We start from the raw sequence: 72,089 nt of genomic DNA on the forward strand, positions 1-72,089 counted from the left end.
GGCACTCTGTGTCTTATCTCCAGAATGTAGATACTCTTTAACAGCATTGGGTGTCAGGCTGGGCTAAGCATGTAACTCATGTCCTTGGAAGTCTTGGGAGTTAGGAAGAGATAAGGAAGAGGGGACTATAATTCAGCTTTTACAGCTTCAGGTGCCAGGAAGGGAACAGGGAGGTGGGTGATGATGGGCTCCTTAGCACAAAGCCGTTTGGCTTGTTAGGGAGGGAAACTGTGAAAGGCTTGCTTTCTCATGGTATGGTCTCCAACACCTTGCACCTGGCCTGGACAGAGATCTCCATGGAAAACCTCTGGTACCCTAGCCCACATCTGGTTCCCCGACTGGGGCTTGAACAAACATGACCGCACTGAACAGATACTGTGGGAAGGTGAGCCTCCACACATCTCGAAACAATCTGTCTTTTTCTACTGTGCTTTTGGTCAGCACCATTGAGTGGATTTAGAAAAGCTAAATGGACAACTAAAGCCTCCTAGCCAGAGCTACTCTCTGGTGTTGGCTGAAGGTCCCTCTGGCCTCTGTCTAAATCCTGACAGCATGCACCGGGCATTGGCAAAGACTCTATCTAACTTCTCCTTAAAACAAAACGAAAACCTGGTAATGCAGAAGCCACTTAAGAGTCACAGGACAGCTGCCAGTTCTTAAATCTGTGGGAAGGCTTAGCGTTTTGGACCTATGTGGAATTGCCCCAAAGCCAAATAGGCCAAGGTAACGTTCCCATTGGACAAGCGCTTCTCCTCTTTTCTATCATGGGCAAGTCACCATCACATAAAAAATCACCCCAGGCCAGGGAAATTCGTGCCCTACTAAAACACCGAATAAAGATAGCCAAAAAACAAGCCTCCTTATTGTGGGAGGAAGTCCTTCAGATAGCACCATGCATGGCCAATGATAATATTTATAGCCTGGACTCATGGATCAGAGTAGCTTCTCTCATCAAAAACAAAGATACCCGAGAAGGAAAAAGACCCTCCTGTGAAATTTTGCCAATCTTAACCGCACTTAGGCAGTGCATAGAGCCATCTAAAATAGGAAAAACTGATAGCAACACAGCTGCTGAGCGCACTCACTCAGATGAACCCAAGGATCAAGGTCCTAAAAACCACCCCATTTCAGATCTCACAGCCCTTACCCAATTAATAAGAGAGATAAAATCCATCTACCCACCCCTGCCTCCTTATGCCTCAGAGGGAAAACTAAACCATCTGCTCCTCTGGCCCCTTCCGCTCCCACTCAAAAACAAGGTTCCATTTTTAAAAACAAAGGAGCTACCATCTCCCCCAGAGAGAGGCATCTCTACCCCTCTTCTCCAAGCCATAACTTCAAAACTCATAGATGAAGCCCCGCCTAACTCCATAGTCCCTTACCCCCCACCAGCTACCACCCAACAACTTTGTAATATTCAAGACTCTCTTGCAAAAACTAACCCTGACTCCCATGCTACTCAGGAGTCTGATACAAAACTAAAAATGCAAACTGCTCAGGCATTCCCAGTAAATGTCAACCCTAGCCAAAATAAACCCCTTAATTGGTACCCACTCCAAGCCTCAGACTTAAAAGAACTCAGACAGGCAGTGGAGGAAGATGGCATCCATGCACCCTGGACAAAATCTCTCCTGCAGAGCCATATTGCCAACTTAAATACCCCCCAAGATTGGAGAGATATTTGTTGTTCTGCCCTTCCCAGATGAATGTTTTTGGAATGGGAAGCCTTATTTTGAGATTAATACCATCAACAAGTCAGGCAAAACCAGAGCAGAGGTGACACTCCATGGGGCTTTAATGAACTCTTTGGCCAGGAAGACTTTTCCACTGGAGCACAGCAGGCAATTCATCCAGCAGGGTACTATGAGCAGGTCCACCTCTGTGAAACCCAAGCTTGGGATAGGCTCACTCCACCCCTGCCACACGACCCCTGCCTCCTTCCTGCTCTCTCTCTATCAGAAGCCCAGAGAACCACTATATGATTTTATTCTCAGAACTAAAATGAGCCTAAACAGAAAAATTCCCAAACCCACAGCCAGAGACCTCCTTCTTAAAACCCTCGTATTCTTGCTGGGGTTCCCAGGAGGAACATCATGATAGATGAATTGTAGCAACCCAAGAGTCAGAGCCCGACTCTGGCAGGTCCACCAGGACCTCAGATTGTGCCTCCCTCGCCCCAAGAGTGGGATACCGAGGCTTCTCACAGTCCAACACCTACCCGGCAGTTCCATTGGGGGTCCATGCAGTCAGACTTCCCAAGTTCTGCCTCGCCAAGTGACCCTAGACCTGAGCAGATGCAGGGACCCCACTTTTTACCCCACATCTGGCAGCCAACGTGTGGCAGAATCAGCTAAAGTGTACTCTATTGCCTAAGACAAATGGCTACTGAACTAGTGGAAAGTTACATGATAGAAAGGAAAGCATAATGTCTATCTAGACTAATCAAAAGCTGTTTAAAACTGATGTTAATTCCCTCAAACTGTACTACTCATAGAACAATTAATTGATTCAATAATCCCTTGTGGTTTACATATCAGTGTGACTGAGGCTTCATATGAAGAACTGGGTAGTGTTCTTTCTATTTCTATTATATGGAATAGATTGAAGAGTATTGGTATTGGTTCTACTTTGAAGGTCTGATAGAATTCTACACTAAAACCATCTGGTCCTGGACATTTTTAGGTTGGGAGGTTTTATTGACTGCTTCTATTTCTTTAGGGGTTGGTTATTGAATTGTTTATATGGTTTATCTGATCCTGGTTTAACTTTGGTACCTGGTATGTGTCTAGAACATTGTCCATTCAATCCAGATTTTCGAGTTTTGTTGAGTATATGCTTTTGTAATAAGTTCTGATGATTTTACAAATTTCCTCAGTTTTTGTTGCTATATCTCCCTTTTCATTTCTCATTTTGTTAATTTGGATTCTGTCTCTGTGCCCTCTGGTTAGTCTGGCTAAGCTTTTATCTTGTTGATTTTCTCAAAGAACCAGGTCCTGGTTTTGTTGATTCTTTGTATAGTTCTTTTTGTTTCTACTTGGTTGATTTCAGCCCTGAATTTGATTCTACTCCTCTTGGGTGTATTTGCTTCTTTTTGTTCTAGAGTTTTCAGGTATGCTGTCAAGATGCTAGTGTATGCTCTCTTCAGTTTCTTTTTTGAGGCACTCAGGGCTATGAGTTTTCCTCTTAGCACTATTTTCATTGTATCCCACACATTTGGGTATGTTGTGCCTTAATTCTCATTGAATTGTAAAAAGTCTTCAATTTATTTCTTTATTTCTTCCTTGGCCAAGTTATCATAGAATGTTGTTCAGCTTCCATGTGTATTCGTGATTTCTGCTGTTTTTGTTGTTATTGAAGACCAGCCTTAGTCCACAGTGACCTGATAGGATGCATGGGATTATTTCAATCTTCTTGTATCTGTTGATGCTTGCTTTTGTGACTGAATATATGGTCAGTTTTGAAGAAGGTACCATGAGGTGCTGAAAAGAAGGTATCTTCTTTTGCTTTAGGATGAAATGTTCTATAGATATCTGTTAAATCCACTTTGTTCATAATGTCTGTTAGTTTCACTGTGTCTCTATTTAGATTCTGTTTCCATGATCTGTCCATTGAAGAGAGTAAGATGTTGAAGCCTTCTACTATTATTTTGGGAGGTGCAATGTATGCTTTAAGCCTTAGTAAAGTTTCTCTTATGAATGTGGGTGCCCTTGCATTTGAAGCATAGATATCCAGAATTGAGAGTTTATCTTGGTAGATATTTTTTTCCTTCGATGAGAATGAAATGTCTTTCCTCCTCTTTTTTGATAACGTTTGGTCGAAAGTGATTTTATTCAATATTAAAATTGCTACTCCAGCTTGTTTCTTGGGACCATTTGCTTGGAAATTTTTTCCAGTCTTTTACTCTGAGGTAGTGTCTGTCTTTGACTGAGGTGCATTTCCTGTGTGCAGCAAAATATTGGGTCCTGTTTATGTATCCAGTCTCTTAGTCTATATCTTTTTATTGGGGAATTAAGTCCATTTATGTTAAGAGATAGTAAGGACCAGTGATTGTTGCTTCCTGTTTTATTTTTGTTGTTGTTGTTAGAAGTGGAAGTAAGTTTGTGTAGCTATCTTCTTTTAGGTTTGTTGAAAGATTAATTTCTTGCTTTTCCTTAGGAGTTGTTTCCCTCCTTGTGTTGCAGTTTTCCATCTTTTATCCTTTGTAGGGCTGGATTGTGGAAAAAATTGTGTAAATTTGGTTTTGCCATGGAATATCTTGGATTCACCATTATGGTAATTGAGAGTTTTGCTGAGTATAGTAGTCTGGACTGGCATTTGTATTATTTTATGGTCTGTATGACATCTACCCAGGATCTCCTGGCTTTCATAGTCTCTGGTGAAAAATCTGGTATAATTCTGATAGGTCTGCATTTGTATGTTACTTGACCTTTATCCCTTCCTGCTTTTAATATTCTTTCCTTTGTGCATTTGATGTTTTGATTATTATGTGATGGAAGGAATTTCTTTTCTGGTCCAATATATTTGGAGTTCTGTAGCCTTCTTGTATGTTCATGGGCATCTCTTTCTTTAGGCTAGGGAAGTTTTCTTCTATAATTTTGTTGAAGATATTTACTGGCCCTTTAAGTTGGGAATCTTCCCTCTCTTCTATACCTATTATCCATAGGTTTGCTCTTCTCATTGTGTCCTGGATTTCCTGAGTGTTTGGGGTTAGGAGCTTTTTAATTTTGCATTTTCTTTGACTGTTGTGCCAATGTTTTCTATGGTATCTTCTCCACCTAAGATTCTCTCTTCTATCTCTTATATTCTGTTGGTGATGCTTGCATCTATAACTTCTAATCTCTTTACTAGGTTTTCTAACTCCAAAGTTGTCTCCCTTGGTGATTTCTTTATTGTTTATAGTTCCATTTTTAGATCCTGAATGGTTTTGTTCAATTCATTCACCTGTTTAGTTATGTTTTCCTGTAACTCTTTAAGGAAATTTTGTGATTCCTCTTTAAGGGCTTCTACGTTTTCACCTGTGTTCTGTTGTATTTCTTTAGGAGAGTTATTTATGTCCTTCTTAAAGTCTTCTGTCATCATCATGAGATATAATTTTAAATCCAAATCTTGCTTTTCCAGTTGGTGGGGTATCCAGGACTTGCTGTGGTGAGAGAACTGGGATCTGATGATGCCAAGCAACCTTGGTTTCTGTTGCTTAGGTTCTTGGATTCATCTCTCACCATCTAGCTATCTCTATTGTTAGTTGGTCTTGCTGTCTCTGACTGGATCTTGTCCCTCCTGTGGACCTGTGAGCCTGTGATCTTAGGTGTGGCAGCACTCCTGGGAGACCAACCCTCTCTGGGCAGTAATGAGGTTCAGAGAGCTGTGATCTCAGGTATGTCAGCACTCCTTGGAGACCTGTTCTTTCCAGGTGGGATTTGGGTGTGGAGAGCTATGGGACGACCTTAGCTCCAGGATGCAGAGGGAGACCTGAAAGCTCCTGTTGGTATACACCTTTAATTCCAGGAGACAGGTGCAAACAGATCTCTGAGTTCAAGGCCAGCCTGCGACAGAGCAAGTTCCAAGTAATGAACAGCTTAGGTCTAAACACCTTTAATTTGGGCCATACCTTTGCTGGAGTCCTACATAAGGACAATGGAAGAAGGATGTCTCACTCTTCTTCTCCAGCTTGTACTTACGTGCCAGCACATCTGTTGGAACCCACTTCTTCAGGATTCCAGCTTATACAGACCAGCTGAAACACTTATCCTCATAGGATTGAGCAACTACTAGATTCTTGGACTTCCCATTCACAGCAGGCCATTGTTGAGTTAATTGGGCTGTAGACTATAAATCATTCCAATAATTTCCACGAATATTGTTGAGGCCCTCTCCTTTTAATATAACTGTGGCCGTGTTGTATTGGTCTCCATTTTTCTCATAAAGTGAAATTAAGTTCAGATTCACAGACTCCACTTCCCAGATTTAACTATCCAAAACTGACACTAATATATATATATATATATATATATATATATATATATATATATTACTAATAAGCCAAAAAAGTTATGGTTGAATCACTTGTATCCTGTTATATCCATGTTCTGAAATTTCACTGTTCACCACCTGTCCACCACCCTTCTTACCTCACTCAGTACTAATCAACTTGAACTTTAGATGGTAATACTTCGTCTAGTTAGACATGCACCCACTCAGGAGGGGTTGGCGCCAGATTTGGGCTAGCGCCTATGCAGTGGTGTTGTTTACAGCCACGGTGTACCAGAAACCGGCGCCATCTTTTAGGCATTGGCTGCCAACATCTCCCCCTTTTTTCTTTAATAATATGATGCTGAACTAGGTCTGGGCAAGTCTGTCCATCGGCCACGGCTCCTGTCTTAGGTCAATCCTTTCATTTCACAGCCTTACCTGTCATAGGGTTACCCTATCGCTTCCAGGCCCCATGTCTTAGGTTGGTCTGTGCATAAGGAATGTTGCCCGTCACTGGATACCGTGGATCTGTGAGATTACAACTGCCAGATGTCCTAGGGCGAATTCTTAATTTTTTAAAGAGGCCAGCTAAACATTGGGAGATGTGCCATCTTTAATCGCCATCAATGCTTGGTACACCACTGCCTTATACTGAGCATGCTCTCGTTTGAGTCAACACAATAGCCAGATACAAAAGACACAACCCAGGAGGACCACTGTCCCCCAAGTCAACATTCCCACCCATTCCTTAAAGAATGAGAACGCATTGGTGATCCAGGAGGTGAAGTCCCCCAAGGTGACAGGGTCCAGTCGAGTGCTGTTGAGTTTGGCAATCTGGAGGAGCAGCTTTCTGGACAACTGCTCTGCTTTAGCTGACCAATTTCCTTTAAGGTACTCAGATAAGAGGAGACTCTGTTCAAGAGACTGAGAGAAATTAGCGTGTACAACTTTATACAATTCTTCAACCTGTTCTTGAACTAAGTCTATTAAATAAGAGAGAGTCCCATCTGCTTTGATATGACTGAGGAGGCATACATGACAAAATGTGGCCTCAGCTTTTGCTACAAGTGTATTCATCAGAGTTTGGAGGACAATAATAGATGTCCTGAGTGTAATTATGTTGTGGACAATATTGACCATCTCTATCCTAATTCCTTGGTAAATGAACTCATTCTCAAAAAATAGCAAAGATTTGAGGAAAAGAGGTTCAAATTGGACCACTCAGTGAGTAGCACCAATGGGCATAGATGGCAAATATTTCAAAATATACTATAGACACAAAGGTGGGAAGTTTCACAACCACAGCATTATACCCTGCCAACACTCTGCTAAAAAACATGTCCTTCTGGAACTATTACAATCTATATCTTTGTCGGGGGGAGCAATTTTCGCGTCAGCCTCTCTGGTACCAAATTGGGTGTTCTTGACCCTGTGGAAAACACAAACAGCTCCCCTGGATCTCGAAATAACGGGATGTGGGCCATACCATTTTCCAGTTAAGACATCTTTCCATTTGACATCCTGTTTAAGGATAGGTGAGGTCATGGCATGCCTATCTGCAGCCGAACGACCATGTTCATCCAGAATTAAAAATTTTAAAGTAAAGAAGGCTAAAGATAATTGTTCTTTGGGTGGCCAGACATCAGCGATTCCCCCTTTTTGTTTTTGTAAGAGTTCTTTTAAGGTTCGATGTGCTCTTCCCACAATGCCTTGGCCCTGTGGATTGTAGGGAAGGCCATTAGAGTGACTAACCTGCATTATTTTGCAAAAGGTTTGGAATGATTTTGATGTATATGTGGGGCCATTATCAGTTTTTAAACTATCTGGCTTTCCCCAAGCTGCCCAGGCTTCTAGGCAATGGCCAACCACGTTGCGGGATTTCTCACTGGACATGGGGGAGGCAAAAATGACATCTGAACAGGTGTCAATTGAAACATGAACATATTTTAATCTTCCAAATGCTGAGACATGAGTAACATCCATTTGCCACAATTTTAAAGGGATCAATCTGTGAGGGTTAATACCAACATGAGGAGGGTGGTGAAACTGTACACACTGTGGGCATCATAACACCACATCTCGTGCTGAGGCTCGAGAGATATCAAATTTCTGCTGAAGTGTGGCAGCAGGAACATGATACAATTGATGAAAATCTTTTGCAAGCTCCAGTGGGGTGACGTGAAAAATAAATTCCATGCGAGTGCTAGTGTCCACTAAGGCATTTCTTTCAGCCATAGGGCCTGGCAAGGTAGAGTGAGCTCAAATATGTTGAATAAAGAATTTATGTGTTCTTTTCCAAAAATTTTTTGTAACTCTAATAAGATGGTGCACACAGGGCTGGTGGGTCTAATGGGTCCTGCAATTTCTAATGCACGCACTGCATTTACTACATAAGCCGAATCAGAGACTAGATTAAAAGATTCCATAAAAGCTTTGAATACTTCCAACATAATTTTACATTCAGTAAATTGTGGGGTGCCAGGATTGTATTGAAAAAGAATTAACTACATAGGCACCAACACCTGTTTTAGAATCATCTGTATAAATATCCAATGCACCCGATATGGGTTTAGATGCTGTGATTTTTGGAAAAATCACTGGATGTTCACTAAAAAATTATAGCAAAGGATCTTTGGGATAATGGTTATCTAATTCCCCATCAAAACTACAGCACAATAGGGCCCAACCACCTATCAAAGAACTTAGGATCTGTATTTGATTAGCATTATAAGGTGTAATGATTTTCTGAGGGGGTGCTCCAAAATGTTGAATACACGATTTAATGCCCAAAATCACTAATTGAGCTACAGCAATGGGATAATATTCAAGGGTTTTATTGGGAGACACATGAGGATAAATCCACATTAGAGGACCTGACTGCCACAACACTCCTGTTGGTTGATGGAATGTCTTCAAAACGCATAGGAGGATGTCCTCTCCTTCTTTCCATCTATACAGCTTGGCCTTTTCTAAACACCTTTCTACCTTTTCTAATGCTACTCGGGCCTCAGGGGTGAGAGTACGAGGTGACAAAAGCTGTGGATCGCCCTTCAATATATCAAAAAGAGGGATTAATTCAAAATTTGATAGCCTCATATATGGACGAATCCAATTTATATCTCCCAACGACTTCTGGAAATCATTGAATGTTTTCAAATGATCTTTACATAATTCTATCTTTTGAGGTGTAATAAAATGTGGAGTAATTTGAGCACCCAAGAACTCTCCTAAATTTCCCATTTGAACTTTATCAGGAGCTATAAATGTTTCATTTCTAATTCTTTTACTAGCTTAATATAGGCTTCATCTAAATTTTCTTTATTCTTTGAGGCAAGAAGGATATCATCTATATAAAGTACTATCCTTAATTTTGGGAATGCATCACAGACAGGTTGTAGGGCTTCTCCTACAAAAAGTTGGCACATAGTAGGACTGTTTGCCATCCCTTGAGGTAAAACTATCCCCTGATACCGTTTATCAGGCTCTTCATTATTCACAGAAGGAAGAGTAAAGGCAAAGATCTCACTATCACACAATGCAAGGGGAATAGAGAAAAAAACAATCCTTAATATCAATGATTATAATAGGCCACTCTTTGGGAAAACTAGAAAGTAGGGGCAGACCCCTCTGTATGGGGCCCATAATCTGCATTTTATTATTAATGGCTCGAAGATCATGCAGGAGCCTCCATTTGCCTGATTTTTTTCTTAATCACAAATATGGGTGTATTCCAAGGTGACTGGGAAGGTTTAATATGTTCTAATTTCAATTGTTCCTCTACTAATTCTCTGGCAGCTACTAATTTTTCAGAGGAAAGAGGCCATTGAGGAACCCATACAGGCTCCTCTGTTTTCCAAGTAATGGGTATACCACCCTCAACGGCCCCTAGGAAAAACCCAATCCCTTTTTATCTTGTTTGAACTTTGCAGGCACTGGCATAGTCATGCCTTGTAATGACTTTCCTAACCCTTTTCCTGGAGTGTAGCCCATACTAGACTTAATTTCTTGGGCTTGTGGGGAATACTCATTAGTTAGTCTAAGATCCATTTTGGTTAAGACATCCCTACCCCACAGGGTCACAGGAATATCCACAATATAAGGAAAAATTTTCCCTGACTTACCTTCCTCATTTTTCCAAGTCAATTCCTTAGCACTTATAAGGGGAGCAGTCTCATAACCTAGACCATGGAGGCTTTGAGATGATGTTTGCGAAGGCCATTTTGGTGGCCAATCATGAGTGGAGATGATGTTGCGATCTGCACCTGTGTCTAACAACACCAGAAAGAATCGTCCTTCAACCTCCAAAGTTAACATGGGGCGATCTCCTAATTCCATTGATAAGAAAGTGAACTGAGGACCTATAGAACATAGTCCACTCTCTCCTCTTATTTTATTATTTGCTGGAAAATATTTATGCAAACTTGGCAACAGTAATAATTGAGCAATTCTATCTCCTGGGGAGATAGCTGAGATGCCACTGGGGGAGGCCACTAAAATTTTCACAACCCCCGTATAATCTGGATCAATCACTCCAGGGGTAATTTGCAATCCTTTTAAAGCAGAAGATGAGCAGCCAAGCAATAGTCCTACAGTATCTTTGGGAAGGGGGCCTTTAAAATCTGCATCTATGGGCTGTACCCCCATCTGTGGGGTTAATACGAGTCTGGTGGTGGAGTGGAGGTCCAATCCTGCGGAGCCAGTAGTGGCTCTCTGTGGACTCTCAGATGATGGAGAGCCAGCCAAGGTTTCTTCTGGTCTTTCTGAAAAGCCCCATATATTTGAGGGCCCTGGGGACGTGGGCCCTGCTGCCCGTTTTTTGGCCTGGTGCCACCATATCCTGCTTGTAATGGTCGGCCTTCTATATCCTTTGTAGATCTGCATTCATTAGCCCAGTGTTTTCCCTTCCTACATTTATGGCATAAGCCTGGCTGTCTAGATTTATCCAATGCGGCCCATTTTTCATTTTCAGGGCAGTTTCTTCTAAAATGACCTCTTTGGCCACACTTATAACAAGCATCATTGCTAAACTTGCCTAACTGCACTACCGCTACCACTAGGCCTGCATTGGTTAACAGACCCCCTAGTTCTCTGCAAACCTTCATCCATACTTCTAAACCTTTATGTTTATAGGGTGTAATGGCTGCTCTGCATTCTTTAGTACATTGCTCATATACTAGCTGCTTCACCGAAGGCATAGCTGTATCAGGGTCTCCAAAAATTCTAACGGCTGCTTCAATGAGGCGTGCTACAAAATCTGAAAATGGTTCTGTGGTACCCTGCAAGATTTTTGTAAGATTGCCTGAGACTGCACCTTTGTTCAGCAATGCCTTCCAGGCTTTGGTAGCTACCTCATTTATTTGGGCATAGAACGCTTCAGGATAATTTGTTTGATCTAAAGCAAAACGTCCTAAACCCAGAAGCATGTCTGCATCCCAATGTCTCTGAGGATCTTGTCCTGTGGCTAAATTTGCTGCTGCCTGACTGTTTGCATATTCATAGGACATGGACTTCCAGTCTACATACTGTCCAGACGACAAACAAGCCCGAGTAATATTATTCCAGTCCCCCGGGGTGAGGCAATATCTAGCAAGCACCTCGACCTGTGCAACTACAAAAGCTGCACTCACCCTATAGGTACCGACTGACGCAGCCAGTTGCTTAATAGTCTTAAAATGTATTGGCTCATGATACCATCGTCCCTGGCCATCTAAGAAGACAGGGAAAGTCAGTCCAGCCTCCTTCCAAAGCTCTGGGCAAAATGAGGTACCTTGTTTACCAGCTTTTGTGGATTCCTTTTTTCCTGTATACTCAGGGTTAAAAGGTGGAGCGGTCAGCACTTTCGATTTTACTCTTTTGCGAGCTGACCCCCCCCCTTTAAAGGATTGGTTTTGTATGACCAATCTGGATCATACCTATCCCTCTCATACTGAGCCGCCTCTTCTTCTAGGTCAACTTCCTCATCTTTATCAAGCTCTGAGTCACTGGAGTCAGAACTTGCTGAACTTATTGTTAAGTCTTTTAATGAGGGATATATTTTTGCTATTTCCTTTTCTTTCTCATTATTTCCTTTTCCTTTTGAGTTTGCCTTTTCTCCCTTCTCCTTTTCTCTCTCTTTTTCACCCCTTTTTTCTTTTGCTTATGTGTTTCCTATCTTCCTCTGACATACTTTCTTGTTGTTCCATAAGAATTTTCTGACCTGCCTTAACTGCTTCTATTAAACAAAAGCAGAGGCCAGAAATTACAAAAACCGAAACAACAAGGTTAAGAGCTACCGACACTGGGTCCACGGGCAAGAAAAACATATCCCCCCTTTTAACTGGGGATCAATTTTGGAGACTTACCGGTACCACTGTTCCTCAGCTGAAGAGTTCTGAATCCACAAGATCCTCGGGTACCCCGTGCCAGACAACAATTTGTTGCGCCCACCTCGTCCCAGCAAGGAAAACACAACATGGTCGGATTCTTCTCAACAGCTTTATTGCAGGAACGCTTCTATGCTATGGGGACCCCAGGAACCCAGGGAGGACTCATTATATACACCCCAGCATCGGGAAAAGCTTTGTGTCCTCCTGGGATTGGTCAGTCTGCCGGCACCTTAATTTGCATGCACCCACTCAGGAGGGGTTGGCGCCAGATTCGGGCTAGCGCCTGCGCAGTGTTGTTTACAGCCACAGTATACCAGAAAACAGTGCCATCTTTTAGGCATCGGCTGCCTACACAAGCTGCCTAGTAAGACTAACTATATTTGTTTGGTTCTGGGTTTTACTGATAGACCCTGCCTCAATTAATAAGATAGAAGAGTTGGTGGAGATGACGTTATCCTCAGGCCACCCATACACAGGAATGTACACACCCATGTGCGTGCACACACACATGCGTGCACTCAAAAATAGGAGAAACATTTATTAATAAAAAAATTTAGACACAGCACCTCACAATCAAGAATTTTTATACATTCAGTAATGATAATTGCAATGGTTTAAATGTGTACCCCACTTGTGTGGTTAAAAACAAATCTTAAATATATTGTGTCTAGCCAATGGAACCTCCCAGTGGTGCTTATCTACTGTAAGTCTCTGCTCATGAATAGATTGGTCCCATTTTTGTAGTCACAGCTCAAGGATATAGCACTGTATACTTGAGGAGATGATTGATGACCCTTCACTTCTTTCTCATTCTCTGTTGTCTTCCTACCTTCAGGGATAGAGTTGTAAAGAAAGATGCACTCAGCCCACATGTCTACCCCTAGACTTTGGACTTCCTAAGTTAGGTAATGAGGAAATCATTTCACAATAGCAGCAGAGAATGAAGAAAGATGTGAATTTGATGTTTAACCCTGGACATTCCCAGTTTGTGGATTTTTGAAATTTGCCAACATCGTTTGATTTCTCCTCTATACCATGCTTTCAAATGCTTTCTGCTTTCCTGGTGCCTCTGCATGCCCTGGTTGGATTATGTCAGAACTCTCTAGAACAATGGTTCTTAACCTGTGGGTCATGACCTCTTTAGGAGTCAAATAGACCTTTCACAGGAGTCACCCACAACTAACTATCAGAAAACACAGATATTTACATTATCATTCATAACAGTAGCAAAATTAGTTATGAAGTAGCAACGAAAATGATTTTATGGTTGGGGTCACCACATCATGAGGAAGGCTGACAACCACTGCTCTAGAACATCTTCCTTTCTGCTCGGATGATTGGCTCAGGAACTCACAATTTAATAATGGCTACTAAGATGTTTGTGGTTCTTCTTTTTTTTTTTTAATGAAGCCATTTGTAAAATGTGTGTGTGTTTAATGTTTTCTTGTTGCAAATGGTAACCAGTTCTCTTAACTCCTGCCTGTGCTCCTCTCAGTTTCCAGCCCAGCCTCTTCAAATGTCTCTCCCAACTTTTTCTCCCTCAGTTTCCCAATGGTATGCTTAAACGTTTCCTTCCCAGTTATCCCAATACTAGCAAACCCCAAGCCATAACAACTGTTCTAGACTATCTGCTCAGCTCAGTTCCTTTTGGCCCAACTGTCTTCTAACAATGTCTTTACTGATTGCCTTCTCTTCTCACTCTGATACCCCCCACCCCTAATCTCAATTGGCCTTCTTATATCCTATCCCATTCCCAGAAATCCAAGAGGCAACCAACACTGAAGGTCATAGAGTCAAGCAGATTAAATTGCTAAAAAAATTTTAAAGGGCCAGTTGACTAGAACTGGGGATCCTTTAAAGGGCTAGGCACAGAAGAGAAACCACACTACAGCCATTTTGTAACAACTTGTGTCTTTGTTAGGAGTACTTTAGAAGGTGTACAAAGAAATATTTACTCTCTGTAATGCCAATTCAACCAGGACGGTACTCAAGAGGCCAGTTAAAGACAAGCACACATTATCTACAGAATTCTAATTCATCATAATTCTGCCTGTTTCATGCCTTCCTGGTTCAGTCTTGAACACCTCTTTCACTTCTTTCGGTCTCTTTGTCTTTAAAGTGATCATAAAAACTCCAGCATAACATATCCAACAGACTGGATAAGAACTGTTAAAAGAGACATATTAAAATATATTTTAAAAGAGTGATTTATTGTAGATGAGACATTTGTATCAACTTTCCTATCCAAGGCTCAGAGAACCCTGCAGGAAAGATGAGGGAAAGAATGTAAGAGCTAGAGGTTGGAGAGGCATGTCATGGAATGTCCTAAAGACTACAGAGAAAAACAACTGAGTTGTGTGCCAAGGAAACAGTACAGAGAGGCAAGTGAAGTTCAATTGTAGGCTTCACATCTTCCAGAGCCAGCAGGAGCTTTATTGGGAGAAGGCCTTGAATAGGTAAAGATCGGTAGATATAGTTTAATTGTGTGGACTTAGTGTGTTTTGGAATTTGAACCACCATAGACACAACTACAAATCAGAAGGAAGTAGTGCCAGTGGATGGATTTGAGCTCCTGAAAGAACAAGTACACACAGAATATAAGCTCAAAGGTCAGAGTAAGGAAATGCATGACCTTATTTTGGAACTTTGACAAATGCCCGGTGGAGAGGCCACACCACAACTACAAGTTCAGGCAGTGTGCAAGTAGCCCTTGTACTGGCTGTATCCCTGTAACCTCCTCCTTTCCCAGCAAATAAATAGACTGGCCTCACTAGATGCCAGCTAAGCCTACCATAGGATCCCTGCAAGACTCTCAGCTGGGAGGGAAATTTGGAGGCCTGAACTGCTAAAGGAAAGTTAAGATGAAGCTCATTGCCAACCTTTCTATAGAAACCTGGGTGCTGCTGGTTACTAGCTTGGTGCTCTTCTACATGTAAGTAGCTGTCCAGGCTCCTCCCCTATCTGCAACTTGAAATGCACCCCCCTTTCTTTTTCTGTTGAAACATCCAAAGAGATAATGGAGGGGAAGCTGAAATCAACATCAGGTAGTTCCTACCAATATCATTGGCCATCCTAGGAGCTTCCACTCAGAACTCTAACCTTATGGGTTTTGACAAGACTTGCCCATATAATAATACAGGTGGCTCTCAGTCTATACTTAGACTAACCAAAAATTGTGTGGCATTATAAACAATTGACTAGTGTCCTGGCTACTTTCTAACCACCAGTTTCACAGACACAACCTAAAATTACCCAGAAAGAGTTTTGATTGAGAAGTTGTCTAGGTCAGGTTGACACTTAGGCAACCCTGTGGAGGATTGTCTTTATTGGATGTAGGAAGACCCAGCTCATTGTGGGCAGCAGCATTCCATATGTAACGATAACAAATACACACACACAGACACACACACACACACACACACACAACTGGATGAAAGCAAACAAGCAGATACCTGTCTGTGGTCTCTGTGTTCTTCACTGTGACTGGCTATTTGAGTTTCTGCCTTGACTTCCCAGATACAATGGCCTATTATGTGGAGTTGTCATGAGAATAAACCCTTTCCCCTCTAAGTTGCTTCTCGTGTAACATTTTAGCACAACAACAGAAATAAGACTAGCACATTAGCAACCATGGCCTTTCCAAACTTTGAGAAACCTTAGAACAGTATGGTTGCTTAGTTTTATTCTCTCCCCCCCCCCTTTCTCTTTTGTCAGCATAAGTGATGAGTGTTTGACTAGTTACCTGTGGATGTGGGTGTTTCTTGCTTCCATTTGTCACATCTTCTAATCTGATTTACACAATCCCCCACATAGTAACTGTTCTTTTTTTCTGCTTCTGTGATAAACTCCATGACTAAAACCAACTTGAGGAGGAGAGGGTTTTAGCTCACCTTGTCTTACAGTCCCTAGAAGCCAAGGCAGGAACTCAGGGCAGGAACCAAGGCATAAGGCTTGGAGGAACACTGCTTCCGGTCTTGCTCTCTATGGCTCACTTGACCAGCTTTCTTATACCACCCAGCAGCACCTGCCTAGGTTTGAAACTGCCTATAGTGGACTAGGCCCTCCTACATCAATCATCATTCAAGAAAATACCCCACAGACTTGTCCACAGGCCAATCTGATAAAGACATTCTCTCATTCTTTCAAGTATGGTTGCCTCTTCCCAGATGACTCTAGCTTGTGTCAAGTTGATTTAAAAAAAAAAAAAAAAAAACCTAATAAACACAATACCCCAGAAATTTTAGAAAGGTCAGCATCCATAACTCTCTTTTCTTTGACCATTATCCAGAACTCTATTATTTTCTAAAAATCATGTTTCCACCTTGCAATATTGAAACCACTTAACACTAAATGTTTTTGTTATTTTCTTTTAATTTTTTTAAAGCAAAAAGAAGTCTGGTGCTTTGAATATTTTTGGTGCAGGCAGTGGCACTATTAGGAAGTTGCTTCTTGTGGAACATTTTAGCACAGCAACATTAGCAACCATAGCCTTTCCAAGCTTTGAGAATCTTGAGAACAGCCTAGGCATTGAAGGAGCAAGTGTGTCATTGTGAGTGTGGGCTTTAAGACCCTCATCCTAGCTCCCTGGATGCCAGTCTTCTCCTAACAGCCTTCAGATAAAGATGTAGAACTCTCACCTCCTCCTTGACCATCCTGCCTGGATGCTTCCATGTTGATAATGCCTTTATGATGATGGAATGAACCTCTGAACCTGTAAGCCAACCCTAATTAAATGTTGTCCTAATAAGAGTTTCCTTGGTCATGTTGTCAGAGAATGGTTCACAGCACTCAAACTGTAAGACAAGCAGAGAGCACAATCTTGCAGGAGGAATCTCAGTTACTAGTCAGGCCTTGTAGAGGTGTTCCTTGGTGATCCTTTAGTACATGTGGCTTTATGCAAATTCTTAACTGTATTTGATAATGTTTATGAGTTTCACTTGATTTATAGCAAATGTTTAGAAACTGCATTGTGTTCAAGACTCACCACTAACAAAGAGAGAGTGGACTAGAGAGATAGCTCAGCAGTTAAAAACATTGTTTTTCCAGAAAAATCAGGGTTCAAAACCAGTTCCCACATGGTGGGTAACTGTTATTCCAATAGCTTCAGGACTCTCTTCTGCCCTCCATGGCCACTGAATATATGTAGTACATAGACATTTGTGCAGACAAAACACTCATATATGTAAAATAATTAAAATTTAATTTTAAAAAATGAGGGGAAAGAGGTATTAATTTGCATGTCTGAAACATGTATATGTCCATATTTTATGCCATATACTTAATCTGTTATTGATAGGAAGAGCCTGACCTTCTGAAGTTCCTTTGTCTTGCACATCAAAGGATTCTTGGGTCAGATCAACCCTGTATACAAAATGAGCATTTCTACTATAATTTCTAAGTTTGCTATGATCAGACTTCCATTGTATGAAAGCTTAGAGTAATCTGCAGAATTATATCTATCAGTCTTGCTTCTTCTCCCACATGTACTATGTCAGTCATCCTGGAGTCGGGAAGTCTTTAGCTTCATGAGAATTTAGGATGTGTTACATCATCAGTGATAGCAGCTTTGCCCCATGGAGCACCTAACTTAGTAGAACTCTGTTCATATTGAGGTGACATATACAGGAAATAATCTTCCTCATTTATGACTGTCTTAGTTTGGGTTTCTATTGCTATGTAGGGACACCATCACCATGGCAACTCTTAATAAAACATTTAATTGTAGCTGGCTTGCAGTTTCAGTCAATTATCATCATGGTGCTGGAGAAGTAGTTGAGAGTTTTACATCTGGATCAGCAGGACAAGAGAATGTCACTGGGCCTGGCTTGAGCATCTGAAATTTCAAAGCCCACTCACTCCCAATGACACACTTCTTTCAACAAGGCCACAACTCCTAATAGTGTATTCCCTGTAGGACTGTGTAGGCCTATGGGGCCCATTTTCATTCAGACCACTACATTCCACTCCTTGGCTCCCATAGGTTTGTAGCCATATCATAGTCAAACTTTGAAAGTTCCCATAATCTATTACAGTATCAGCACTGTTTAAAAGTCCAAAGTTCCAAGTTTCTTCTGAGACTTATGCAATCTCTTAACTTTAATCCTCTGTAAAATCAAAATAGAAAAGAAGATTACATATTTACAAAATATAATGGCACAGGATATACATTACCATTCAAAAGGGAAGGGAAGGGAACATAATGAGGAATTACTGGACAAAAACAAGACCAAAAACCAGTTGGGAAAACTCCAAACTCTCCATCTCAGTGTATAATGTCAAAAGACTCTTCAGATCTCCAACTCCTTTCATCTTTGTTTACTGCAACACATTTCTGTTTTTCGAGCTCATTCTGCTCTTTTAGCAGCTTTTCTGGGCAGATATCCCACAGCTGTGGCATCTCCAACATCCTAGGGTCTCCCAGGCAGTCCAGGCTTTACCAAACTTTGCAGCTCCATACAGTGGTCTCTCTAGGCCTCTAAGCAGGGATACCTCTGACAGATGCCTGACCTCAGCAGCTTCACTTTGTCATGAGGGATGTGGGGAATTGCAGGCTGATCTCCAGTTGAGCTGAGGTCTGAACCCTGATGGTCATAATTCACCTACATGACACGGTAGGTGTTCCCTCATGCTCCTGGAACTCCGGCCTCTGCCTAAGTTACCGCCCACCACAGCCCCCACAAGAGAAGCATGGTCAGTAATCACAAAAGCAATGCCCCAAGCTTCTGACCTTCAGGCTAAACTCCTCCCCACTTACCCAGCAACAGTGAAGACCACAAAAGGGGTGGCTACAACCAACCAAACAACTTTCAATACTATGATGTCTGAAAATCTCTGCCAATGCTGTTAATCCATCTCTTGGATTTAGCCTTAGATAATTTTTTAGGGGGGGATACAGGCAACTTGCAGCCACATTCCTTGCTAAACTATTACAAAAACAGCCTCTAGGCCACATATTAACATTTTTCTCCTTAGAAACATGTTGAGTCAGACCTTCACAATTCAAATTACCCCAGTACCACTGTCTTCCATATTTCTACTAGGATGGCCCATTAAGGTCCACTTAAAGCATTCAGCTGGTTTTGTTTTGTTTTGTTTTGTTTTGCTTTGCTTTGCTTTGCTTTGCTTTGCTTTGCTTTGCTTTGTTTTATCCAGCATCCTAAAGTCAACATTCAAGAGCATGGTTTGCCCTATTATAGCAATATCCCACTCCTTGGTACCAATTTATGCCATAGTTGGGGTTTCTATTGCTGTGAAGGGACATCATGGCCCTGGAAACTTCTAATAAGGAAAACATTTAATTTGGACTGACTTACAATTTCAGGGGTTTTAGTCCATTATCTTCTTTGTGGGAAGCATAGGCAGACATGATTCTGGAGAAGGAGCTGAGAGTTCTACATGTGGATCAACAGGCAGAAGGAAGAGATTGTGTAGCTAGTCTTGGCTTGAGCAGTTAAAACTCAAATCCTGCATAGAGTGACATACTTCTTCCAACATGGCCACACATCTAATAGTAACGCTTCATATGGGCCTATGACATGCTATTTTCATTCAAACCACCACCCTGACCATCATGATAAATAAAATTCTGTCTGACACCATGGCTCTTAGATGATTATCACCAATTGGAGGTCCAGATTGACCCATGACATGAATGGTCTTTAAACAATGCCTTGGCCACTAAGGGAACATACTGGAAAGTAGCCTTCTCTATAGCTTAACTCAACCAGATTGCAAGTCAGAGAATCTTGGGAGTCTCTGAAATTTCTCTGAAGCCAGTGTCAGTCATGAACTCAATTGTCATTATATGGACATAAGAGCTCCATGACGGGTTCCAGGTCTTTCTAAAAAGGCAATTTTCAGAACTGTGAGAGCCTCTAACAAACATTTGGCTTAGAGAAAAGCAAACACTTAAGTCTCTGACCAGTCTGGAAGAACAATACCATAAGGTCTCCATGGGCCTGTGGCACTAAGTACATTCAGTGATGTAAATAAAAATCCCCCCTTTTATCTGATGAGAGTTATTGCTTCAGGAAATTTTCTAAATGGACAAGAGCAAATGGAACACCCTGGGAAGCCTTGAGCCTGAATCCCTGAGACTCTAAAATCCAAATCTGGGGCTTTTCATCAATGATGTTCTCTTGGACTGGAAGTACAGCAGCTTCCACTATCTCTATCCCATCATTTTTATGGGAAGGACATTGGAGAGGAGAGTAATTGGGATTGTAGCTGTTTGGGTTTTTACTCCTATTTTCCATTTAGATGTTACATTTTGGGTTTGATTCTTGCAGTTCCTGAGTCATGACTGACACATGTCTATATTTATAAACTTGTATTTCTCTGTTACATTACAGATACGGGACCTATTCTCATGGCTTGTTTAAGAAACTAGGAATTCCTGGACCAAAACCTCTACCTTTATTTGGCACCATTTTCAATTGCTTTGATGTGAGTAGTGTTTAAGCTCATTCATTTCTATCTGTATTGATTGATTTTTTTTTTTGAGATTGTGTTTCTCTGTATATCTGTAGCTGTCTTGGAACTCACTCTAGAGATCAGGCTGCCCTGGAACTCAGAGGAGATCCACCTGCTTCTGCTTCCCAAGTGCTGGGATTAAAGGCAGGTGCTATCACTACCTGCATGTTCTTTCATTTCCTATAGTTGCAATTTGTTTTACAATTAGATTTATCTGCTTTTATTTAGGGTTATGTGTATTGGTCTGCACTTATGTCTATGCACCACATGTGAGCCTGGTGCCTGTAGAGGTCAGAAGATGACGTCAGATCCCTAGAACTAGAGTTACAGATAGTTGTAGATTGCCACGTTGGAGTTGAGAACTGGACTTGTTTCTTCTGCTATTGCAGACACTACTCTTAATTGCATAACTGTATCTCCAGCCTCAAAGTTTTGAGTGGGACTTATGTGTGTGTGACAGTGTCTCACTATATAGCCATCTTGACTTGGACTGTACATGTAGGTCAGACTGGCTTTAAACTCTTAAAAGATCTACCTCCTTCTGCCTCCTGAGTGCTGGGATTAAAACGTACCTCCTAGGGCACTGGGATGTTGGCACATGCCTTTAATTCCACTTCTCTGGAGGCAGAGGTAAACAGATCTCTGTGAGTTAGAGGCCAACCTGATCTACTAAATGAGTCTAGGACAGCCAGGGCTACACAGAGAAACAAAAACAGAAACAACAACATCAAAATCAGGAGGAGGTTCTGTGGTATCAGAAGTCAGAAACAGTGTGTTCAACTAGGAGAATGCTTTAGATGTCTTTAGATATCTCTAATAAGAACTTGCCTCTGCTCCACCTAACAGCTGACTCAGACAGATAGAGACACCCATAGCCAAACAGTGGATGGAGCTTGGGGACTCTTATGAAAGAATAAGAGGAAGGATTGTTGGCCCTGGAGGAGATAGGAACTCCACAGGAAGACCAACAGAGTCAACTAACCTTGGGAACTCTTGGGGCTTCCAGAGTCTGAACCACCAACCAGGGAATATACACAGGCTGGACCTAGGCCACATATATGTAGCAGATGTGAACTTTGGTCTTTATGTGAATTGGAAACAACTGAAACAGGAGGGCTATCTCAAAGTTGTTGCCTGTATGTGGTATATGTTCTTCTACTTGGGCTTCCTTGTCTGACCTCACTGGGAGAGGAAACCCCTAGCCTAATAGATACTTGAAACACCAAGGTGGTGGGATATTCAGCAAGACCCCGACCCACTCAGAGGGGAAGGAGAGAGTGAGGGGAGAAGGATTGTAGGAGGAGGTTACTGGCAGGGGATCAGTGAGTGGGATGTAATGTAAGTTAAATTTTTTTAAATGAAAATAACATAAAATAAAGAACTTGCCAGTGCTTTCCAGTGAGACAGGAAGCCCAGTTTTGTAAGCAGTCAGTAATTTGGCCCTAGTTAAGAAGCAGTCAGCATGTAACAGAACAATAACAAGTTTCATTTTCTTTGTCTTCTCAGGGCCTGTGGAAATTTGATGAAGATTGCTATAAAAAGTATGGAAAAATATGGGGGTAAGTCTTCTGGAGTTTTCCATTCCACATACTAATTAGGATAATGTACTTCCCTGCATGAGGACATTGTGAGCACACAGTTCTTGTGGTGAAGCCTTTTGATGTGGTGCACATCACAGGCAGCAAGTTGAACAGTATGAGTTCAGTTGACAGTGTTGTCTGCCATGCCACCCTCTGAGATTTGGTAGCCCCCAAACCCAAGGCTTACCACCTCTCCCTTCTAATAAATTAAGACTATGTTCACAACCTCTAAGCACATGTTCAGAAACATGGGAAGTCCTTACAATTCTGTGCATGCAGTCATCATTGATGTGAGTTCAAATGTGGTACTGCACTGCTGTATCCAGAAAACACTTTCTCTGGAGTCATCTGTTGCCTGCAGCTCTTACAGTCGTTCCACCCTATCTGGATCATCTTCCAGATTGATCCCTGAGTCTTGGAAGGGGGAGGGGTGCTGGATAATTTTATGTCAACTGGGCACAAGCTGAAGTCATCTGAGAGGAGGAGGCCTTAATTGAGAAACTGCTTTCATAAGACTGGGCTGCAGTGAAGCCTGCAGGATATTTTCTTAATTAGTGATTGGTGGGAATGGCCCAGTCCATAGTGGGTGGTGCCAACCCAGGACTGGTACTTCTGAGTTCTATTAAAAAAAAAAAAAAGTAGGCTGGGCAAGCCTGTAAGTAGCACTCTTCCATGGCCTCTGCATCAGCTCCCACCTCCAGGTTCCTGTCCTGCTTGAGTCCCTGTCCTGACTTCCTTCAATAATGAACACAGATATGGAAGTGGAAGAGGAATACACGTTTTCCTCCACCCAACTTGCTTTTTGTTCCTGTGTTTCATTACAAGCAATCAAACTCTGACAAAATCAGGGTATGACAGCAATGTTCCATATAAGATGAACAATCCACAATCTCTTCCTCTCTACATGTTGAGCAGTTGTGGATCTCTGTGCTAGTCACCATGTTCTGTTAAAACAGCACTTCTCAACCTGCATGTCATGACCATCATAAAACACATATTTTCTGATGATCTTAGGAACCCCCAACCATAAATTTACTTTTGGTGTTACTTCATAACTGTAAGTTTGCTACTGAAGGGTATCAAAGTTCATAAGACCATCAGAAATATGTGTTCTCTGATGGTTGCAATCCACAAGTTGAGAACTGCTGTGCCAAAAGAAGCTTCTCTGTTGAGAATTGAGAGCTCTGCTGATCATCTTATTAGGTCCATGTAGTGTTACATTCTCCTTCAGTGTCTATGGTCTCCCTAGCTACACAAGATCAAGCCATACAAAATTCCAGGATGGAGTGGGGATATGGTCAGAAAGTCCCACACCTAGCTGAGAAGTTGGCAAATCATATCTTGATAGGAGGATAAGACTTCTTCAGGGATGGGTCCCCCAAACAGCTATCTCATGCTGCAGTAGATAGCCCTACATGCATGAACATACTGGCAGAAGTAAGTAGGGTTTATAAAAAGAGAGAGAGCACATGAAGTTGGAGGGAAATGGTGATGGTGGGGACTGGAGGGGAGGAAATGGGAGTTGCCTTCATTAGTCACCAATGGGTCCTCAGCAAAAGATGGGACTTCCTGCTCACTCCCCTCTCCATGATGAGATTTTTGTCTATCTTGAGATTGTGAAGTCTTGTGCATGCTGTGACAATCATGGTGGATCCATTTGTACAACTGCCCCATTGTGTCCAGACCAGTTTCCTGGGCATACTCTGCCTCAAGCTCTTAGAATCTTTCTCCCCAATTCTGCAAGGATCAGAGTGTTGGGAGGAGAATCTGCTACCATCATTCTGCTAAATGGACATAGTATTGAAAGGACTCCCAGCTTGATATTAGACCCATGGAGTAGCTCACCTCTTGGTCTCATCAGCAAAGCTCCTTTCTTCAGTAGATCATGATTATGATGGAGATCTTCAACTGGCTAATGTATAGACCCTAAGAGATTGTAGATAGTTCAGTCCTGAATGAGACATCTGTGTAAGAATTTTTCTTTTTGTCCACTAATGATATTCAAGATAAGAACTTTGCTAGAAGTATATATGGGTATTTCCTACCCATCTAATTTTGCTGACACTGAAGAAGAAATTCAGGGAATTAAGTTAAGTCTTCAGTGGTTTTGTGGAGTGGCTGAGTCAAGGGTGTAATCCTTTACTGTCAGTACAGATGATGTTTTGGAGACTTGGAGGAGGTGCCCCCCCCCATTGTATTGTGAGACACAAGAAAGTGGGAGAAGGATCTGTCTCTTCATCACTTCTCATCAATCTTCAGAAACCACAGGCCTGTATACAGGGATTGCTGAGGTGACACAGTCCATAGAGACATTGTGACCAATGCCAGGCATGTGATGTGTTACCCTCTAGTGTACCCTAAGTAAATGCTTCTGCAACATCATTACAGACACTGAATAGCTTGTCTCTAACTTTCCTCTGATACATACTTTTTTGACTTTTGAGTCATTTTGTAATTTTCTCTAATTTTTTTTTTATCTCTGGAGGTCAAACCCAGTGCCACACACTTGATAGAAAAGGGCTCTACCTCCACACCTCCAAACCAGATACTGAAATATTTAAACACTCAAGAATGGTATTGGCAATAACCAGCATGTCTTCAAAGGGCTCTTTTGTACTAACTGCCTCTTTCCTACTTCAGCCATATTAGACTTCCTTTTATGAGACTCTAAAGGATTCTATGGTCAGAACTTGAAATAGCAGTTCATGTTATGGTGCTTTATACAACTGAGGATATGTACTGTGCATCAGGGCTTGAGATTGAAATCTTGTGTGTGACTCCAGCTGCAGAACCTGACTTCTGAGGTTCAGTTCATTCCTTTTTTCCCCTAGGTTTTATCTGGGCCCAAAGCCTATATTGGCTATCATGGATCCAGAGATCATCAAAATTGTGCTGGTGAAAGAATGTTACTCAGTCTTCACAAACCGTAAGGTAGGCATCCCCTTTTTGAAATGTAAATCTTTACTATTGTCTTAGTCAGTGTTCTATTGCTGTAAAGAGATACCATGATCACATCAGGACTGGCTTATAGTTTCAGAGGTTTAGTCTGTTATCATCATGGGGAAAGCATAGTGACATGCAGGCAAACATAGTGCTGAAGAGGTAGCTGAGGGTTCTACATCAAGATCCACAGGCAGCAGGAAGAGAGGAACACTGGATTTGACTTGGGCTTCATGCCTCAGTGACACACTTCCTCTAACAAGGCCACACTTACTAATCCCTCTCAGTAGAAACACACCCTAATGACCATGCATTCAAATATATGAGCCTGTGTGGGCTTCTCCTATTCAACCCACTACAACATTCTATGAAATTTAAATTTTTAAGATAATTATATAATAATGGTAAAGAGCCACCACCATTCTAAGGAAATTTCTTGGTGCTCTTCGTGGATATATATATAATGACTTATAAATATAGTATATTATTAACATAATGCAATTCTGCTTTTTCTACTTTCATTTCTGTTGCACTTTAAAAAGAAAACCTCTGGGAGTTAGAGAGATGGCTCAGTGGTTAAGAACACTGAGCATTTTTCCAGAGGTCCTGAGTTCTCTTCCTAGCAACTGCATGGTGCCTCACAACTGTTTGTAATGGGATTCAATGTCCTCTTCTCCTGTGTCTGAAGACAGCCACAGTATATTCATATTCATAAAATAAAATTCTTAAAAGAAAGATAGAAAGAAAGAACACTGACTAAAAGCAATTTATCAGAGGAAAGGCTTCAGTGACTGACAATTCCAAGTCACACTTTATTACTGAATGAAGTCAAGGCAGGAGCTTAAACAGAAGCTTGAACGAAAAAATTCATGAAGAACAGCTGCCTACTGGTTTGTTCAGAGTCATGCTTAGCTTGCTTCCTTATAAACCACAGGAGCTAGGGATAGTACTGCCCTAAGTAGACTGGGCCTTCCTGCATCAGTTAGTAATCAAGACAATCCCTCAGACATGCTCACAGGCCAATCTGAGGTGGGCAATTCCTCATTCAAGGCTCTCCTCTTAGATGACTGACTCCAGGATGTGTCAAGTTGACGAAGTTAACTAGGGCACAACTGATACACAAAAGGGGTTGACATTGATAACTGTCCACAGTATCATTAACATTAAGGTTTCATGTGACCCTGCCTCAACCTTCAACTTCTCAAGTGCTGGGGTTCCCAGTATGTGCCACCCCACCTGATGTATGCAGTGCCGAGGATCAAGCCAAATGCTTCATGTATGCCAGACAAGCACTCTGCCAACTGAGCTACATCCTCAGCCATGCCTAGCACTCTTCTCTTTTTTAAACAAAATATGCACATAGTTTTATACTTTGCATTAACACCTATGATATATTTGTACTTCAGGCTATAAAGTATGAAACTCGGGTATAGTCTCATGTTGCACCATCTGTATCCAGTTCTTTGTGTATCATTTAGGGAAAACTGTTCCCTCCGCAGAATTCTTGTAGTATTATCAAAGCCTATTCAGAGACTGAAGAGATAGCTTAGTGGCTAAGAGCACTGGATTTTCTTCCTAAGGACCCAAGTTCATTCCCAGAACCCACACGACAATTTACAACTATCTGCACCCCCAGATCCAGGGATCCAATGCCTTCTGGTCTCTGAGAGCATTATAAACATGTGGTACATAGACACACATATAGAAAAACACATAAACAAAGTAGACAAATCTAATTGTTTTTGCTTATTGACCTATTGGAACCTTCTCACCCAAAGTAAACCAGCACAAACTGGACGCTCATTCTTTATTTTCTTCTATTGATCACAATTTCTTTTTGTCCTCTAGGGTCACATCTTATTGATAACTCTTTCTGTACAACAAGAGAATTCATTCTACCCATTTTTTCTAGAGTTAATTGAAATATTCTTGACCCTTTATCTTTCTAGCAAAAATCAGAACAAGCTTGTCTACATTGATAATGATCTCAGTTCGATGAAAATTTAAAACTGGCCCATGAATAAAACCATTTTCTGTGTTGGATCATCTAAACCCACAACCATTGTCTGTTCTACATGTTATATATTTGACTGCCATGTGGAAATTTTATAGGTTTCATCTGAAAATGCTGTACATGTCTTGTTAAGTTTATATTTTAACTTAACATATAACATTTCTGGACATGTAAGAATATTGTGTAATATTCTTGAATTCTTTTCTAATATAATTGATGTTAAATACAAACATTTGATTTTGAATTGCTGTTGTATCATGGAACAATTGCCAAACTCACTTATTATTCCTATAAGTTCTTTCTCTGTGTTATTTGAAGTCTCATGCACAGACATTATATGGCCTGAAAATGAGAATATTTTTGATTGTTGATTTCTAATCTGTATGCATTGTATTTTGTTTTCATGCCTTATTGCACTAGATGGCAGTTCTAGAATGAGACTGAATGAAAGTGGGAAGAGCTTTTAAAATTGCCACAAATCAGCGAATGAGACATTCAGACTTTCACCACTAATTATGAAGTTGACTGAAGAATATTGTATGTACATATATACATATATATGCAAATAGATAGGCCAATGTAGACATTCCATTGATACAATGTTCATTGATATACATGAAGGAAAAAAGTTACTAGCAGAGAAATAGAATTATCTTTCCTTTTCCTTGTGTCCATGTATGGAAAATTAAGATAAAATAATTGCATTATATCTTGAAATATCAAGTAATTATTTTATAGCATCTACAGTGTTTTAAAAACTCCATGTCAAAGCATCATCCCTATTCTTCAATTCCTCATACTGTTTACACTAGTAATACTTTGCCAAGACCAGTTGCTGTCTGTTACTAATCCATTCTTTTTTGTCTGCACAGATTTGAAAGACACTGTAGTGCTGTCCTATTCTCATGGATTCTGCAAGGGTGATTTTACATTTAAAGTGAGATGGTCATAGAAAGATGTGAAGCTGTGAGAGATGGATAGATATCACCTTCATTTATAGGGATTACAGAAAATTTCAGTAGAAGATTGTTGAACATCTAGTAAGACCCAGACAATTAACAGTGATATTTGTTAAACAAATGATGCTTGTTTAATATACTTTCTAAAATTGTGAAGATTATCATAATTTTAATATGATAACCTTTCTTTCCATTTGAACCCTAGGTTCTTGGGCCAGTGGGATTTATGAAAAAGGCCATTACCATATCTGAGGATGAAGAATGGAAGAGACTTCGAACACTCCTGTCTCCAACCTTCAGCAGTGGCAAACTCAAGAAGGTGACTATAGAGGGTGTTCACTTAAGGAACAAATCCAGAGACAGGTAGAAAACAAACCCAGAGTCCCTTTCCAAGGGTCGATCCTATGAGGTAATGATGGAGAGGGTGTTTCCTTGAGGAACAAACTGAGACAGGTAGAAAACAAGCCTATTGTCTCTTTCCAAGGATTGATCCTCTGAGTTACAATTCTTATAAGATGGTCTTTTGTTTTCATACCAAGAGGACTCGTCATAAAAACAACTGCAACTCATTGCCTCATGACTGGGATGATTTGTCTTTCTGGGACCCGAGTTTCTACATTTAGCTAAAGAATAGAGGAATTTTCATCCAGTACCATGGCTGCTCTGGCAAGGGATCACATCCACAAACCTTCTGGTCTATGTGTTCTGGCTTCAGTGCAGACATGCTTTGAATTGCTATATGATCTGTCTGGAATATAGATACAGCCTTTGTACACACTTTTCATCCCTAACAATGGAGGTAAGGTTAGTTTGTAGAAATAATCTGCCATGTTTGAAAGTGATCTCTAATTGAGGGACAGGGGCAGACAAAGTGATGAACAGAGAATGATTTAACAGAATGAGTCAGAGATAGGAGACACCCACCTCTCACAAGAACAGACAGGAAAGAAAGTTGTGGTAATTCTCCAACCCCAATAAACACATGCAAAGAAAACACAACTCAGTTATAATATTTATAAACTGCACACCTGTATTGAGCAGATATGCCACTACACTACTCCCATCTATGAAATACTTTGCTACTTGCCATTCCTCCAGGCCAAGTGCTTTCATCTTCCTTCCACCTCCTCTTCCTCTGTCTTCTTCTCTATCCCTTTTCTCCTCATTGGCCTTCCTTCTTTCTCTCTCTCCCTGTCCAAAACTTTCAGTCCCACCTTTTCCTTCTTCTGCCCAACCGCAGGCTCTTGCCTTTATTTGACCAGTTAAGGTTGGGAGGTTCACATGAAATCACCTGAGTTTGTGATCCACTCCTTGTCTGAGAAAGTGGAATTGGCATCAAAGCACAAAAAGCACCAGAGCAATATACAAGAAGAGAGTCTACTTAAGAGCAGGATGGGGAAAGAGAACAGAGTAGACACAGGTTCTGGTAGTGGTGGTGGTGGTGATGGTGGTGGTGGTGGTGGTGGTGGTGGTGGTGTGTGTGTGTGTGTGTGTGTGTGTGTGTGTGTGTGTGTGTGTGTGTGTTTGTGTATTAGTTTTACAGAGACATTTAGCAGACAAACCAAGCTAGACACAGTTGAGGACAGAACTACACAGAGAATGAGAAAGATCCAGAAGATTAGGATGTATTGCCAAAGTTAGTATAAGGACAACCAGAGCAATTTAGGCAGAACCCAAGAGAAGCTGGGTTGAATCAGTCAGCTGGGAAGATTAGTTTGTACAGATGGTAGAAGCATCCATGACTAGGCCTAGAGATAGTTAAAACAGAGAAGGGAACACTCTGACTTCAGCCCAAGCCATGTCTTTGCACATCTTGGATATAGCTTTCATCTCCTCCCTTCATCTGAGGAAATAAAACTGACATTTACACTACAGGTGTTGTGTTCTGTTCTTAGATGTTCCCCATCATGAGACAGTATGGAGATACATTGGTGAGAAACTTGAGACGAGAAGAAGAGAAAGGGGAGCCCATCAACATGAAAGAGTAAGTAAGTGGTGGTGCAGTTGAAGGGACTGTAAGGACCTCAGTATCCCCTCAACCCTGGGAATACAACATCTGCAAACTGACACCAGGTAAAGGCCAACGTGTGAGTGTGTGATAGGAGCCTAGGCACCACTGATGATCTTGTGATTCTGACTCTGTGGCTCTCTGCCTGGGTAGCTGAGAAATATGAGCTGCCTCACATGCAAATGTTGATTCCCATGTCTCTCTCCACTCAGCATCTTTGGAGCTTATAGCATGGATGTGATCACTGGCACATCATTTGGAGTGAACGTCGATTCCCTCAATAATCCACAGAATCCCTTTGTGCAGAAAGCCAAGAAGATCATAAAGTTTAAAATTTTTGATCCATTTATTCTGTCTACAAGTATGTATACTATTTCATCTCTATTTAAATACTTCCCCTCTACATGCTAGTCAAATTAACATCATAATTAAGATATAGTTCACATGTAAAACTAAGTACATAAAATATACAAGTCAATTGTTGTTTACCAAAGGTCCATACATTTATCATCATTGCCCACCAGAAAATGTATTCTCCAAAAAAACCATTTCATTCTCATCTCCCATTCTTCCTCACCATAAGAAAATGCCTAGCTCCCTATCTGCTCCTGTAGATCTGCCTATTCTGGGCATAGCATCAAAATACAATACAAATATTTTATAGAATATATGAAATTTGGCAACAAGTTTCTTTCATTTACAATCATATATTCAACAGAACCATTTGCTGAAGTTCCCATGTTCTGTAGACAGATCATATTCCATACCATCTGATGGTCATTCAATTTATTTCCAGATTTGGGGTGTTGTGAATAACGCTGTCATGGACACTGGTGTCCAAGATTAGGACTCAACATTTGTTTTTGGGTTTTCTGGGAGGGCAATTGGTGTGGAATTAGTGATTTTTTTTAATAAAAGTATTCTGTGTTCGATAAGTTGGACAACTGAAAAGTTGCTCCCACAACAGCTGCAGCATTCAATTGTGTTGCCAGTAGTTCTCAAGGACTCCATTTTCTCTATATCCCATCTGAAACTTCATTTTTCTTCATTAGTGTTTAAATTATTGCCACCGTAGAGGACATTTTTGAGTCCAACATTGTGGGGAATTATTTATATTTTTATTTTTTTAAATGTTATACATGGGTTCTATATTTGCATTATTTCCATCCCTCCTGTCCTCTTCTAACTTCTTTCTTGTCCTTAACTCTTTCTCAAAATCATGACTCTTTTCCTTTAAGTATAATTGTTGCATATATGTGTGTGCATATATGTATGTATATGTGCATATATATGTGTATGTTTATATGCATGTATATGCATATATATGTATGTATGTACATACACACATGTATATATTGTACCGAGCCCATTTATTATTGCTCTATGTACATATGTTTATGGTGAAGCCCTTGGGATTGGATAGCTTACTAGGGCCTTATCTTTGGAGAAAACTGATGATTTTTCTCAATAGCCACTAATTTCCTGTGGCTTTTAATCTAGAGGTAAGAGTCTGTGAAAATTCCCACAATGGCATGTCAGACTGTGTTATCATTACACTGGTCTTTTCTGGACAACAATATCTTTGAGATTTCATGGATCTAGTTTTCCTGTCATGTCTAGAAGATACAATCTCATGGCAGGCTTTCTCCTTTTCTTGCCTTGACAACCTTTCTACCTCCACATCTATGATTTTTCCTAAGCCTTGGGTTTAGGGCTTGAATTGTAGACATATCAGTTGATGCTGGGAAATCCATTGTCACTCATTCTCTGCATTTAATTTTTTTCTCTGTAGTTCTGTTTCCATTTCTTACTCCAATATATGAGATGTTAAATCTTTCCGTTTTTCCAAGAGACTCATTGAACTTTTTCAAAAAAATTGTAAAAAGGATGAAGAAAGAACGCCTTGCTTCAAACGAGAAGGTAAATGGGACATTACTCTCATGATGCTCAGGGCTTGGCCATGATACTCAGGGTTTGGTCATGATGTTTAGGGTTTGGTCATGATTCTTAGGGTTTGGTCATGATGCTCAGGGTCTGGCTGGTCATGATGCTCAGGGCTTGGCCATGATTTTCAGGGTGTGGTCATGAAGCTCAGGGTTTGGTCATGACACTCAGTGCCTGATCATGATGCTCAGGATTTGATCTTGATACTCAGGGTTTGGTTATGTATCAGACTATCAGTGTGTGATCTATGTACTTTCCTTTGCGTTCTCTTAAAAAGTAATTAGAGAAAACTATGATTAGAGCAAGATGGTGTTTACATCTTAGGAAGATAAATGCTGGGTGAATCAATATGAAAAAGAATTATAAGAACAGTGTACCTTTGCCAAAAGAGGGATAGTTTATATCATACACTGAGAAAAGTAACGGTCAAGTAACATTGCCACCACCCTTCACTGAAAAAAAGTGTCAAAAATAGAATTTGCTCCAAGAAATTATATCTACTATTATTCTGTCTCTAAACTTACTATCTTCAAAAATGATTTCTATCTTAAACCTTTTATTTTGACATAGTCTCCAACAGAAATATCATCATAACTGGTGAAGGTTGGCCCATGTTAAATTTGAGTATGCCTTGCTTTTTGTGTGGGTGTTTTCTTGGCAGTGAGGTCCTAAGCCACTAACTCACCCAATAGGTGAATATCTTCTCTGGACAAATAGTTTGCTAGCTGCTAGCCTACATTTGCTATTTGTAGCATGGAAGTTACAAAAAGTCTGTGTGCAGATCGGGGAGGAAGGCCCCTGTGATTCCAGTTAGAATTTTGTAGTATCTGGAGTGTGGATCACCAAGGGATGCTCCCACAAAACTTGGCAGTGAGCACTACAGATAGAATTAATCAAGGAGGCTGTTGGTTAAGCATTGTGGAGAGAGAACAGAGAATAGAAGCTTAGGTTCTTTCCTGAGAAAGTGCTATGAGAGGAGTCAGCAGCTCTCTGTCAAGGAGTCTGCTCATGAGCCAGAGACACAGATCGGATGAACAAAGACCAGAAGCTGCATTTCTCAGGGCAATGTCCTGCTCCCCAAGGTTTGCTGGTAGATGCTTTAATTTTAAGTGTATGGGTGCTTTGTTCTACCTGCATGTCTATGCACCATGTATGTGCAATGGCTGCAGAGACCAGAAGAGGACATTGGATCCTCTGGAACTGAAGTTATAAATAGTGGTGAGTCACCATGTATGTTCTGGGAACTGAACTCAGGTCCTCTGCAAGAGCATTTAGTGATGTTAAACAGTGAGCAATTTTTCAAGCCCCATAGATGATTGTATATTCATTGATAACTCAAGCCTCACTTGTAAACTCCTGGAGACCATATTCTTAGAAGGGATATGAACCCTTGTTTCAAGTCTGACTCTCAACTAAACATCCCTCACTACTTCCAGAACCGAGTGGATTTTCTACAACTGATGATGAATACTCAGAACTCCAAAGGCCAAGAGTCCCAGAAAGGTAACTCATGATGCTTCACAGTCTGTGGATCAATAAGCCCAGAGGGAAGAAGGTGTCTGAATGTGTGCACGCCTGGTGTGGGGGGTTAGTGTTACAGGCATGGGAGCATTTCTGTCAAATTTCAGAAAGACACTCACATCACACATATGGATTATATGTATGGTATCCACAGGAATGTTCTAGAAGGACACCAGTGTAAATGTGACCAGAGCCTGAAGGGCAGCCACAGAAAAGCAGTTCATGCCCAGAAGTCCTCATTGCAAATACTGATTATCAAATTATCCCATCCCACTCATTTTGGATTTCTGCCTAGGAATTTGTATCCAGGCCCTCTCAGGAAGCACACTGTCTAGTGGTAGGGATGGCCTCTTGGAATGCCACAGTACAATGGTAGAATTGTGTTCACCAGCTTCATCTGCAGTTTATTTTTACTTTTCTGTATAAAGAGCATCTAGGGGACAATATTCCCTGATCTTCTTCCTCCTTTTCCCTCTGGTTTGATATCATCTGTGGATGCTTTGAGATGGAAATTGTTATTATACATTATAGCTACAGTATGATGACTTCCCAGCTCTATCATCTATTCTGTTCTCACCAGTCATCACTCAGCATACAGGAATGTTGTGTTCTTTACTATTTAAAATTTTTAAATTCTATTCTTTTGTTTTGTTTTCTTTTCTTTTTTTTTTTTCGAGACAGGGTTTCTCTTTATAGCTCTGGCTGTCCTGGAGCTCACTTTGTAGACCAGGCTGGCCTCAAACTCAGAAATCTGCCTGCCTCTGCCTCCCGAGTGCTGGGATTAAAGGCATGCACCACCACACCTTAATTATTTAAAAAATGTGTTCACTTGCTTCTATCACTATGACCTCCTGCATTCCCTGCTATGCTCCTTTGACTACTAGTTATTTTACATTCAGCTGTCTTATGCATGTTCACTCAGGGCTCTTTGTGTGATGTTGTTGGTCCTTACCATTTCTTTTAGTATTTATTTATTTATTTATTTATTTATTTATTTATTTATGCGTGTGTGTGTGTATGTGTGTTGTTTAGTGTGGTGTGTGTATGTATATGTGTAGTATAGTGTATGTGTATATGGTGTATGTGATATGTGTGTGTATGTGTGTGTGTTTGTATGTGGTATGTATGGTGTGCAGTATGAGTGATATGTGTGCATATTTGTATGTGGTATCTATGATGTGTAGTGTGTGTATGTGTAGTTTGTATGTGTGTGGTGTGTGTATGGGATGTGTGTGGTGTGCTCAAAAAGACCAAAGGAGAATGTTTGTATTCTGTCCTCTTGCTGTATTAATCTTTTGAAGCAGGGTCTGTAAATGAATCTGGATCTAGTTTGATAGCCACAAAGCCACAGTGACCTTTCTATCTCCATTCCCACTTTGATGAAATTATGAGAATGTGTGACTGTATCTATTTATGTGAGTTCTTTGATTTGAATTCAGGTCCTACCCACTTGTACAAAAGGAGCTCTTACTGTCAGAGCCATCTCTCTAGCCCCTTTAATTTAAGTTTTCTAAAACATATAATCAGTAGCAGTGACGGCAGAGACATAATTTGTGTGTGTGGTATGGAGGGGTGCATCTGCTGTGCACAGATCACAACATAACTTTGTAGAGTCAGGTCTCTTTGTACACCATTACATGGGTTCAGGAATCAAACTTAGCCTCATCAACAAGGACCTTTATCCACTGATCCATCTTACCAACCCTTATATAGTTTTGATTCCTAAAACAGACCTTAATTTGTAAGGCAATTTCTGGTCATAGAAGAACTGAGAAGAAAGTGTAGAGATCGCCAATATACTACTACCCATACCCATGTAACAGCCACACCGCCATCCAACAACCCTGCCCTGCAGAGTGGTACATGTGTTATAAGATGGACCTACACTGAGATCACTTATGTAAGGTTGAGTCCTGCTTTTGGTATTCTATGGGTTTTATCCAGGGGATAGTGGTGCCTATCATGGTCCAACATTGTAGCAGGAGTCATGGCATCAGGAGCTCAAGACAGCTGCTCACACTTCACCCACAACCAGGAAGTATGAGTGCTGGTACTCAGCTTGCTTTCTCCTTTTTATTCTGTCCAGGAAGCTAGCTCATGGGATGGTGCCACAATTAAGATAGGTCATCCAGGACTGGAGCAGTGGCTCAGCAGTTATGAACACCTGCTGCTCTTCCAGAGCTCACAGCCACCTGTAACTCCAGTTTCAGGGAATCTGACACACACACACACACTCACACACACACAAGGGTACACACATTCACATGCACACTCACACTCCCAGGCACACTCATGCACAAATGAAAGTAAATATTTGGAAACAAGATCAATAAACTTACTCAAGACAAACCATAATAAGCATATCCAGAAAGTAACTAAAACTAGGTAATACTGTAACAGCATTCCAGGACGCTTGTCTCCTAGGTGACTCCAGGTCCTGTCATATCAACAATCACCACAATCACTGTCAATTATGACAATACTTTTCTTTATTCCACACTATGATAACAGTATAGGTTGGATAGAATCCTGTCTCTTGAAATTTCCCTATTGTGATGATATAAATTTTACCTAACACAGTTGGTATACAATAATACATATCTTAGACCATTAATTCTGGATTAAAATAATTTGATCTTGGGACTGAAGAGATGGCTTAGCAGTTAAGAGTACTGATTGCTCTTCTAGAGGACCTGGATTCCATTCACAACACATTCCATTCACATGGTAGCTTATAGGCATTTGTAATTCTAATCACATGGGATATGATGTCACAGGCCCACTCTTGTCCTCTCTGAATACCAGGCATATATGTGGTACACAGATATATATGTATTGAGTCAGATATATATGTATTGACTCCTGCTATATCTGTATATATGCAGATAAAACACCCATAGACATAAAATATATTTAAAGTATAATAATAATTTGACCTTTTCCTGGTGTTTCAAACAGACACCAGAATGGAATTCAGTCCCAGTTCCTGTGAACTGCCTTTTTCTGTTCTCTAGACAGCTAGGAGTAACACTTGAATTTCCTCTCATCTCAACTATGATGTTCTGCTTTGACCCTCCTTATCTGAAATGTTTTTTCCCTTTTAGCTCTTTCTGATCTAGAAATGGCAGCACAAGTTGTTATTTTTATTTTCGGGGGCTATGATGCCACAAGCACTTCCATTTCCCTCATAATGTATGAACTGGCCACTCACCCTGATGTGCAAAAAAAACTTCAGGATGAGATTGACAGAACTCTGCCCAATAAGGTGAGTGGATGGTACTCAGAGAGGGAAGGCAGAGGTAAAGGACTAACAAGAACATGTCCCACTTGCAACGAGAATTTTCACAGAGAGCTATACAATGGTTCTTCCACCCAGCACGAGTCTAAAAGAGAAATAAAGGGAGGGACATAAGAAATGAATGTGACTCATAAATACACAATCTTTAGTAGAGAGTTGGTTCAGGTGTATTTGTTATTTTTAATGACAACAAAGCCAGGTAGGAGAAACCCAGGAAATCTGTATGACTCTTAAGAATAAGCACCAATCTCCACGTGTCTGGACAGTTATCTCTGATGATACCTGTGGGGTGCTGCCCTGTCTATCTAAGGTCTGCTAGCCTGGCCTTCAGTGATCTCAGCAGGCTGAGTAGTCATTACTCTCAATGGATCTGCTGACCAGTCCAATAGCATGGCATTTATGTGTGTTATGTACCTGAGTTGAGATAAGAAGTTTTTTCTTTCCTAGGATTGGTAATGACATTAATGATGTATCAGACTACTTACTGTTTGAAGCTTTGGATGCTAGCTAACATCATTTTAATAGTTTCGTTGAGTATCGGCACCCTCTACTGACATTAGCCTTTTTTTTTACAGTCAGTGTGCCAGACAGGTTCTCTCATCCTCTTGGGAGTCTCCAGATCAAACACTTAGAGTTGGAAAATGTTTTAACCCTAGCTGTATGGGAATGCACTCATTGATATAGCTAGAGTTGAAGAAGCCAAGGGATGAGCCAATGTCTCTAGCTCCCAAGCCTACTAGTTATTATTGTTGTTATTGTTTTATTTACTTTGTGTGTATGTGCATAGGTGTCCATGCCACAGCACATGTGTGGAGGTCAGAGAATAACTTGAAGCAGTCAGGTCTCTCTTTCTACAATTTTGTTGCTAGACACTGATTTCAGGCCAATACCTTGAATCCCTGAACTATCTCATAAGCCTTCTAAACCAAACTCTAAATCTCTACAGGATAGTCTTTTGAATGTCAAGCAAGGTAACAGACATAATAATACCCATACTGTCTCCATCTCCTTGCTCGACTGGGAGATTTGGAATTGTGAAGTTACTTGGGATTCATGTGGCTGCTCAGGCAGAATGGAGCGAAATGCATCTCCTCAAGAATTCATCATCAGGCCTGGAAGCAGCAATTGTTACACTTGCCCAGCTACCAAGGACGGTGTTGAGCGTGGCTTCTGGTCCCAGTAGCAAATGACTTTAAACATTTTTAAATTTATAGTCTGTTAAAAGTTAGCACTCAAAGCAATGTGAGTCTCTGGGCCATTCTCATATGCATGGCGTTAAAGCTGACTCAGGTTCATTCCCCTCCCACTTTTCCCTCCAGGATCCTCCCTGACCACTCTTACCAGGATTCTCCTTTCCCCTAAATTATATGTGGATCTGTTTTCTTTTCAAATCTCTCTCTCTCTCTCTCTCTCTCTCTCTCTCTCTCTCTCTCTCTCTCTCTCTCTCTCTCTCTCTCTCTCTCTCCCTCCCTCCCTCTCTCCCTCTCTCCCTCTCTCCCTCCCTCCTTCCCTCCTTCCCTCCTTCCCTCCCTCCCAAATGAGAATGGGGGATCTGGGCAGGGGAGTATCCCAATAGCTCCAATATTTATAGCTATATCTCATATCCAATCATCATAGGTGTAGATGATTTACTAAGACTAAGTTTTTCCACCTATTGAGTTAGACCTTAGAGCTTCTGAAGATTAAATCCAAACCTCATCTGGAAACATCTGTGTCCTTTTCCTAGGCACCTGTCACCTATGATGCCCTGATGGACATGGAGTACCTGGACATGGTGGTGAATGAAAGTCTAAGATTGTACCCAACTGCTATCAGGCTAGATAGGATCTCAAAAAAAGATGTGAAAATCAAGGGAGTGCTCATTCCCAAAGGGACTATAGTTATGATACCAATCTATTCTCTTCACCGAAGCCCTGAGTACTGGCCAGAGCCTCAGGAATTCTGCCCTGAAAGGTACAGAGATATTGGAAATGGATTTCCACCATGAACCAGTCAGGTTAAATGTATAACATCTGTTTTATTTGCTGTTCCATGCTGTAAAGAGATACAGTCATGGTTTGAATAGATTTGGTCCCCATAGAAACAAGTATTTGAATGCTTGGCCTACTGGGAGTGGCCTATCCCTATGAGGGATGTGCTTTTAGAAAAGGTGTGGCCTTGGAGAAAATGTGTTACTGTGGGGGTAGACTTTGAGGTCTTACATTCAAGATTCACCTGTATGGGAGAGATCCTCCTGCTGACTGCCTGCAGAAGTGAGATACCTTCTGGTTGCCTTCAGATCAAGATATAGAGCTCTTGACTCTTCTATCACCAAGTCTGCCTGTGGAATATCATGTTTCCCATGATGATGATGATAATGAACTGACCCTCTGAAACTGTAAACCAGCACCAATAAAGTCTTTTCCTGTATAAGAGTAGCCATGGTCATGGTGTCTATTCACAGCAATAAAAATACTAAGACAGATGCCATGACCAAGGCAACTATTCTGAAAGAAAACATTTATTAGAGGCTTGCTTACAGTTTTAGGGGTTTAGTCCATATCATCATGGTAGGGAACATGGTGGCATGCAGGCAGGAGCTGTAGCAGTAACTAAGGAGTAAATCTTATCCTGATCCATAGGGAGGGGACAGAGAGAGGAGAGAGAGAAAGGGAGGGAGAGAGAAAGAGAGAGGGGAGGGGAGGGGAGGGGAGGGGAGGGGAGGGGAGGGGAGGGGAGGGGAGGGGAGGGGAGGGGAGGGGAGGGGAGGGGAGGGGAGGGGAGGGGAGGGGAGGGGAGGGGAGGGGAGGGGAGGGGAGGGGAGGGGAGGGGAGGGGAGGGGAGGGGAGGGGAGGGGAGGGGAGGGGAGGGGAGGGGAGAGGAGAGGAGAGGAGAGGAGAGGAGAGGAGAGGAGAGGAGAGGAGAGGAGAGGAGAGGAGAGGAGAGGAGAGGAGAGGAGAGGAGGAGAGGAGAGGGAGTACAATCAAATCCAGAAGACATCAGATCTTCTAGAACTCGAGTTGCAAGAGACTGTGAAGTGCCTAGTGCGGATTCTGAGGATCAAACTCAGGTTTTTTTGTTTGTTAGTTTGTTTTGTTTTGTTTTGTTTTGTTTTGTTTTGTTTTGTTTTGTTTTGTTTTGTTTTCAAAAGCACTGAACTCTATTGATCACTGAGCAATCTCCCCAGACCCTGCAATTAGAACTTTTAAAAGTTCAAAATGATAATTATTGTTGAAATTGCACACATACCATTCAGAGTGCTAGAGTATTAACCTCATTAATAAGGTGATACATATCCTTATAGATGCACATCTTTTAGTGCACACACACTGATAGAAAAGCTGATGTAGCATCATTTCAGCTATATTTGAGTTACTGTTTACTTAACGTAAATCACAAGCAATCTGCTATTTCATAGTATGTATGTCTTCTTGCTATACTTCTGCTATAATTTCATGAAGCACTAACTCTAGAAATGAGCATTTTTTTTCTTTCAAGCACCCTTATCTCCATTAATTTATCACTAACTTTAGAGGATTTTACTAGATTTGTGTAAAGAAGGGGTGTGCATGTTGTAGTATGTGTGGAGATCAGAGGTCATCTTTGGGGAGTTGTTTTACTCTTCTACCATGTGGGTCCTGAGGATGGGACTCACATCATCAGGCTTGGCAGCAAGCTCCTTTATCCACTGAGCCATCTCATTGGCCCCATCATCAGCTCTAGAAAACAGTTCCCTCATCCATTTGTTTACAAACCTCCTCCTGGGTCCTCCAGTGTAGATATAACAGCACAAATAGAGGTCTGGAATGTGGAGACAATAGAAACCATACAGACTCCAATCCTGTCTTGATCTGCCTTTCTGGTCTAGTTTCTGCCCAGTCTCCATGAAAGCCTGAATCACTCCTGAGTCTGAGATATTCTTCCTTGGAACTGGCTTGAACATCCTTGTTAGAGTCAAGGTCAGGAATCAGGCATGTTTTCAGTTTAAAAATGCTTTGTGTTGCCCTACTGTGTCAGAAAGCAAAACCAAGAACACAATTTAAGACAGTAGCTTGAGGAAGAGTGAGTCTGGCACCCAGACTTCATAGGCTCATTCATTGTGCCTTATGGCTGGGACCTTGTCATGTTGGCAGTGGTGGCCCTAGTGTTGTGATTAGTTCTGAACACTGAACATATGGAAGGGATCTATCAGAGTTGATTGATTTCTCTGCTTCCTTGGCCATTAAATCTATGGGTTTTTCCCAGTCTCACTACTTTGGCTCTTGTAGTTCACAGCCTGTAACTTTACTTTTCTTTGACTAATACAACCATCAAACAGTACATGCAGATGATTACCAGGACTGAGTCGGTCAGTGAAAAACCTAAATAAGTGTATAGAACATTTGACTATTTGACCTGTATTTCAGTATACTCTAGGTTATGAGACCATATGATTTTTTTTTGTGTAGGGGGTCCATGTATGTGTACAGGTGGTTGTAGGGGTACACCCCTACAACCTACTGTGTGTAAGTGTATATGAACAATTGGATGAACATAGTTATATCTGAGGTCTGGAGCAAACCTCAGATGCCACTCTCCAAGTGCCCTCCACCTTTTGTTTGTGACGGGACCTCTCATTGCTTTAGGATTTCACTAATTGGAGTAGTGTAGTTGGATAGTGCAGTCCAGGGTTGTAATCATCCCCACCTCCCAGTTAGCCACTGCGAGGCACACAACACCATGATCAAAGTTCTGTGGATGTTCTTGGGATCAAACCCAGGTATTTACACTTGCCATACAAGTATTTTCCTGCATGAGAATTCTCCCAATTCCCATATAATTAATAAAACAAACTTCTTGTGTCCACTGTGTGAACTCCCTCTTGTGTCCACAACCCGATTTGTTCACACTCCCATGTTATTTTATAGCATATCCTATGCAAATATTTCATTTTCTCCTCAAAATATGAAAACAGATTTAAAACATCAATCATTTCTATGATTCTCACATTTCAGGACCATTTATTTTCATTTATATATTCAAATAATAAAAAAAATCAAATTTGAATAAATTCAGCTTTAAGTGTTCAGTAGATTTTCTTTAGCTTTGTAGAGAAGGTAGACATGAAAATCATACATGAAGCTACAATAGAGACTTGTCCTGTGCCCCAGAAAATTATTTGGCTTTAGCTATTCTATGGAGGAGGAGGGAGAAAGAAAAAAAAACAATTCTGAGAAAGAAGAGAGAGAGAGAGAAGAAGAAGGAATCAAGGAAAATACAGATGAGCAGAAGTACAAAGAAAGGGAAGAAAGGAGAGGGAAGGTTAGCAGTGGGAGTGAGGGGAAATTAGCATCCCCTATAGTAATAGAGTTTCTTCACATTCCCCCGAAGTGTGATACAGGAACCTATTTTGCCTTCATTGGTCAAATCCCAATATGACTTTCAGAGCAGAACATATCACCATTCTGGTTGGGAATTTTGTTTGTTTGTTTGTTTAAGGCATTTACTTCAATTTGTCTCAAAAATACAGCATGCTTATGTTTTGGTGTGAGTGGAAAGGACCTGTAGCTCAGAGGATTTTAGTCAGGCACCTGCAGCAAGGATTCAGCTACAAGTCCACAAATATATGCTGTGCTATCTTGCTTGAGGTGAATTCCAAACTTGCAGCTCTTGGGGTCTCTAGGTTCCATCACCTCATTTCCATCTCTTCTGTGGTTCCAGGTTCAGCAAGGAGAACAAGGGCAACATTGATCCATATATATACATGCCCTTTGGGAGTGGACCCAGGAACTGCCTAGGCATGAGGTTTTCTCTCATCAGCATGAAACTTGCTGTCATAGGAGTCCTGCAGAACTTCACTGTCCAGCCTTGTGAAGAGACACAGGTGAGGCAAGAAATGTTCTCAACAAATGATATTTCAACTTTTTATATTAAAAAAGACTTAAAGCTTTACATGTGGAAACTAAAATGCTTGTCTTAGCTCTTTTCTGTTGCTGTGATAAGAAACCATGACTAACACAACTTATTTTTTTAAAGTGTTTAATTGAGCTTATGGTTACAGAACATTAAAGTCCATGGTGATAGGGTGAAGACATGGTGGCAGGAACAGCGGACAGGAGAGGAGAGGAGAGGAGAGGAGAGGAGAGGAGAGGAGAGGAGAGGAGAGGAGAGGAGAGGAGAGGAGAGGAGAGGAGAGGAGAGGAGAGGAGACAGAATGGATGGTACCAGCCTTTTGAAACTTTAAAGCCCACTCCCAGTGATACTTCTCCTCCATCGAGGTCTCCCTCTCCTCCTAATCCTTCCAAAACAGTTCTATCAACTGGGACCCAAGTATCCAAACATAAACCTGTGCGGACCATTCTCACTGAAACCCCCACGATGCTCATTAACCTTGTAATAATGTATGTAAAAAAGAATGTATGTGTAGTCTGATATGAAGTTTAAGATCCTGAGCTTATCTTAAATCTGAGCTCAGGATTCCTCTCTGAGCTGCATCTGAAATAAAGATCAAATAAAGAATGCATTTAGAGTCAGTTCAGATTAGTGGGACAAGGCTATACGAAATCTTGAAATTAATTCCAAATTAACTGGAGTTAATGGGGAGTGATTGTGCACATAGCATAATTAATCACCTTACTATGGTTTGTGAGTGGAGGACATAACTAGGACTTAAGAGAACTTTCTAGGTGTCAGGGGCCCCCAATCACTGGCTGTGCTTTAGAACTACTGAAGAACCCTAAACCTTCACAATGTCTGGTCAAATCAGATCTGCTGAAATAATTCACCACAAGTGTGGCTTTAAAACGCACACCTTACTTCCCCTGCACAGCCTAAGTTGAGAAGCACTGATGTGACATATTGTTACAAGATTGTCACAAGATATCAAGCACTTCAGGTTCAAGCCATCCTGGTCATTTGATCCTACATTTCAGGTTCTGCTCTAGCAAAAGTAACATCCTATTTATACTTTAATAATAAAATCTCTGTTTCTTATTTCATCTTCCTCTTTACTCTTGTAATTCCAGCTCAAATCAATACCTAAAAGACTCAAAGAAACATTCCCAATTGTAATCAGGGCTCATTTATTCTGTGTCTGTTACTGGTTATTGCCAAACTGTCTCACACTCAACAGAAGCCCAATTAACTGCATGGAGAACTTTTTATTAATTATGAAAGCTTAAATTTAACTTAGCCTTGTTCCCAACAAGCTCTTATACTTAAATTAACCAGCTTATATTAATCTACATTCTACCTCTTGGGCCATTACCTCCTGAGTACCTGGCACCAGTTCCTTTCTCCTCATCTGGCTGGCGAATCCTTTTGCCTGATTCTTTCCCAGCATTCTTATCTCTGCCCGGGAGTCTCACCTATCCTTTCCTGGCTTGATATAGGCCATCAACTCTTTAATAAACCAATCAGAAGATGTTGGAGGGAGTGTTTACAAAATATTATTTTGCCATAAGAATAACAATAAAAAAGTCCAGCCTGTAATCAGATCTCTGCAGGGACAGAGATAGCATTAAAATAATTTGAAGACAACCTTTATAAAGTACACAAAATGACCAGCCCAACAATTGGTTACCACAGATTCTTCATCAGTTAAGTAAATACTTTTTCTCTGAACCATCCAATTCAGTTCTCTGTATCTTCTTTGGATTGAAGAATACACCATCCCTTATATTAAGTATTTGTGGTGGTTTGCTGGGGGACATATACATTGAAATCCTTCAGTATACTTTAGAGAGTGGTTGTCAGTTTTCATTATTAGATATTTTCTTCATTTGCATTTCAAATGCCAGTTCTTAAGGGTTCTTATTTCTTTTTTAGATTTATTTATTTATTACATGTAAGTACACTGTAACTGTCTTCAAACACACCAGAAGAAGGCATCCAATCTCATTATAGATGGTCGTGAGCCATCATGTGGTTGCTGGGATTTGAACTCGGGACTTCTGGAAAAGCAGTCAGTGCTCTTAACTGCTGAATCATCTCTCCAGCACTTCTTAAGGGTTCTTAAAACTTTATTTTATTTTAAAAATTTTAACTATAATCTTTATGTGTGTCTTTAGAGAACATGAACAGAACCTATGTTACTATTCTAGCAAAATGTTAGAATAATAAGATAGGACATGTAGAGTGTTGACACATCTTTCTGAAGAACTTAGAGACAAATATCTCATTTCAAAAATATGTATTGTCTTTATTCTCATTAATGGGTATGGTGGTTTGAATATGAATGGGTCTCATAGGCTCATATCTTTGAATGCTTACTCATCAAGGAGTGGCATTATTTTAGAAGACATAGGTGTGGCTTTGATGGCAGAACTGCATCACTGGGCCCAGTGTTGTTGCTTTCCCTGTTTGTGGATCAAATGCAGCTCTCAGGTTATTTTCTAGCACCATACCTGCCTGCTTATTGCCATGTTCATCCTCACCATGATGAGAATGTACCAAGCCTCTGAAATTTTAAGCAAGTCTCCAGTCAGAGTTGCCATGGTCATGGTGTCTCTTCACAGGAGTAGAACAGTGACTAAGACAATGGGAATACTATGTATATCAATGCCTGATATCAGTGCTTTCCTGTTCCATTGCCCTTTTTCAAGAAAGATCAGGAGGACTTTAGTGGCCTCTGGCTGCAGTGTGACTGTATTATAAGACAGTGCAGCAGTTTTTTAGATGGGCACATGGACAAAGCATTTAGTTTTGAAAATAAGCAGGACTCGCAGACACCTGACAATCTCTACGCACCCACAGCCTGACACCCCTCCCCATGACAATTTTCTTTCTTTCTTTTTCTTGTACTGAGATCAAATTGCTACAGTGGATGGCTTTCCCCTCCAGACTGAAGCAACTGAGGCAAAATGATTATGAAAACATTGAATTATTCAGTAGTTCATCTTTCACATAACTTGGAAGCTAAAATAACAAGGGCCAAAGCTTCCTGAAGTCCTTGTCTATGACTGAACTGAGTGGGAACATCTGATGCCCATGCACTTTGATAGCTGAGCCCCTCCATAGAGGTGAAATTGTGATACCTGCTCAGGATTACCTTATTCTTCAACAAACATAAAATTAACTTTATATTGACTTCAAATCCATTTTCCATATACTTAAGGTATGATCTAAAATTTTAACACATCTCTTTTACTTAAAATTTAAGTCACTAAAGAACCCAAACCAACATAACTTTCCCTGGCTCTGTAAACACAATAGGTGTTTAACTAATACTTTCCTGTATAAAAAATAGATGAGGGATTTTACTATCCAGTCTCAGTGAATATAAAGGCATAAAGAACTCAGAAAATATGGCTGCTATAGATGACTGATATCATTTTATCACACATGGTGATATACAGTGTATTTGTATGTATGTATCATGGTCCTTGATGTATCTGTTCTTGATTCTGCCCTTGCTGTTGGTCCACTCACTGCTTCTCATTATGATTGTTCAACTATTGCAGATCCCCGTGAAGATCAGCAGGGAACCAGTTTTCCAACCAGAAAAACCCATCATCCTAAAGGTTGTGTCAAGAGATAAACCCAGAACTGGATCATGAATTTCCCTCAGAAATCATGTTATATCCTTCAAGGAGACTGTGTCACAGAACACCAGAGAATTTAATTAATCTTAGAACAACATAATATGGGCATAATCAATTTTCTGTGATGATTGAATATTCAGAAATTCACTGAACATGCTCAGTGGCTATGCAGTGTATCATCTATTTTGTGATTCAAAGGAAATTATTAACTCAATGGTAGTTGTGGATGTTCATCTTCTGATTCTTGTGGGGATGTCTACACTAATTCCAGTTAGTTCCATCCATTCTGAATTCTAACTGCAGCAACTATTTCTCTATAGTTCTATTAATAGAAACCGTTGTAATGATGGTTAGTAAATGTGTATCAAGTTTTCTCTTTGTTAAAATGTATGATATTAAGTGTATACATACGTAAATCTTTTAAAATGTGTGGTGTACTTTTGTCACTATACACAGCAATGGCAAAATGACTGGATCAAGAAAACAAGATACTAATCCTTTCCAATCACACTTGTGTGAGCCAGTTTGGGATGCCCACTTGACTCTAAAAGTTTGGTGATGTTGATCCATTTTGATTTGACACATTTCTTGAGAAATATATCCATAGTTTAATTCTGCCACATTTGAAGTGTAGACTCCCCCAGCCTTGAAGCAGGCTGATTCAGACTTTGCTTCCACTGAATATGAGATCACCTGGGGTGTAGCCTTCCGACTTAGATGGCTATATTTTTATGTCAACTACCGCTGCTCTTCTCTCAGACTCTGCTACCTGATGTGAGACCCTTGAGACATTCTGGAGACACATCCTATCCTGTAGCCTACAGGCTGGCTCCAGGCACCAAGAATGGACTGGCAGGGGGGATGGGCCTTCCCCCTTATAAGCACAGTCTCTTAGTAAACTCGTGGGCCTTGATCAGAGAAAAAAAAACTGTCTTGGCTTCATTATTTTCTCTCGAAGTCTGAGTCTCTTTCAGCCCCAGCCTGCCTTCCAGAAATACCTGGTTCATGTAGGCTGCGGGCCAGCTTACTACATTGAAGGATTTATAAAATCTTTTTCTTAGGATTGACCTAGAATCATCTTCCTCTCTTCCCACATCTCTGAAAGTACATGTTTTCTTAGACTTCTTTGGAGTCTATGGCTGTTAGTGTTGTCAGCTTCAGAGAATCTAGAATCACCTTGAAGGGATATGGGTCTCCAGGCATGACTGTGGAGGATTTTTTGATTGAGGTGATTAAGGTGTGAGGTCCAACATACTGTGGGCAGGTAGCATATAGGATCTAGGACTGTATAAGTAGAGAAAGGAAGCTGAGCATCAGCAAGCATCCATTGCTCTGTCTCCTGATTGAGGATTCTACACAATCAATTTTCAGGCTCCTGACACCCTGACTTCTCCAAGATGAACTCTTTCCAAGAACTGTGAGGCAGTCACCTCTTTCTTCCCTAAGTTGCTTTGGTCACAGTATTTATCATAGTAACAGGACAAGAAATGAAGATTGAATCCATCATGTGCTCCTCACTGTCCTACAACACGGTCAATAAAATTAAAATGGCTGACTGGACACAGGCCACACCTGCCTCTCAGTGTAGTACAGCAGAAGACACCCAAGCTGCCCACCTCTCCACTTCAAACCCCCTTCTAGCCCAGCATCCAAAGATACTGAAGAAAAGATGATAAATAGGACAAGGAGATGTAGACCTGTTTAGAAGTAGTTCTTTGAGGCAACTCCAATCTCTGTCTGTCCGAATACCAGCACAGTATTCAGTAGTGTTAGTATACCAAGCACAAATCAGCAGCAGTTGCATGATCCAACAGAAACTGCCAGGCATCCACCAAATTGACATGAGTCCATGGGAATGACCAGTATCAGCAGGGACACCATGAGAAGTTCTTTACTAAGCATCTCCCAAACAAAGTAAAGATCAGCAAAGCCAAAGATGCAAGACCAATGAATACTTTCTCCAAACATCATATTTCCTCCAATGGGTCTTGCCCCAGCAAATTACCAGATGATTCTGCCTTACCATGTGAGTTTGCAATGCCTGACATATCCAGAAACTTCCACTTCACCAGTGGTTTACAAGTTTCACTTAAAAAATATTTGCAGGTAGGATAAATGGGTCAGAGTGATCACGTGACAACTAGAACCCAATCAACCTTATAAAAAGCCAGAAAAGTTGGTGTATACTTGTAATCTTAGTGGTATAGAGGCAAAGGTAGGGCCATCCCTGGAGCTTTCTGGATAGATAATCTGCCAATCAGTAAGTTTACTGAGAGGCTCAGTCTCAAACATTAAAGTTGAGATCCAGGAAGATGGCTCAGTGAGTCAGTTGCCAGCTGCCAAATCTTACAACCCTGTGTTTAGTTCCAGGGCCCATATGGTAAAAGGAGAGAACCAACCATAAGTTGGCTTATGACTTCTACACAGGCTCTGAGATGTATGTACATTTCTGCACATGCACACACCAAAATGTAATTTTAAATAATTATTATAAAGTAGAGATACACAGACGAATACACATTGACATCAACCTCTGACATCCATACATATGCACACACATGTGAACATGTAAATACCTATACAAGCATACAACACACACATTCACATCATGGCAGAATGAATGGAAATATTTCAAAGTAAGAGGAAAATCAAAGAAGCCTAGCTCTCACCTGAACTAACAATTAGCTATGGATCTAACCAGGATCACCCAATCATTGACTATGAAGGACAGAAATGTTTAGTTTCTTGGTATCTTGTGGACATGATATAATTATACCCATGAAGTTGCGGAAGCCCTAGTTACCTGAACAAGGCACACCCAAGAGCAACTCAGTCAACATCCCGGCAGAGTTTGCCAGGGAATATGAGCTGAGGAGCTTGTGATAATTGATGGCTGCTAGGGAAGGGAGAGCCAGTTTTTCTCCAGCACTGCAGCCCCAGGTAGTTGCCTCTGCTCCAATGGATGACCCAAAACTATGCATATAGTGGTAACACTAATTAGACTTAGTTGGCTATAAACAGAAAAGAAAACATGATGCTGGGTGGAGTATTTGGGAGTGAATTCAAAAGAATTTGAGAGGAGAAATACGTGATGTATAAAACTACATTGTGTACACAAGAAATACTCAAAGAATAAAATTCTTTATATTGTTTTAATATGTTTTGTTTCAGATGCTCCTTCATTTAGATGTCTATATTCTCTATTACTATTTCTAAAGACCTCAGATCACTGAGTCATGTTCACAGGACTGGAATGTGCTGTACACAATACAGGATGAGAAAAGAAATCAACACTCTCACCAAGCTGTGAACTATGTGAGCTACAAAAATGACCTTCTGAAAGACATGTCCACTGGAGGTACTGTGGCACAGATGTAATGGGAGTAACCAATAATTTTTTCAGTTGGATTTCAGGCCAATTCCATGAGATGGAACCAATAACAGATAATGTCTATGAGGCCACAAATCTGAGACTAGATATGTCATGAGTCCTAGGAAAAAACCTACTACTATTAGCCTATTAACTGAATGTAGCAATGAAAAAATTCCTCAATCTGCTATATTCATAGAATAGTGCATTGCTCAACCCTCATTACAGAAGTTTCTTCATGCAATATTCAGTAGTTAACAAGAAGATCTACAATTTGTCAACATGAAGCAACTTTGAAATGCTCAGGTCTAACTAGGTAGAATGTCTGGATCATATGTCTCTTCTTAAGTTACAATAGAAGGCAGAAAGATTGTAAGAACTAGAGGTAGAGGACAACATTAAGCAAACAGCATTTCAGACATAACATACATATGAACATTCAGATGGACATATGAACTCACAGAGATGGTGACAATATTCAAATGATCTGCACAAGCTCAAACCAGACAAAAATCCTCGTGGTCAGAAGCACAAAGTCCTGCTCCAAACCAAGGAGATATTGTCATCTGGGAGCTCCTGGGAGAGGAGAGGTCAGTTTTCTTCAATAGGGAGACACTGAGTACATCAACTACTCTCCAGGGCAGGTCTCACACCAGGATTAGCTACCTAACGCAAACAGGACTCCATGGCTTTTATTTTGTTTTGAAACAGTGTGAGAGAAAATAATGTTGAGTGGGACAGAATGGAATCTAGAAAGAGTTGGGGAAATGAATTACTATGACTAAAATACATTCAATGAAGCTCTCAAACATATAAAAACAGTTTTAAAATTAAATCCACAGAAAACCAGAGACACTGAAACTTATAGAAAGTGGGGAAGAGCCTCAAATATATGGGCACAGTGGATTAAAAATTCCTGAACAGAACAGCAATGGCTGTGCTGTAAAATCAAGAATTGACAAATGGGACCTCATAAAATTGCAAAGCTTCTGTAAGGCAAAGGACACTGTCATTAAGACAAAAAGGCAACCAACAGATTGGGAAAAGATCTTTACCAATCCTAAATCTAATAGAGGACTAATATCCTCTCTCTCTCTCTCTCTCTCTCTCTCTCTCTCTCTCTCTCTCTCTCTCTCTCTCTCTCTCTTTCTCTCTCCACACACACACACACACACACACACACACATACACACAACTCAAGAAGTTAGACTCCAAATAACCCTATTAAAAATGGGGTACAGAGCTAAACAAAGAATTCTCAGCTGAGGAATACCGAATGGCTGTGAAGCACATTTTTAAAAAAAGTTCAACATCCCTAGTCCTCAAGGAAATGAAAATCAAAACAACCCTGAGATTCCACCTCATACCAATCAGAATGTCTAAAATCAAAAACTCAGTTGACAGCAGATACCAGCGAGGATGTGGAGAAAGAGGAACTCTCCTCTATTGCTGTTGGGTTTGCAAACTGGTACAACCAATCTGAAAATCAGTTTGGTGGTTTCTCAGAAAATTTGACATAGTACTACCAGAGGATCCAGCAATACCACTCCTGTTCATATTCCCAGAAGATGCTCCAACGTGTTATAAGAACACATGCTCCACTATGTTCACAGCAGTTTCATTTATAACAGTCAGAACCTGGAAAGAACCCAGATGTTTCTCAACAGAGGAATGGATACAGAAAATGTGGTACATTTACACAATTTTACTACTCAGCTATTAAAAACAATGAATTTATGAAATTCTTAGACAAATGGATGGATCTGGAGGGTAGTATCCTGAGTGAGGTAACCCAGTTACAAAAGAACACACATGATATGCACTCACTGATACGTGGCTATTAGCTCAGAAGCTCAGAATACCCAAGATAAAATTCACAAAACACATGAAACTCAAGAAGAGGGAAGACCAAAATGTGAATACTTTCCTCCTTCTTAGAAGGGGGAACAAAATACCCATGGAAGGAGTTACAGAGACAAAGTGTGAAGCAGAGAGTGAAGGAATGACCATCCAGAGAGTGCCCCACCTGGGGATCCATCCCACAAACAACCACCAAAACCAAACACTGTTGTGGATGCAAACAAGAGCTTGCTAACAGGAGCTTGATATAGCTGTTTCCTGATAGGCTATTCCAGTGCCTGACAAATACAGAAGTGGATGCTCAAAGCCATCCATTGGATGGAGCACAGGGTCCCCAAATGAAGGAGCTAAAAAAAGTACCCAGTCTTCCCTAATTTAAGTACCCAAGGAGCTGAAGGGGTTTGCAGCCCCATAGGAAGAACAACAATATGTACTAACTAGTAACCCCAGAACTCCCTGGGTCTAAATCATCAACCAAAGAAAACTCATGGTGGGACTCATGGCTCTAGCTGCATAATGTATCAGAGTATGCCCTAGTCGGTCATCAATGAGAGGGGAGGTCCTTGGTCATGTGAAGGTTATATGTCCCAGTATAGGGGACTGCCAGGTCCAGGAAGAGGGAGTGTGTGGGTTGGTGAGCAGAGGAGCGGGAAGGGTAGGGGGTTTTCGGAAGGGAAACTAGGAAAGGGGCTAACAATTGAAATGTAAATCAAGAAAATATCTAATAAAATAGATAATGAAAAAATTATGTATTTATTTTTTTTTCCACTCCATATCTTATTCTCCCCCACTCCTTTCACCCTCCAACTGTTCCACGTCCCATTCCTCCTCCCCACCCACTGTCTCCACATGGATGTCCCCACCCAACCCCACCTGACCTCTAAACTCCCTGGGGCCTCCAGTTTCTTGAGGGTTAGGTGCATCATCTCTGAAGGAACACAGATGTGGCAGTCCTCTATTGTATGTGTGTTGGGGTAGGCATATCAGCTGGTGTATGCTGCCTATTTGGTGGTCTAGTGTTTGAGAGATCTCTTTTGTCTAGATTAATTGAGACTGCTGGTCCTAGGATTGCCCTTCTCCCCAGCTTCTTTCAGTCTTCCCTAATTTAACAACAGGGGCCAGCTGCTTCTATCCATTGATTGGGTGCAAATATCTGCATCTGACTCTTTCAGCTGCTTGTTGGGGCTTCTGGAATGTGGTAATGCTAGGTCCCTTTTTGTGAGTGCTCCATAGCCTCAGTAATAGTATCAGGCCTTGGGACCCGCCCTTGAGCTGGATCTCACTTTGGGCCTGTTGCTGGAACTTCCTTTCCACAGGCTCCTCTCCATTTCCATCCCTGTAATCTTTCAGACCCACAATTATAGGTCAGAGTTGTGACTGCGATGCCACGCACCCATCATTTTATGTCCTGTCTTCCTGAAGTAGTTGAGTTCTGTAAGTTTCCTCTCCCCATTGTCAGGCATTTCATCTAAGGTCTCTCCCTTTAAGTCCTGAGTGTCTCTCACCTCCCAGGTGTCTGGTGTATTCTGAAGGGTCCCCCAACTTTCTATCTCCAGAGGTTTCCTGTTTCACTTCTTTCTGCTGGCCCTCGGGGCTTCAGCCCTTTACCCTCACCCAATACAAAATCATGTTCCCCTCTTCTCTGCCATCCTCTCCCATGTCTACTCTCCCTTCCAAGTTCTTCCCTCCTTCCCCACTTGTGATTGCTTTCTACTCTCTCCTAAGTGGGCCTGAGGTGTCCTTACTTGGGCACTTCAGATTGTTGATCTTTTTGGGTTCTGTGGACTGTATATTGGGAATTCTGTACTTTTTTGTCTAACATCCACTTATTAGTGAGTACATAACATGCATGTACTTTTAAGTCCTAGTTAACTCACTCAAGATGATATTTTCTAGTTCCATCATTTGCCTGCAAAACTCAGGGTGTCCTCATTCTTAATAGCTGAGTTTTGCAGGCTCATTGTGTAAATGAACCACAATTTCTGTATCCATTCTTCTGTCTTGGGACATCTGGGTTGTTTCTAGCTTCTGGCTATCATATTTAAGACCACTATGAACATAATTCACCTTTTCATCAAAAATTTTTGATTAAATTGGAGAGATGTGGTTACTATCAAAAGAGCTCCAAGAAAATTGATGGAGATAACCAGATGTGGATGGAAATGGTCATACGAGAACCAGTGAGTTTCCTGTTCTATCACTGACTTGGTCATCTCCTTTATATTAGATGGTTCTTTGTATAGACACGGAGAAGCTCAGTAGATGTACTGAATCTTTAACCCTGCATCAAGACCAGCAATTAAGCCCCATCATCTTCTGGGTTTTATTCATTAGGGAAATTAGAGAGTCCAATGTTCTCACACACCACCTTTATAGCAGAACTCCTTAAGGTAAAGTCACACTCTGGTTATAACTGTATCTTGTGACACAACCTTTAGAACAATGGGTTTTGCTGTTTGAAGAAATGGTTATCTGCTTAATTTCAGAGGTATCTGCAAAAAGGGAAGAAAAGTGAGTGAGCTAACAACACCAGAAGAAAGTAGAAAACAAGCATTTAGGATAATAATACTTTGGAGAAACAAACAAACAAACAAACAAACAAAAGGCTTGATTTAACATTAAACCTTTACTTCATTATTCTCTAAGCTGTGTCAATTGAATGGTGAAAATGATGATTGAGAATTCAGGGCCTGGGACAATTTTATGTTGGTCTATATTATTTCTGTTACCATGCTGATTTAGAGTAAAAAAGGCAAGTTTAACTCTTTTAACCTTATTCTTATATTATTAACTAATAAAATGTTATTTTTGATTTGCTGAAATTTGTAACTTAATCTTAAGGTAGGATACATTTAAATTTTATGGAGAGTTTTAGTTCCTAGATTACCACTACAGTTGAGCCCATTCAGGGCAAATCTTCAGGAGGACAAATACTATGCTTGATTTTCTAGCATTTATTCTTAGCTTCCAAGGATGGGATGATTGGGACATTCTGAGTCTACTGGGTTTTCAATAACACTTTAGTCTGATGCTCTCAGTGATGAATGTGGAAATTTGCCAATGGATAAATCTTCTAGGCATAGGAACAGGAAGGAGAACAAAGTCATCGTGGAGACACAGAAGTGTCACATTTAAGATGACTGGAGCTTTCCAGAGCATCTCCCCCATGCCAGGTGTGCTATGGGGGGGGGGGTGTCTCAAAACTAGATTCTTGTTTTGTCTGTCTAAATTCCTGTTTATGACTTAAATTCTCTAGTAATAAAATACTAAAATAAATGTGTAGGTAAAGATATACAACACCCCTAAGGCACAGACCAAAGAAGCATTCCCATCCATTCATTTATACAGAAATAAAACTCACTGATAAAGAGAATTCATATTCTAAATACATAAGTTCTGTAAATTTTAGCCATCCTTTCACATGAAACAAGAGCAAGTTGTTCAAGACAATGTGAATGCTTTCTCTGAATATAAAAATTTCTTAATCTTTTATGATTTTAAAAATTATATACATGATTTTGATGGTGGCATACAAAAAGATTTGCATATGAATAGATACACAAATGGTATCTGTTAATTTTTAAGTTAATGCTTTAATAAAAGAATATTATATATTAAAACCAGAGAGTTGTGCACAATTGGCAAGCATTTTGCACAATTGGTAAGCATTTTGTCAATTGGTAAGCATTTTGTCAACTGAGAAACAACCTAGACCACACACTTGAATATTAATGCTCTTCTGTAATTCTAATTGTCCATCTACTGGTTAAGAATAATGTGAGAGGAAGGTTTCTGTGATCTCTGGAAGAAGAGAGGAACACTCAAGAAACACTGACAACATGACCACTGCACCTCTTGATGGTACATGACATAGCCAATTTCTAGTAGACAGGGTTAGAATTTCAAATAGAATGCATATAATCATGTCATATTGGCCTAAACTTACTCTTAGTAATGACACAGTTGTATTCTATAGAGACAAACAACAACAGGCCTCTTAGCTAATAAATGAATACAAGTAACTCATTTGTCCAGAAAATAAATTATTAAATCTCAAATACGCACAATCATTTTTATATTCAGAATCTTCAGTTGGAAAAATGACTCCTATAAAACAGTATTTATAACAGTATTTCTCTCACTTATGTTTCCTTACAAGGGTGGAAGGAGAAGTTCTGCAGGACTTTAGTGAGATTGAGTTTCATATTCATGAGGGCAAACCTCATGCCAATGCAGATACTGGGTCCATTTCCAAAGGACAGATATACATAAGGATCAATACTACCATGTTCTCTGTGCTGAACCTGAAGACAACAGTAGATGACAAGTTAGCAAAGGATAAAAGCAGAGCTACATATGCAATGTTGAATTGTGACATCCAAACAGTGAAGCAGGAACTTCTAGTTCTTTGGAAAGTTAGTCAAATGTTGCTTTCCTGGGGCACACAGGCGAAAGGATGTCATGCCAAAGGAAACATTTTTAAGATTGTTTTTCTGAAGCAGACACAGGTGAAAGGATGTTTGGATATAGGAAATATGTGAAAAGACATGGGAAGAAAGAATATAAATATGATACCACAGAGAAAGACAAACTGCTGCCAAAGAAGTTCAAGCTCGCCCCCAAAGAACTATTATTGAACAGGTCCACTTCCCCCATATCCTAATAACTTTTCTCTTCCACTATCCCTGCTGGGTGGTAGGATAGAGGAGAGAGTGAACCCTTATTAAATGTAGGTTGCAAAAAATGTATAGCTACAAACCAGTAACATACAGGAAATGTTCATTTGGAAAGTTTAGGGACAGGGTATATCAGGTAGAAAATGAGGGATGCTAGAAGAAACCGAAGGCCTTGTCAGTGTTGATATATAAAATATATAACTCAGTCCCTTGCCCCAAGATCTGAAAACAAACATCCTAGCCTTTTGTTGGTAATAAATAAGTAAGGCCTGATAACTTATTTCTTTGCAAGCAAAATGGGCCAATACAAGCCAGATTATAGTATATATAGGTAGGTTTATTGCCATGAGGAGGGATAATGAGGGGAGGGTGAAGAGAAAGAGAGTAGGGGAGAAAGAGCACACATGTAGAGAGAGGGAAAGAAGGATGGAGAGAAGGATAAAGAGAAGAGAAAAGAAGACCAAAATGCCTGATTATGTAGGGGAGAGCCTCTGGGGAAAGGGCAACACATCCTCTGAGCTGGAAAGATCAGGGTTGAGAGCAAGGTATGCCAGACAGCAACTGAGGGATGCTGGGAGAAACTGGAGGCCAGGTCTGCTTTGATATGCAAAATATGCACCTCAGTCCCTTGCCCCAGAGTCTAAAACTAAACACTGGCCACTGAACTCCAGTACTCTGCTAGAACTTAAGATATTTTGCTGATTCTAATTATGTACATGTCTGTGTTTGTACAGGTGTCCTTGGAAGCCAGAAGATGGCACTGGAGCCCACAGAGCTAGAGTTACAGGCATTTGTACATCTTCTTTTTTTTTCTTTTTTTTCTTTTTTTTTTTTTTTAATATATTTTATTACGTATTTTCCTCAATTACATTTCCAATGCTATCCCAAAAGTCCCCCATGCCTGCCCCCCTCTCCCCCATTTCCCTACCCACCCATTTCGGGTTTTTTTTTTTTTTTTTTTTGGCCCTGGCGTTCCCCTGTACTGGGGCATATAAAGTTTGTGTGTCCAATGGGCCTCTCTTTCCAGTAATGGCCTACTAGGCCATCTTTTGATACATATGCAGCTAGAGTCAAGAGTTCCGGGGTACTGGTTAGTTCATAATGTTGTACCACCTATAGGGTTACAGGTCCCTTTAGCTCCTTGGATACTTTCTCTAGCTCCTCCATTGGGAGCCCTGTTATCCATTCAATAGCTGACTGTGAGCATCCACTTCTGTGTTTGCTAGGCCCCGGGATAGTCTCACAAGAGACAGGTATATTGGGGTCCTTTCAGCAAAATCTTGCTAGTGTATGCAATGGTGTCAGCGTTTGGAAGCTGATTATGGGATGGATCCCTGGGTATGGCAGTGTCTAGATGGTCCATCCTTTCATCACAGCTCCAATCTTTGTTTCTGTAACTCCTTCCATGGATGCTTTGTTCCCAATTCTAAGAAGGGGTACAGTGACCCCACTTTGGTCTTCGTTCTTCTTGAGTTTCATGAGTTTAGCAGATTGTATTATATATCTTGGGTATCCTAAGTTTTGGGCTAATATCCACTTATCAGTGAGTACATATTGTGTGAGTTCCTTTGTGATTGTGTTACCTCACTCAGGATGATGCCCTCCAGGTCCATCCATTTGCCTAGGAATTTCATAAATTCATTCTTTTTAATAGCTCAGTAGTACTCCATTGTGTAAATGTAACACATTTTCTGTATCCATTCCTCTGTTGAGGGGCATCTGGGTTCTTTCCAGATTCTGGCTATTATAAATAAGGCTGCTATGAACATAGTGGAGCATGTGTCCTTCTTACCGGTTGGGACATCTTCTGGATATATGCCCAGGAGAGGTATTGCTGGATCCTCTGGTAGTATTATGTCCCATTTTCTAAGGAACCACCAGACTGATTTCCAGAGTGGTTGTACCAGCTTGCAATCCCACCAACAATGGATGAGTGTTCCTCTTTCTCCATATCCTCGCCAGCATCTGCTGTCACCTGAATTTTTGATCTTAGCCATTCTGACTGGTGTGAGGTGGAATCTCAGGGTTGTTTTGATTTGCATTTCCCTGATGTTTAAGGATGTTGAACATTTTTTCAGGTGCTTCTCTGCCATTCAGCATTCTTCAGGTGAGAATTCTTTGTTCAGTTCTGAGCCCCATTTTTTAATGGGGTTATTTGATTTTCTGGAGTCCACCTTCTTGAGTTCTTTATATATACTGGATATTAGTCCCCTATCTGATTTAGAATAGGTAAAGATCCTTTCCCAATCTGTTGGTGGTCTTTTTGTCTTATTGACGGTGTCTTTTGCTGTGTGCTTATAACCTGGCATTTCAACCTAAAAAACTGAGACCTTGACAACTCTTTGCTTGGTCTCACTTCTCTTTCTCGCTCATTTCTCTTCCAGGTTTGTTGTCCCCCTCGCACCCACGAATAACTGGGTCCTGCTGGACGGGACAAGTGGTGCCTAAAACGTGCGGCCGATGATCAGACCTTTACCTTAGGTAGAGATTACGGAGTTTGACTCCCCCACAGAAGTCACAACCCCAAGAAAAAATAAGTATTGGAGGACTGCTCTCACAGCTCAAGGGAGAACGTAGCCCTCTGTAAGTGATTCATCTCCACTGAGAAATGGTGACTAAACTAAAGAGGCAGCTTAAAGATGTCTCTCAGGGAAAGAGGGGTTAGAGTTAAAAAGAAAGATTTGATAAACTTTTTTATTTTTATAGATCAAGCATGGCCCTAGTTTATCATTGATGAGGCAGAGATACACTGTAAAAAAATGGTGAAAGTTAGGCAGAGATTTAAATGATAAACTATCTAATGAGGGTCCCCATGCAGTCCCTGCAACCATCTTTTCTTATTGGGGAGTAAATATCAGAAACTACGACTGTGCCTCCTCTCCCTTCTCTGGCAGAATTCCCAGAAGAAGGAGATAAAGAATTAGAACTTGAACATGAGAGAGAGAGAGAGAGAGAGAGAGAGAGAGAGAGAGAGAGAGAGAGAGAGAGAGAGAGAGAATAAGTATCAGAAAAGCAGTTATCCCTTGTTTGGGACCTTTTAGCAAAAGAGAAAAAAAGGAAAAGGAAAATAAGCTATTTCAGAGCTCTCCTAGGGACAGAAGGAAATTGGGAAATGTCCTGCTTCCTCTCTGGCTCCTATGGAGATATTCTTAGTTCTGGTTAGGATATCTGGGTCCCTTTGAGACATTAAGTTCTATTCCCTCTCTGTCTATTGTCTGTCCTTGGTGCACCATTTGTCCATATGTCTGTCTATTTATGTTTGCTTTTGTTTTGTTGTTTGAATGATTGTTGTTCTGTGTTTCATGTGAAAAAAATGGTTAAAACTTTATCTGCTGGCTGTCCAACCTTTGATTTAGTTTTATTTGTTTAAAAAGCAGTCTCAATTTGCACAGCAGAAACTGATAAGTTACACTGCACTGTGGCTGGGAGTCAAGTACAGCTGGAAAAGCCCTGCTAGAGGCTGATTATCTACACAGGAGCTCTTAAAGGGGCAGGAAGCCTTTTGCTTGTACCAGAAGGTTAGCTTAAAATTGGTAACTCAGGATTGGAGTCATGAACCCAAGAAATCAGGTCTTTAAAGATACTTCAAAATAGGGACAATCTTTGGGCTAGGACTCAGGCAGAGTGCTCGGATTGAGAGATGGTTGAGAGATGGTTTGGGTTGACACTGAGCTCAGAGGGGAGCAGCCTCAGCGAGGCTTGTGTGGCACTTCTTTTGTTTCACAAACTGTGACTAGGGAAATTCCTGAGACCAGCTCTCCCTCCCTTCCTTTTAGCTAAAAGAGCCTTGTTGCAGACCTAGCCAGATGTTGTTCTAAATAAAGTTAACTTTAAATCCTTGCTCTCACACAATGAGATTTTAAGTTCTCGGGAGTAGCTATAACTCCAGATAAGATTCAGAGGCAATATCTTTTAATACTTAGGGTTTTTAGTTATGTATTAGAAAACAGTGGTACAGAAAATCTAAGGAGGAAAAAAATGATTTGCTTCAAAATTTTATTTTCAAAAACTTCTTATTTTCAAAAGAGATGTTAATTGGCTAAGACCTCACCTTGAGGCCTTAAAGCAACTTAAACCTTTGTTAGGTGCTATCTAGTGAGATTCAAAATTACTGGTAAGAAACAAAAAGATTTCACAGAAACCAGAGGAAACTTCTGTATTCTATTGTTATCAATTAAGATCAATGGTAATTAAATATTACCTGCTCATTTTATTTATGTGCCCACAACAAATCTTTGACAAGAGAAAACATTGTTGTAAAATCATCCTTCTTCACCTCAAAGTAAAGTTTTAACACCCTATAAAGCCACTGTGGTGCTAATAAAGAATTGTAAGATAAATTCATATATTTTAGAAAAACTATAACAAAAATTGTGTCTTAAGAACCTGGCTAAGTGTCTGTTCCTTGTTCCAAACAGCCATTAATTTGCTTATTACAGAATACTAATGTTTGATCTATTGCATACCATCATATTAAATTAAATTGATAATCATTATTCCAAAGATATGTTAAAAATTGTTTTTATACATGCTCCTGTATCGTTTATAAATTCATGCACACATGCATCCCATTTACTGTGTTTAAAAAAACAGGCCTTCTATGGGAGAAAAGTATATGTGAAATTTATTCTTTTGGGTTTTTTCCTGCTTCAGCACAGATAATTAAATTGTGTGCTGTAGATGGTGTTTTAAAATGTTGAACAATCAAACTTTAAGTTGTATATTAATAGTCAGTATTATATCACAGAGCTTACAATTGCTTAAAATTGTTCATCCCTCAGATGCTATTAATTCTCAAGCTTGAAATTGCTTATGCAACTTATAAGAAAAAATACTGTTCCTTATTGTTGTCTCTTGTGAGACTATGTGGGGGCCTAGCAAACACAGAAGTGGATGCTCACAGTCAGCTACTGGATGTATCACAGGGCTCCCAATGGAGGAGCTAGAGAAAGTAACCAAGGAGCTAAAGGGATCTGCAACCCTATAGAAGGAACAAAAATATGAACTAACCAGTACCCCTGGAGATCATGTCTCTAGCTGCATATGTATCAGAAGATGGCCTAGTCAGCCATCAGTGGGAAGAGAGGCCCATTGGTCATGCAAAATTTATAAGCCTCAGAACAGGAGAACGCCAGAGCCAAGAAGTGGGAGTGGGTGGGGGAGGGTGTGGGGGACTTTTGGGATAGCATTAGAAATGTAAATGAAATAAATACCTAATTTTAAAAAAAAGACTGTTTTTGGACAGTTAAGAAATTGTCCTGGGTTGCCTGGAAAAGACCCCCAGGATTTGCTTTTCTTTTTTTTTTTTTTAATTTTTAATATTTTTATTACATATTTTCCTCAATTACATTTCCAATGCTATCCCAAAAGTCCCCCATAGCGCCCCCCACTTCCCTACCCACCCATTCCCATTCTTTTGGCCCTGGCATTCCCCTATATTGGGGCATATAAAGTTTGCAAGTCCAATGGGCCTCTCTTTCCATTGATGGCCGACTAGGCCATCTTTCCATACATATGCCGCTAGAGACAAGAGCTCCGGGGTTCTGGTTAGTACATCATGTTGTTCCAACATAGGGTTGCAGATCCCTTTAGCTCCTTGGTTACTTTCTCTAGCTTCTCCATTGGGAGCCCTGTGATACATCCAATAGCTGACTGTGAACATCCACTCCTGTGTTTGCTAGGCCCCGGCATCATCTCACAAGAGACAGCTATATTTGGGTCCTTTCAGCAAAATATTGCTAGTGTATGCAATGGTGTCAGCGTTTAGAAGCTGATTATGGGATGGATCCCTGGATACAGCAGTCTCTAAATGGTCCATCCTTTCATCACAGCTACGAACTTTGTCTCTGTAACTCCTTCCCTGGGTGTTTTGTTCCCAATTCTAAGAAGGTGCACAGTGTCCACACTTTGGTCTTCATTCTTCTTGAGTTTCATGCGTTTAGCAAATTGTATCTTATATCTTGGGTATCCTAAGTTTTGGGCTAATATCCACTTATCAGTGAATACATATTGTGTGAGTTCTTTTGTGATTGTGTTACTTCACTCAAGATGATGCCCTCCAGGTCCATCCATTTGGCTAGGAATTTCATAAATTCATTCTTTTTAATAGCTGAGTAGTACTCCATTGTGTAAATGTACCATAATTTCTGTATCCATTCCTTTGTTGAGGGACATCTGGGTTCTTTCCAGCTTCTGGCTATTATAAATAGGGCTGCTATGAACATAGTGGAGCATGTGTCCTTTTTACCGGTTGGGACATCTTCTGGATATATGCCCAGGAGAGGTATTGCTGGATCCTCCGGTAGTACTATGTCCAATTTTCTGAGGAACCGCCAGACTGATTTCCAGAGTGGTTGTACAAGCTTGCAATCCCACCAACAATGGAGGAGTGTTCCTCTTTCTCCACATCCTCGCCAGCATCTGCTGTCACCTGAATTTTTGATCTTAGCCATTCTGACTGGTGTGAGGTGGAATCTCAGGGTTGTTTTGATTTGCATTTCCCTGATGATTAAGGATGTTGAACATTTTTTCAGGTGTTTCTCTGCCATTCGGTATTCCTCAGGTGAGAATTCTTTGTTCAGTTCTGAGCCCCATTTTTTAATGGGGTTATTTGACTTTCTGGAGTCCACCTTCTTGAGTTCTTTATATATATTGGATATTAGTCCCTTATCTGATTTAGGATAGGTGAAGATCCTTTCCCATTCTGTTGGTGGTTTTTTTGTCTTATTGATGGTGTCTTTAGCCTTGCTGAAGCTTTGTAGTTTCATGAGGTCCCACTTGTCAATTCTCTATCTTACAGCACAAGCCATTACTGTTCTATTCAGGAATTTTTCCCCTGTGCCCATATCTTCAAGGCTTTTCCCCACTTTCTCCTCTATAAGTTTCAGTGTCTCTGGTTTTATGTGAAGATCCTTGATCCACTTAGACTTGACCTTAGTACAAGGAGATAGGAATGGATCGATTCACATTCTTCTACATGTTAACAACCAGTTGTGCCAGCACCATTTGTTGAAAATGCTGTCTTTCTTCCACTGGATGTTTTTAGCTCCCTTGTCGAAGATCAAGTGACCGTAGGTGTGTGGGTTCATTTCTGGGTCTTCAATTCTATTCCATTGGTCTATTTGTCTGTCACTATACCAGTACCATGCAGTTTTTATCACAATTGCTCTGTAGTAGAGCTTTAGGTCCGGCATGGTGATTCCACCAGAGGTTCTTTTATCCTTGAGAAGAGTTTTTGCTATCCTAGGTTTTTTGTTATTCCAGATGAATTTGCAGATTGCACTTTCTAATTCGTTGAAGAATTGATTTGGAATTTTGATGGGGATTGCATTGAATCTGTAGATTGCTTTTGGCAAGATAGCCATTTTTACAATGTTGATCCTGCCAATCCATGAGCATGGGAGATCTTTCCATCTTCTGAGATCTTCTATAATTTCTTTCTTCAGAGACTTGAAGTTTTTATTATACAGATCTTTCACTTCCTTAGTTAGAGTCACGCCAAGATATTTTATATTATTTGTGACTATTGAGAAGGGTGTTGTTTCCCTAATTTCGTTCTCAGCCTGTTTATTCTTTGTGTAGAGAAAGGCCATTGATTTGTTTGAGTTAATTTTATATCCAGCTACTTCACCGAAGCTGTTTATCAGGCTTAGGAGTTCTCTGGTGGAATTTTTAGGGTCACTTATATATACTATCATATCATCTGCAAAAAGTGATATTTTGACTTCATCTTTTCCAATTTGTATCCCTTTGATCTCCCTTTGTTGTCGAATTGCTCTGGCTAGGACTTCAAGTACAATGTTGAATAGGAATGGAGAAAGTGGACAGCCTTGTCTAGTCCCTGATTTTAGAGGGATTGCTTCAAGCTTCTCACCATTTACTTTGATGTTGGCTACTGGTTTGCTGTAGATTGCTTTTATCATGTTTAGGTATGGGCCTTGAATTCCTGATCTTTCCAAGACTTTTATCATGAATGGGTGTTGGATCTTGTCAAATGCTTTTTCCGCATCTAACGAGATGACCATGTGGTTTTTGTCTTTGAGTTTGTTTATATACTGGATTACATTGATGGATTTCCGTATATTGAACCATCCCTGCATCCCTGGGATGAAACCTACTTGGTCAGGATGGATGATTGTTTTGATGTGTTCTTGGATTCGGTTAGCAAGAACTTTATTGAGGATTTTTGCATCAATATTCAAAAGGGATATTGGTCTGAAGTTTTCTATCTTTGTTGGGTCTTTTTGTGGTTTAGGTATCAGAGTAATTGTGGCTTCATAGAATGAGTTGGGTAGAGTACCTTCTGTTTCTATTTTGTGGAATAGTTTGTGAAGAACTGGGATTATATCTTCTTTGAAGGTCTGATAGAACTCTGCACTAAACCCATCTGGTCCTGGGCTTTTTTTAGTTGGGAGACTATTAATGACTGCTTCTATTTCTTTGGGGGATATAGGGCTGTTTAGATCATTAACCTGATCTTGATTCAACTTTGGTACCTGGTATCTATCTAGGAACTTCTCCATTTCATCCAGGTTCTCCAGTTTTGTTGAGTATAGCCTTTGGTAGAAGGATCTGATGGTGTTTTGGATGTCTTCAGGATCTGTTGTTATGTCTCCTTTTTCATTTCTGATTTTGTTAATTAGGATGCTTTCCCTGTGCCCTCTAGTGAGTCTGGCTAAGGGTTTATCTATCTTGTTGATTTTCTCAAAGAACCAGCTCCTTGATTGGTTGATTCTTTGAATAGTTTTTCTTGTTTCCACTTGGTTGATTTCGCCCCTGAGTTTGATTATTTCCTGCCGTCTACTCCTCTTGGGTGAATTTGCTTCCTTTTGTTCTAGTGCTTTTAGGTGTGTTGTCAAGCTGCTAATGTGTGCTCTCTCTAGTTTCCTTTTGGAGGCACTCAGAGCTATGAGTTTTCCTCTTAGAAATGCTTTCATTGCGTCCCATAAGTTTGGGTATGTTGTGGCTTCATTTTCATTGAACTCTAAAAAGTCCTTAATTTCTTTCTTTATTCCTTCCTTGACCAAGGTATCATTGAGAAGAGTGTTGTTCAGTTTCCACGTGAAGGTTGGCTTTCTATTATTTATTTTGTTATTGAAGATCAGCCTTAGTCCATGGTGATCTGATAGGATGCATGGGACAATTTCAATATTTTTATATCTGTTGAGGCCTGCTTTGTGACCAATTATGTGGTCAATTTTGGAGAAGGTACCATGAGGTGCTGAGAAGAAGGTATATCCTTTTGTTTTAGGATAGAATGTTCTGTAGATATCTGCCAGATCCATTTGATTCATAATTTCTGTTAGTTTCACTGTGTCCCTGTTTAGTTTCTGTTTCCATGATCTGTCCATTGGTGAAAGTGGTGTGTTGAAGTCTCCCACTATTATTGTATGAGGTGCAATGTGTGCTTTGAGATTTACTAAAGTTTCTTTAATGAATGTGGTTGCCTTTGTATTTGGAGCATAGATATTCAGGATTGATAGTTCCTCTTGGAGGATTTTACCTTTGATGAGTATGAAGTGTCCCTCCCTGTCTTTTTTAATGACTTTGGGTTGGAAGTCAATCTTATCAGATATTATAACGTTAGGTGATATTAATTGGTTTTGTCCCTATTTAAAATGTACTACAGCCCTTCTGGTCCACTGCAGAACCGGGATTTCTGGTCCGGGGAGTCTCTGGACACCCGAAAGGACCCACACAGAATCCCCAACGGGATCCTAAGACCTCTGATGATTGGAACACAGCGTCTGCTCTCTGGTGAGTGGAACACAGCGTCTGCTCCAATCCAATTGCAGGGAATCTGACACTGCATTAACCAGGGAAGCAGATAACCCAGCCTCATCAGGGGCACAAGTCCCTTCCGGTCCACTGCAGAACTGGAGTTCCTGGTCCGGGGAGTCTCTGGACACCCGAAAGGACCCACACAGAATACCCCCACGAGATCCTAAGACCTCTGGTGAGTGGAACACAGCCTCTGCTCCAATCCAATCACACGGGACCTGAGACTGCATTAATTAAGGAAGCAGATAACCCGGCCTAATCAGAGGCACAAGTCCCTGCCAGTCCACTGCAGCAACGGGGTTCCTGGTCCGGAGAGTCTCTGGACACCCCAAAGGTCCTCACAGGACCCTCCACGGGATCTTAAGACCTCTGGTGAGTGGAACACAACTTCTGCCAGGAGGCAGGTTTGAACACCAGATATCTGGGCACCTTTCCTGCAAGAGGAGAGCTTGCCTGCAGAGAGTACCCTGACCACTGAAATTAAGGAGAGATCTAGTCCCCCAAGTCTGCTGATAGAGGCTAAATAATCACCTGAGGAACAAGCTCTAACTAGAAACAACTATAACAACTAGCTCCAGAGATTACCAGATGGCGAAAGGCAAACGTAAAAATCCTACTAACAGAAATCAAGACCACTTGCCATCATCAGGACGCAGCACTACCACCTCACCCAGTCCCAGGCACCCCAACACAACCGAAAAGCTAGACCCGGATTTAAAAGCATATCTCATGATGATGGTAGAGGACATCAAGAAGGACTTTAATAACTCACTTAAAGAAATACAGGAGAACACTGCTAAAGAGTTACAAGTCCTTAAATAAAAACAGGAAAACACATCCAAACAGGTGATGGAAATGAACAAAACCGTACTAGACATAAAAAGGGAAGTAGACACAATAAAGAAAACCCAAAGTGAGGCAACGCTGGAGATAGAAACCCTAGGAAAGAGATCTGGAATCATAGCAACAGAATACAAGAGATGGAAGAGAGAATCTCAGGTGCAGAAGATTCCATACAGAACATTGGCACAACAATCAAAGAAAATACAAAACGCAAAAGGATCCTAACTCAAAACATCCAGGAAATCCAGGACACATTGAGAAGACCAAACCTACAGATAATAGGAGTTGATGAGAATGAAAGTTTTCAACTTAAAGGGCCAGCAAATATCTTCAACAAAATTATAGAAGAAAACTTCCCAAACTTAAAGAAAGAGATGCCCATGAACATACAAGAAGCCTACAGAACTCCAAATAGACTGGCCCAGAAAAGAAATTCCTCCTGACCCATAATAATCAGAACAACAAATGCACTAAATAAACATAGAATATTAAAAGCATAAAGGTCAAGTAACATATAAAGACAGGCCGATCAGAATTACACCAGACTTTTCACCAGAGACTATGAAAGACAGAAGAGCCTGAACAGATGTTATAAAGACACTAAGAGAACACAAATGCCAACCCAGGCTACTATACCCAGCCAAACTCTCAATTACCATAGATGGAGAAACCAAAGTATTCCATGACAAAACCAAATTCACACATTATCTTTCCACAAATCCAGCCCTTCAAAGGATAACAGAAAAAAACAAATACAAGGACGGAAATCACGCCCTAGAAAAAACAAGAAAGTAATCCCTCAACAAACCAAAAAGAAGACAGCCACAGAACAGAATGCACACTCTAACAACAAAAATATAAGGAAGCAACAATTACTTTTCCTTAATATCTCTTAATATCAACGGACTCAACTCCCTAATAAAAAGACGTAGACTAACAGACAGGCTACACAAACAGGACCCAACATTCTGCTGCTTACAGGAAACCCATCTCAGGGAAAAAGACAAACACTACCTCAGAGTGAAAGGCTAGAAAACAATTTTCCAAACAAATGGTCTGAAGAAACAAGCTGGAGTAGCCATTCTAATATTGAATAAAATCGATTTCCAACCCAAAGTTATCAAAAACGACAAGGAGGGACACTTCATACACATCAAAGGTAAAATTCTCCAAGAGGAATTCTCAATTCTGAATATCTATGCTCCAAATGAAAGGGCAGGCACATTCATTAAAGAAACTTTAGTAAAGCTCAAAGCACACATTGCACCTCAAACAATAATAGTGGGAGATTTCAACACACCACTTTCATCAATGGACAGATCATGGAAACAGAAATTAAACAGGGACCCAGTGAAACTAACAGAACTTATGAAACAAATGGACTTAAAAGATATCTACAGAACATTTTATCCTAAAACAAAAGGATATACCTTCTTCTCAGCGCCTCAAGGGACCTTCTCCAAAATTGACCATATAATTGGTCACAAAACAGGCCTCAACAGATACAAAAATATTGAAATTGTCCCATGCATCCTATCAGACCACCATGGACTAAGGCTGATCTTCAATAACAACATAAATAATGGAAAGCCAACATTCACGAGGAAAATGAACAACACTCTTCTCAATGATACCTTGGTCAAGGAAGGAATAAAGAAAGAAATTAAAGACTTTTTAGAGTTTAATGAAAATGAAGCCACAACATACCCAAACCTATGGGAAATAATGAAAGCATTTCTAAGAGGGTAACTCATAGCACTGAGTGCCTCCAAAAAGAAACTGGAGAGAGCACACACTAGCAGCTTGACACCACATCTAAAAGCTCTAGAACAAAAGGAAGAAAATTCAACCAAGAGGAGTAGACGACAGGAAATAATCAAACTCAGGGGTGAAATCAACCAAGGGGAAACAAGAAGAACTATTCAAAGAATTAACCAAAATCGGAGTTGGTTCTTTGAGAAAATAAAAAAGATAGATAAACCCTTAGCTAGACTCATTAGAGGGCACAGGGCAACATCCTAATTAACAAAATCAGAAATGAAAAGGGAGATATAGCAACAGATCCTGAAGAAATCCAAAACACCATCAGATCCTTCTACAAAAGGCTATACTCAACAAAACTGGAAAACCTGGATGAAATGGACAAATTTCTAGACAGATACCAGGTACCAAAGTTAAATCAGGATCAAGTCAACGATTTAAACAGTCCCATATCTCCTAAAGAAATAGAAGCAATCATTAATAGTCTCCCAGCTAAAAAAAGCCCAGGACCAGATGGGTTTAGTGCAGCGTTCTACCAGACCTTCAAAGAAGATCTAATTCCAGTTCTGCACAAACTATTCCACAAAATAGAAGTAGAAGGAACTCTACCCAACTCATTCTATGAAGCCACAATTACTCTGATACCTAAACGACAGAAAGATCCAACAAAGATAGAGAACTTCAGACCAATTTCCCTTATGAATATCGATGCAAAAATCTTCAATAAAATTCTTGCTAACCGAATCCAAAAACACATTAAAGCAATCATCCATCCTGAAAAAGTAGGTTTTATTCCAGGGATGCAGGGATGATTTAATATACGGAAATCCATCAATGTAATCCAGTATATAAACAAACTCAAAGACAAAAACCACATGGTCATCTCGTTAGATGCGGAAAAAGCATTTGACAAGATCCAACACCCATTCATGATAAAAGTCTTGGAAAGATCAGGAATTCAAAGCCCATACCTAAACATGATAAAAGCAATCTACAGCAAACCAGTAGCCAACATCAAAGTAAATGGTGAGAAGCTGGAAGCAATCCCACTAAAATCAGGGACTAGTCAAGGCTGTCCACTCTCTCCATACCTATTCAACATTATACTTGAAGTCCTAGCCAGAGCAATTCGACAACAAAAGGAAATCAAGGTGATACAAATTGGAAAAATGAAGTCAAAATATCACTTTTTGCAGATGATATGATAGTATATATAAGTGACCCTAAAAATTCCACCAGAGAACTCCTAAACCTGATAAAGGTGAAGTAGCTCAATATAAAATTAACTCAAACAAGTCAATGACCTTTCTCTCCACAAAGAATGAACAGGCTGAGAAAGAAATTAGGAAAACAACACCCTTCTCAATAGTCACAAATGTGGCTGCCCTTGTATTTGGAGCATAGATATTCAGAATTGATAGTTCTTCTTGGAGGATTTTATTTTTGATGAGTATGAAGTGCCCCTCCTTGTCTTTTTTGATTACTTTGGGTTGGAAGTCAATTTTATTAGCTATTAGAATGGCTACTCCTGCTTGTTTCATCATAACATTTGCTTGGAAAATTGTTTTCCAGCCTTTCATTCTAAGGTAGTGTCTATCTTTTTCTCTGAGATGAGTTTCCTGTAAGCAGGAAAATGTTGGGTCCTGTTCGTGTAGCCATTCTGTTAGTCTATGTCTTTTATTGGGGAGTTGAGTCCATTGATATTAAGAGATATTAAGGAAAAGTAATTGTTACTTCCTATTATTTTTGTTGCTAAAGTTGGCATTCTGTTCTTGTGGCTGTCTTCTTTTAGGTTTGTTGAGGGATTACCTTCTTGCTTTTTCTAGGACGTGGTTTCCGTCCTTGTATTGGTTTTTTCTGTTATTATCCTTTGAAGGGCTGGATTTGTGGAAAGATAATATGTGAATTTGGTTTTGTCATGGAATACTTTGGTTTCTCCATCTATGGTAATTGAGAGTTTGGCTGGGTATAGTAGCCTGGGCTGGAATTTGTGTTCTTTTAGTGTCTGTATAACATCTGTCCAGGAACTTCTGGCTTTCATAGTCTCTGGTGAAAAATCTGGTGTAATTCTGATAGGCTTGCCTTTATATGTTACTTGGCCTTTTTCTCTTACTGCTTTTAGTATTCTATCTTTACTTAATGCATTTGTTGTTCTGATTATTATGTGTCGGGAGGTATTTCTCTTCTGCTCCAGTCTATTTGGAGTTCTGTAGGATTCTTCTATGTTCATGGGCATCTCTTTCTTTAGATTTGGGAAGTTTTCTTCTATAATTTTGTTGAAAATGTTTGCTGGTCCTTTGAGTTGAAAATCTTCATTCTCATCCACTCCTATTATCCGTAGCTTTGGTCTTCTCATTGTGTCCTGGATTTCCTGGATGTTTTGAGTTAGGATCTTTTTGCATTTTCCATTTTCTTTGATTGTTGTGCCGATGTTCTCTATGGAATCTTCTGCACTCTTCCATCTCTTGTATTCTGTTGTTGATGCTCGCATCTATGGTTCCAGATTTCTTTCCTAGGGTTTCTATCTCCAGCGTTGCCTCACTTTGGGTTTTCTTTATTGTGTCTACTTCCCTTTTTAGGTCTTGGATGGTTTTATTCAATTCCATCACCAGTTTGGTTGTGTTTTCCTGCAATTCTTTAAGGGATTTTTGTGCTTCCTCTTTAATGTCTTCTACCTGTTTAGCAGTGTTCTCCTGTATTTCTTTAAGTGAGTTATTAAAGTCCTTCTTGATGCCCTCTACCATCATCATGAGATATGCTTTTAAATCTGAGTCTAGCTTTTCGGGTGTGTTGTGGTGCCCTGGACTGGGCGAAGTGGGAGTGCTGGGTTCCGATGATGGTGAGTGGTCTTGGTTTCTGTTAGTAAGATTCTTACCTTTACCTTTTGGTCTCTGGTAATCTCTGGAGTTAGTTGTTATAGTTGTCTCTGTTTAGAGATTGTTCCTCTGGTGATTCTGTTACCCTTTATCAGCAGACCTGGGAGACTAGCTCTCTCCTCTGAGTTTCAGTGGTCAGAGCCCTCTCTGCAGGCAATCTCTCCTCTTACAGGGAAGGTGCACAGATATCTGGCGTTCGGACCTTGCTCCTGGCCGAAGATGAAGGCCCGAAACAGGACCTTTCCCAGAGCCTGTGTTTCTTTGGCCTGTCACAGAAGCTGTTAGCTTCTGTAGTCCACACTCTCACCTGTGCAGACTACTTTTGGTGGAGTCCCGGAACAAAGATGGCTCC

The 72,089-nt window shown here is 40.6% G+C and overlaps 1 protein-coding gene across 1 annotated transcript; it reads left to right on the forward strand.

Moving 5' to 3' along the window:
- Positions 1-15,026: 15,026 nt before the first annotated feature.
- LOC110294273 (cytochrome P450 3A25) lies at positions 15,027-49,729 on the forward strand. The gene is made up of 13 exons (XM_021162384.3): positions 15,027-15,267; positions 20,687-20,780; positions 22,314-22,366; positions 25,219-25,318; positions 28,506-28,619; positions 30,196-30,284; positions 30,521-30,669; positions 32,101-32,228; positions 33,689-33,755; positions 36,878-37,038; positions 38,798-39,024; positions 42,751-42,913; positions 46,491-49,729. The coding sequence occupies exons 1-13, from the start codon at positions 15,197-15,199 to the stop codon at positions 46,584-46,586; spliced, it is 1,512 nt and encodes a 503-aa protein (XP_021018043.2). The 5' UTR covers positions 15,027-15,196; the 3' UTR covers positions 46,587-49,729.
- Positions 49,730-72,089: the final 22,360 nt, after the last annotated feature.

Source organism: Mus caroli, unplaced genomic scaffold (assembly GCF_978045245.1).
Source record: "Mus caroli unplaced genomic scaffold, Mus_caroli_1 scaffold_4, whole genome shotgun sequence".
NCBI classification, from domain to species: domain Eukaryota; kingdom Metazoa; phylum Chordata; class Mammalia; order Rodentia; family Muridae; genus Mus; species Mus caroli.

Excerpts from the sequence above, each read along its gene's own strand:
- LOC110294273 (XM_021162384.3), top strand. The coding sequence starts at position 15,197 with ATGAAGCTCATTGCCAACCTTTCTATAGAAACCTGGGTGCTGCTGGTT. Across the intron at positions 28,620-30,195 it reads GCAGTGGCAAACTCAAGAAG|ATGTTCCCCATCATGAGACA; the intron begins GTGACTATAGAG and ends TTCTGTTCTTAG. Across the intron at positions 42,914-46,490 it reads AGCCTTGTGAAGAGACACAG|ATCCCCGTGAAGATCAGCAG; the intron begins GTGAGGCAAGAA and ends CAACTATTGCAG.